Genomic DNA, 72,089 nt, shown 5'->3' on the forward strand with positions numbered 1-72,089 from the left:
CTTTTGAGAAGTCAAAAGTTCTTTTTCAAGCCTAATAGGAGCTTCTATGCTTATTTGTCTAATTTTGGTCAAAGAGCTATAGCTTAAAAAAACAAACAACAAAAAAGAGCTTAAAATACAAGTCAGGAAAATATTACTTCTTATAGAAATTCTATTTTGACTTATGCAAGAATTTTTTTCATGTTAAAAATTTTACAATATGGATAATGCATTTTAAAATATGTGACTTTGATTTCAACTTCATCTTCTAATTGAAGCAAAAAAATAGGAAGCTTTCTCAAATGTGGTCATAGTATTTGGATTGACAAGATACGTTTTTATGTATTGTTCTAGATTTGAAATTCTCCTAAACCATGTGGATTGTCAAACTTAAAAACATGTGGGCTTGTTTGTCTTCATGAAGTTTGCTTTTTGCATTTTCCAGTGAGAAAATGGAAAAGGGTTAATTAATTTATCTTAAGTTGATATTTGAAGGGTAGATAAAATTTTATTGCCCTTTTAATTGAGCATTTGAGTAGATTTTATATGTACTTCAAATATATAAAAGACTTTGATATCGAATTACTATTGGTGTTTAGGAATGTGGTATTTTTCCGGAGCATGTGTGTTAGAAGCATTGCTAAAACAAGGTTTTAGATGTCTTAAAAATCCTATCAATAATTTTAGTAGCTGACAAAAATTCTTAAAAGATTTTCAAAGAATTTAGTAACTTCTGTAATAAATTTTAAGATTAGTTTTCCAAACAACAAAGAGCTTGATTCTATTCTCTATTATTTACAATATCCTATTAAGGACTATTATTTTTCATGCTTAAAAACAAACATAAACTCCTTTAATGTGAAAAAAACAAATATGACTAAATTTTATTAAAAATCAAATAATTAAATAGCATAAAAATGAATTTGAAATTTTGAATTAATCATTGTTTAGTTAAATCTCAAAAAATGAAAATTTTAAAAATGAAAAATGTTATAATGTTATTATAAAAAATTTAAAAAAAAAAAATTTAAATCAAAGCCAAAGATATTCCACTATTAAGAAACTTATTTAGTAAAATAAAATTACTAGACATTCAATTTTAATTGATTCGTCCCTAGCAGCGGCAGTGGCAATGGCACCATTTGATTCGGGGTTCGGTCCCCGGCAATGACGCCATTTGATTCATGCCCAATTGGTGTCTCAGCTGATTCTTGTTCAGCTGGTGCTCCTTGCTTGAGGGAGTAATCAACAAAATTTATTACCTATAACACCATACACTAGGGTAGCAAAGAAAAAGCTACTATAGTATAGTGGCTCTAGGGTCGTTCACTGGGAATGATTAACAAGCAATCAATGATACCAATTCCGAGTGAATTGGTCTTGTTTCATTTCTAGGTTAGCTTAAGAAGTAAAACACAAACTTTGATTTGTAAAGGTTGAGACTTAAACTAACTAACATAACAGAAGTTTGGAATAATTTAGGAAGAGAAGCATTCCTTGGAGAATTAGGTTCACTGGGGTGGTTCCTCATGCAAAAGACATAGCTCTGGTCAGATGGTTCATTTCCTCGCGTTAGAAATTCAACTTATAGTCAATTCTCTAACCGGTGTTATACAGAGACTCCTTCAATTAGATTTCACTTTAATTCTCTCACTGATGCACTTTGCAATGGTTTAAGCCTCTCACTAAGCCTTAACCATTCAAGGTGATCTTTAACCTTGGATTACCCGTCAAAAGCTCGCAAGAGATAACTAATGGATGTCTCCTAGGAGTCCAAAAGCTTACCAAGTGTTGGCTATTCTAGAAAGTCCTACCTTAAAGTCACCTACCAGAGGCTCGCAAGGGGTAAACTAGTGCATATCCATGGTTGGAAATCACTTGCCTTACCAAGTGTTGGCCCAGGTGACTCCAAGGTGTTTTAAGTTAACTAAAAACATAGAAATCATTAAAGGATTTCACTTCCTCTTCATTAATAACTAAAACCACAGAGCTTTGCATTCTTGCACTTGGAACCTTCCTCGGCAACCTTAGCTCCAAGGAATTAGAGGTTTAGTTACTCATTCTCTGGGGAAAACTCCTCAGAGAATTCATAACTTAGAAATAAAATGAAAATACAAAGTGAGAAGGTAAGGCAGTAGAAAGAAAAGACCTTTACTTGCTTACCCAAACGTTTACAGAAGGAACTCCTCCCTGAGAACAGGCTCCCGAGAGGTATATATATGAACATAATATAAAACTAATTATTACACAGATATTTAGTCTTTTTACTAACTTAAAAACTAAGAAATCATGTAATTGGTGGTTTACAAGGAGTATTTTGGGATTTAGACAACAAAAATCTAATGGAAAATATCTCTTAATGTCGGTAGCAAATATCGGGAGGCTTCAGGAACCATTTCGCAGGAGAAAAATTGGTGTCTGCGAGATTTTGCAGACACTCAAGAGGGCTGCGAAATTATTTCGCAACACCAAGCTATCTTCACAGGGCTGCGAAGTTGGCTTCCACCTTGAGGTTCCTAGCTTCCTTCTCGCGGAATAAATCGTGCATCGTCAGAAGGAGAAACACCTTACTGTACAAAAATGCTGCGAAATCACTTCGCAACAAAAGGGTGATTTCGCAACACTTTGCAAAATGCTTCCTTCAACTCGGAGTGATTGGCTTGTAATGGCTGCAACTTCTTTGTTTCAACTCCGAATTGCACACCGTTTGAAGCATTGGATTATTGACTTCCTGAGCTTTGAAATGGTATATAGCATGCATCATTTGGACTTCAGAAAGTGCTCCAAAATTGGCTGCTATTACTATCATCAAGAATATGCTTTCTGACAGATTCTCTTTGCTTTTTCTCCTTGCAATCCGGATTCACTCTTGGAAAGTGAATTCTAAGCTTTGCCCAAGATTCCTCATAGCTCTCCTCAGTCTTGACTTGCTTTGGTGATCAAAATACTAACAAAAACACCAAAACTTACACAAAGTGATCAAAATTGCTTTAAAGGATCCTTAACATGCCAATTGAGTTAAAAGGCCTAAACTACTACTCAAAAGTGTTTAAAAGGATTAATTATAGGCTATCAAATAGCACTTTTTGAGTAGTAATCACTCCCCCCAACTGACATATTGCTAGTCCCTTAGCAATATAGGAGAGAAAAATAAAAATAAATAGCTAACTAATCTAAAATTTACAACATCATGCTGAAAGGAAATAATTCTCAAGTGGCATGATGATCTAATTCTCACATGAATCATTAAAGAAATACAAACCCAAATCTCAACAAGAGTCATAACACCTATGCTAAACACCGTCAATCAAGAGAGTGCATTATGCAAACTGAAGTTTTAAAATCATTTCCACTTTCTAAGAATCAAACTTTAGTCTTCCACACAAATCTATGTGTATTGGTTCCTTAGGTTCCGAGAATAATATGCTACTAATCTCACCCCCCAACCTATCTCTTTTTAACACTTTAGCAATAATCTGACCATAATCAATAAGAAAAGAACACACTTTCATCATCTTTTTTTTTTAGGGCAGCTTTATGGGGTACTCTTTCTGACTTGTCAATGTAATGGGGGTCCATCGATGACTCCCAACCAATTAAGGTTTAGGGCACCAAGTTTTAAGGATCTTTCAACCACTAACTCCTCGGATTTTTCCCCGGACTTTTAAGAATGAGTTTCTAATACCCAAGCATCTACCATATGCTAACTTTACCTATTCACCCTTATAACGAGCATTGAGGTCGATGACTCCCAACCAATTAAGGCTTAGGGCACCAGGCTTTAAAGATTTTCACCATATACCCCTCAGACCTTGCTCGGGTTTCAAGGCAAGCAAACAACTTACTTTATTTCAAAGGCTCATTGGCCTTTTGCAGGGTGTTTCAATTTTTATCAAATGAGGTCAAATATACCAAGTCCCAAAATTGTCCTAAGTCAAGAGGGAAATAGCTTTTCATCTTATAATCGGAAACTAATGTGCACAGTGTGTGAATAGCTTAAAGTGGAAAAACTTAATTTAATTTCAATAGAAGCTTCAACAATTGAACCACTTTAGTAAGCATAATCCATACTCTAAGCCAAGTGAAAAACAACAGTTCAATTTCTCTTGGTTTAATTTGAAAATTTTTCCTCAAAATTCATGGAGAATAGAGTAACAATAGTAAAAAGTAAAAACTACAACTAATTAACCAATATAATTGCAATACCAAAAAGATTTAGAATACTTCCTTCCTCATACCCTCCAACCGAACTGAGCATTGTCCTCAATGTGATTTGAGTGACTGTAATAAAAGGGAGGAAGTGGTACCTCCTTGCTGAAATCAAATTCGAATATTGATTGGGGAAACCCACATGTTTCAAAAAGAATAGAATATGTGAGAAAAGGAAATAAGGAGAACTTAATGCTAACTTTTAATAAGAAATATTCAACTTGTATTACTTTGAGTTCATTTGATTACAATGCAAAAGACAAGTAACACAAGGAATCCCAAATATAGTACCAAAATACTGGGATTTCTTTTCAACTAAAAAAATGAAATACATAAAAATATTAGATATCTAATATAGTCTGATGAGTGGGGTGGTGCTGGGATTAGGCAGAAGGATCTGCCTCTTCAGTAGGTGTATCAGCTGGGGCTTGGGGCTCTGGAGGATGAGACTCTGAAGGATGAGAGTGTGGCTCTGCTGGTGTATCAATGGAGGGCTCTATAGCTTGTGGCAGATCGAAATGGACTTGGAGTTGCCTTAAGATGGCAGCTTGTTGAGCCTGAGTGGCTAACATCTGCTCTTGGCATGCTCTGATGGCTGCCATCTCTTGAGCAAGACTGCTTTGAGAAGCTGTAAGAGTCTCCAATGCACGGCACAACTCTCGATATTCAGATATAGGAATGGCCATCCTCTGCTCAGCTGATGTAGATGGCTGAGATGAAGCAGGTGCAGCTGGTGGAGGTCTAGGAATGGCAGGAGCAGCAACTGTTATACCCTGAGGTATATGTCTTGGGGAGGCTCTCCTTGTAGCTGGTTGAGGCTGCCCAGGCTGATCAACTTTGTAGGCCGTCATATTATTCCATTTATCAAGAGTGAATGGCTCACGGCATATTCGCTTTCTCTCCAGCTGAGGCTCAGAGGGGTATCCCAGATGCTCCAAAATTTGGCATAGCAGCCTTGAGAAGAGGAGGGGAATGCAATCTGCTCTCTGAAGCTTCTTCTTGTGAACCTTCTCTTCAAAATAGAGAAGGGCTGCCATGATCAGATGATGAGGCCCAAAGAAAAATCCTTCTAACATCTTGTAAAGAGCTTCTAGGAGAACTCCCCTTCTTTGGGTCCAATGCTGCAATGGATGGATATTATGATGCAAAAAGGCATCAATCAAAAACATAACTGGAGGAAGCTCCCCCCTCAGCAGATGTGATCGATTTGCAGCTCCTCTGGAAAGGGTACGAACCATCTCTAGTTCAGTAGGATTTGCCCAAGCTCTAAAATTATCGAATTGGGTTGGCTCAAAAGGAATTTGCAGGGCTTCAGCAATATGTTGTGCTCCCAAAATACCATGTCTCCCATCGATTGTGAAATGAATCAAGGTTGGATTCCTGACCTCTTTGGTTGTCATGGATTGGTAGAAATCCGTGGCTATCCGGGGATAGAAAAAATCTCTTGGAGCTAGCAGTTGCTCCATATGATACCTCCTCAGCAGCTGGAATGATTGGGCAAGCTCCGGCCTCACTCTGAATGCTGCTAAGTCGAAGCAAAGCTTGGAATGGAATGCCCAAGTTCGACAATCCAAGTTTCCCTCAATTGGGGGCTGAGGTAGCATTGACCTCCGGATTACTTCTTCCAGAGGTGTTTCAGCTTGAATTTGGGGCTCGGGAAGTGGCGCTTGAGGCTCCTGAGATTTTTCTTGCGGCGCCGGAGATGGTACCGACGATGGAACTGGCAGGGGACTCGGCGAGGGAACCGGAGACGGCACTGGAGATTGAACCGGTGATGGAATTGGGGAAGGCTCTGGAGATTTCTCAGTTAAATCGATGGGTTTTGAGCTCTCCACCCTGGGTTTCTTCTGCAATGGCCGACCGCCTGACCTGGTAAGGTATCGTCTTGCCGGCGGCTTTGGTGGCACGGGCTTCACCGGAGGAGGATTTGGCCTTGACGGCGAAGGCTCTGGAGCAGAACCTGGACTTGGCTCCTTTCGCAGACTCTTCTTGCGGTTCAAAGGAGATGAAGACTTAGCCCCTCGTGTTCGTGCCATTTCGGGATATCGAACTTTGGCCGGCGTTGCTGATCGGAGAAGGTGACCGGAGGCTCGGACGGCGTGGCTTGGTGAAGAAGACGAACAGGCTGCGAGAATGGTGCTCTGATTTTTGAAACCCTTTTCGCAGCTCAAATGACCGGTATAAATAGGAAAAATGGAAGCCTAAGGGTCAGTTTAAGTTTCGCAACAAAACGCCAATTTCGCAGCAAAATGCCATTTTCGCAACAACTTCGCAGTGAGTTTCGTAGCTGCGAAATTGATGTTACTGTGCTGCGAAGTGGCACTCGTGTGCCAAAACCACTTTCGCAATTGCGAAATACCCTGCGGAATGGGACTTTTGGTGCGAAATCATGCTTTTCCACTTCGCAATGCGTTTCGCAGCTGCGAAATGGATGCTACTGTACTGCGAAGTGGCACTCGTGTGCCAAATTTGCTTTCGCAGCTGCGAAACATCCTCGCAGAGACTTCTACAGTGTTGTGGAATGGTTTGGCAACAAAATGCTCATTTCGCAGACGTTTCCTTCACTCTGCGAAATTTCGCAGAGCTCTGTTTTTCCCCTGTTTTTGCTCTGTTTTGGCTCCGATTTCGACCCGATTTTTTTTCTTTCAATCTCCTTGAAATTTCTTCCACCTGGGATCATTCAAAACAATTAAAACACACCTAAAAACATGATTTAAGATAAAAAACTAAGATCAAATGTATGGAAAAAACTTGAAAATTTACAAAATTTACAAAAATTTTGGACTGTGGTAAAACCACGTCCAGCAAACCCTTTTTCACTTAGGCTTTTTGAGGCTTAAGGAGGTTAATCTCCTCCTTTTCTGGTTTGAATGGCTCCATGAATGGCTTGAGACGATACCCATTGACTTTAAAGCTATCCTTGCCATTGGAATTCAATAATTCCACCACTCCATTGGACCATACTCGTTGAATAATGAACGGGCCTATCCACCTTGACTTGAGCTTCCCAGGAAAGATATGGAGTCTTGTGTCATACATCAAAACTCTTTGCCCTTCCTGAAATTCCTTGTTGGAGATGAGTTGATCATGCCACTTCTTCATCCTTTGTTTTGCAACTTTGGAATTGATATAAGCATTATTTCTTAATTCCTCCATCTCATTAAGGTCTAGAAATCTCTTTTCTCCTGCCTTGATCAAGTCCATGTTCAGCTTCTTTATTGCCCACCAAGCTTTGTATTCAACTTCCACAGGGAGATGGCATGCTTTACCATAGACAAGACGATAGGGAGACATCCCAAGAATAGTCTTATAAGCTGTTCTATATGCCCACAATGAATCATGAAGCCTAATAGACCAATCTTTTCTGTTGGAATTCACCACTTTCATCAAGATATTCTTTATTTCCCTGTTAGCTAGCTCAACTTGCCCGGAAGTCTGAGGATGATAAGGTGTGGCCACCTTATGCTTCACTCCATACTTGGATAACAGAGCTTCAAAAGGTTTGTTGCAAAAATGAGCACCTCCATCACTGATTATGGCCTTGGGCACCCCAAATCTTGAGAAAATGTTCTCTTTAAGAAACTTGAGAACCACTCTGTGATCATTTTGTTTACAGGGGATTGCCTCAACCCATTTAGAAACATAATCCACCCCACCAAAATGTAAGAATTACCAAAAGACATTGGGAAAGGTCCCATGAAGTCAATGCCCCATACATCAAATAACTCAACTATCAAAATGGGGTTCATAGGCATTTGATTTCTTTTTGTTAGCTTTCCAAGCCTTTGGCATCTATCACAATTTCTACACATGATGTGGGCATCTTTGAAAAAAGATGGCCAAGTAAACCCTGATTGCAATACCTTCATGGCTGTTTTCTGAGAGGCAAAGTGGCCTCCACATGCATTCTCATGACAATGAGATAGAATCCCTTGCTGCTCATCTTCAGGGACACACTTCCTAATAATCTGATCTGCACAATACTTAAAGAGAAAGGGCTCTTCCCAATAATAAGAATGAATTTTGGCAAAGAAGTGCTTCCTGTCCTGTGCATTCCACTCACTTGGAATTTCACCAGTTACTAAATAATTAGCAATATGAGCATACCAAGGAGTTTTCACTAGGAACATGAGTGATTCTTCAGGAAAATCATCATTAATAGGCAAGGGATGAGAATTATGTGCTATAACTAACCTTGACAAGTGGTCAGCTACTACATTTTCCACTCCTTTCTTATCTTTAATTTGAAGATCGAATTCTTGTAACAAAAGAATCCATCTAATCAACCTTGCTTTTGCATCTTGCTTTGTCAATAAATACTTCAAGGCTGAATGGTCAGTAAAGACAATGATGAAAGACCCCACTAAATAAGCTCGAAATTTGTCCAAAGCAAATACCACAGCTAACAATTCTTTCTCTGTAGTTGTGTAGTTCCTCTGAGCTTCATTTAGTGTTTTACTTGCATAGTAAATCACATAGGGCTTCCCATCTTCTCTTTGGCCAAGCACAGCTCCTATAGCAAAGTCACTGGCATCACACATCAATTCAAAAGGTAATTGCCAGTTAGGGGCTCTCACTATTGGAGTTGTTGTTAAAAATTTCTTCAGTTGATCAAAGCTATGCTGACACCTTTCATCCCATATAAACTTAGCATCCTTAGCTAACAGCTCACAAAGAGGTTTTGAAAGACTTGAAAAACCTTTTATAAACCTCCTATAGAACCCTGCATGGCCAAGGAACTGCCTTACTCCTTTCACAGTTGTTGGAGATGGTAATTTGGCAATAAGCTCCACCTTTGCTTTATCAACTTTAATGCCTTTTTCAGAGATGATATGGCCAAGGACAATTCCTTGACGTACCATAAAATGGCATTTCTCCTAGTTGAGCACCAGGTCTTTTTCAATGCATCTATGAAGAACTGCTTCCAAATTAACCAAGCATTCCTCAAATGTACCTCCATATACGGTGATGTCATCCATGAAAACCTCCATAATTCACTCCACCATATCACTGAAAATACTCAACATGCATCTTTGAAATGTAGCAGGTGCATTGCATAAACCAAAAGGCATTCTTCTATAATCATATGTTCCAAATGGACATGTAAAAGTGGTCTTTTCTTGATTTGCCAAATCAATTTCAATCTGAAAATACCCTGAATACCCATCCAAGAAACAATAGAATGGATGTCCAGAGACTCTCTCCAGCACTTGATCAATAAATGGCAATGGAAAATGATTTTTCCTAGTGACAGCATTCAGCTTTCTATAATCAATACACACCCTCCATCCTGAAGTGAGGCGTGTAGTAATTTCTTCCCCTTTTTCATTCTGAACCACTGTGATCCCTGACTTCTTTGGTACCACTTGAGTAGGACTCACCCAAGGGCTATCAGAAATAGGGTAAATGATTCCTGCTTGAAGTAGCTTCAACACCTCAGCTCTCACCACCTCTTGTAGATGAGGATTCAACCTTCTTTGAAATTGACGGATTGGCTTTGCTTCCTCCTCCATATATATATGATGAGTACAGACTAAAGGACTAATGCCTTTCAAGTCAGATATTTGCCATCCTATCGCCTTCTTACACCTCTTGAGAACTTCCATTAAACAATTCTCTTGATGACTGGTCAGAGATGAAGATATTACAACAGGACATTGATTATTTTCTTCAAGATATGTATATTTCAGCTCCACAGGTAAAGGCTTCAGATTGAGTTTTGGAATTTCTTTTTCTGCAGATGCCTCCTCTTCCTTATTGAACAAAGATAGAATCTCTTCTATCTTTCTCCAACTTTGTAGAGTAGCAAGCCCAATTGGAGATTCAGAAAAACCTTCCTCAATATCCTCAAGACTTTCATTCAACTTTTCTTGCATATGTTGATTACAGTGCTCCTCTACCAAAGTATCAATAATACATAGCTCTTCTGGACCTTCTTCTTCTTCCTGAGTGATTTGCTTTTTAGACATATAGAAAATATTGAGATCCAGTGTCATGTTACCAAAAGTGAGTTGCATAAGCCCATTTCTACAGTTGATGATTGCATTTGAAGTAGCAAGAAATGGCCTTCCAAGGATGATAGGAACTAAATTAGCTTCCTTTACAGTAGGATCTGTATCAAGAACAATAAAATCTACTGGATAGTAGAAATTATCTACTTGAACCAATACATCCTCAATTACCCCTCTTGGAATTTTCACTGATCTATCTGCCAGAGATAGAGTGATTGCTGTTGGCTTCAACTCTCCAAGTCCCAATTGCTTGTAGACAGAATATGGAAGCAAATTCACACTTGCTCCCAAGTCTAGCAAGGCTTTCTCCACTACCTTTCCTCCAATCATGACTGAAATGGTAGGACTTCCAGGGTCTTTGTACTTCAAAGGAGACTTACATTGTAAGATTGCACTTACTTGCTCAGTCAAGAAGGCTTTCTTGTTTACAGTCAACCCTCTCTTGATAGTACACAAGTCCTTTAGGAATTTTGCATACGTTGAAACTTGTTTGATCATATCCAGCAGTGGAATATTGACTTTTACTTGTCTCAAGACTTCAAGGGTTTCAGCTGCATTTCTAATCCCCTTTTTCCCATGTAATGCTTGAGGAAAAGGTGGAGAAGTTGATTTCTTCAGCATTTCTTCCTTCAGAAACTCCTTCTCTGGAATTGCTTTCCTTGTTGAATCAGAGTCCTTCTTTTCTTCACTGATCTCACTCTCTTTATCTTCCATTTCCTTCCCTTTATTTATCTCTTCTTCTTTCTCAATATGTGGCTTGGGTGTTGGCTGCTCAATTTTCTTACCACTCCTTAGAGTGATCAAGGCCTTGACATCTTTCACCTGTGATGATTCTCCCTCTTGGCTTTCCACTTCATGGACACCTTTGGGATTTTGGTGAGGTTGAGAAGGAAATCTTCCCTTTTCTTGCAGTGTATTCAAATTTGTAAGCCTTGAAATTGAATATTGGATGTTATCAAACTTTTGGTTCATATCATTTTGCATTCCATCCATCCTTTTATTCAACATACTCTCCACTCTATCAATTTTTTGATCGACTCGAGCATTGGTGGCTTCTTGCTTTTCAATAAAATCTCCCATTACCTTGCTGAGATTAGCCATTGCTTGTTCAATACTTGAAGATTGCTGAGATGGTGGATCTGGCTGTTGGTATTGAGTTGCTCTGGCCTTCCATGAGAAATTTGGATGATTCCTCCAACTTGAGTTGTAGGTATTTCCATAAGGCGCATTGTTATTGGGCCTAAATTGTCCAACAACATTTGCTTGATCTCTAAACATCTCCCTTTCAGTTGGAATTGCAGGGCATTCCTCCACCAAATGTTCAAATGATTGATAATTGGGACACAACTTCACTTGCACTGGTGCTTCAGCAACAGCTTGTACTTCATGTATTTTTTTCAGCTCCAGCTCCTCCAATCTTCTTGTCATAGCTGCCAACTTTGCTTTCATGTCATCATCCTCTTTCAAGGTATACATCCCAGCCTTTGCATTGTAAGCATTCAACTGAGACTTCATCTTTCCCACTTCTCCTTTAGTTGGTTCATCCCATCCCCTTGAAACATCAGCTACATAGCTCAAGAAATCCATAGCTTCCTCTGGATTTTTGCTCATGAAATCTCCTCCACACATTGTCTCGAGGAGTTGCTTCATTGAGGATGACATACCATCATAAAAATAGCTCACCAATAGCCAAGTATCAAAGCCATGGTGAGGACAAGCATTTATAGCTTCCATGTATCTTTCCCAACACTCATAGAATTTCTCATTCTCTTTAGTTGAGAAGTTTGAAATTTGCCTTTTCAAGCCATTTGTTCTATGAGTAGGAAAAAATTTCTTAAGGAATTCAGCTTGTAAATCAGTCCAAGAGCGGATACTCCTTGGCCTTAAAGAATTAAGCCAAATTTTGGCCTTATCCTTTAAAGTAAAAGGAAATAACTTAAGCCTCATCAAATCAATTGAAGCTCCTCCCTCTTGAAATGTATTACAAACATCTTCAAATTCCTTGATGTGTGCATATGGATTCTCACTTTCCATCCCATGGAAAGTTGGTAGAAGTGGAACAAGATACGGTCTGATCACTAGCTACTCTGTAGGGGGCACTATACATGATGGTGCACTCATACGAGGTGGATGCATACGGTCCCTCATTGATCTGAATTCATTGAGATTATCTTGACGACCTTGGTGACTATGCTAATCTTCAGGTGTAACTTCCATGATATTCAAGATTACTTCCAATTCTCTTCTCTGAGGTGTATCACACTTAACAAGCCTTCCTCCACTGTCTCGTATCCACTTTGGCATACACAACTAGTATCTATCTGTAACTAAAAATGAAAACAAAAGACAACAAAAGAAACAGGGCTACTACAATAAAATTAAATTAGGCTAAATTTAAAAAGATAAACTTAGATTATGAATAACTAAAGAAAGAATGAAAATTAGTAAAGTGAAAGAAACTTTACCAACTTGTGATGAAAATCACAAGTTCTCAAAAATGGTATCAATATAAACTTGACATCTCATTCCCCGGCAACGGCGCCATTTGATTCGTCCCTAGCAGCGGCAGTGGCAATGGCACCATTTGATTCGGGGTTCGGTCCCCGGCAATGGCGCCATTTGATTCATGCCCAATTGGTGTCTTAGCTGATTCTTGTTCAGCTGGTGCTCCTTGCTTGAGGGAGTAATCAACAAAATTTATTACCTATAACACCATACACTAGGGTAGCAAAGAAAAAGCTACTATAGTATAGTGGCTCTAGGGTCGTTCATTGGGAATGATTAACAAGCAATCAATGATACCAATTCCGAGTGAATTGGTCTTGTTTCATTTCTAGGTTAGCTTAAGAAGTAAAACACAAACTTTGATTTGTAAAGGTTGAGACTTAAACTAACTAACATAACAGAAGTTTGGAATAATTTAGGAAGAGAAGCATTCCTTGGAGAATTAGGTTCACTGGGGTGGTTCCTCATGCAAAAGACATAGCTCTGGTCAGATGGTTCATTTCCTCGCGTTAGAAATTCAACTTATAGTCAATTCTCTAACCGGTGTTATACAGAGACTCCTTCAATTAGATTTCACTTTAATTCTCTCACTGATGCACTTTGCAATGGTTTAAGCCTCTCACTAAGCCTTAACCATTCAAGGTGATCTTTAACCTTGGATTACCCGTCAAAAGCTCGCAAGAGATAACTAATGGATGTCTCCTAGGAGTCCAAAAGCTTACCAAGTGTTGGCTATTCTAGAAAATCCTACCTTAAAGTCACCTACCAGAGGCTCGCAAGGGGTAAACTAGTGCATATCCATGGTTGGAAATCACTTGCCTTACCAAGTGTTGGCCCAGGTGACTCCAAGGTGTTTTAAGTTAACTAAAAACATAGAAATCATTAAAGGATTTCACTTCCTCTTCATTAATAACTAAAACCACAGAGCTTTGCATTCTTGCACTTGGAACCTTCCCCGGCAACCTTAGCTCCAAGGAATTAGAGGTTTAGTTACTCATTCTCTGGGGAAAACTCCTCAGAGAATTCATAACTTAGAAATAAAATGAAAATACAAAGTGAGAAGGTAAGGCAGTAGAAAGAAAAGACCTTTACTTGCTTACCCAAACGTTTACAGAAGGAACTCCTCCCTGAGAACAGGCTCCCGAGAGGTATATATATGAACATAATATAAAACTAATTATTACATAGATATTTAGTCTTTTTACTAACTTAAAAACTAAGAAATCATGTAATTGGTGGTTTACAAGGAGTATTTTGGGATTTAGACAACAAAAATCTAATGGAAAATATCTCCCAATGTCGGTAGCAAATATCGGGAGGCTTCAGGAACCATTTCGCAGGAGAAAAATGGCGTCTGCGAGATTTCGCAGACACTCAAGAGGGCTGCGAAATTATTTCGCAACACCAAGCTATCTTCACAGGGCTGCGAAGTTGGCTTCCACCTTGACGTTCCTAGCTTCCTTCTCGCGGCATAAATCATGCATCGTCAGAAGGAGAAACACCTTACTGTACAAAAATGCTTCGCAACAAAAGGGTGATTTCGCAACACTTTGCAAAATGCTTCCTTCAGCTCGGAGTGATTGGCTTGTAATGGCTGCAACTTCTTCGTTTCAACTCCGAATTGCACACCGTTTAAAGCATTGGATTACTGACTTCCTGAGCTTTGAAATGGTATATAGAATGCATCATTTGGACTTCATAAAGTGCTCCAAAAGTGGCTGCTACGACTGTCATCAAGAATATGCTTTCTGGCAGATTCTCTTTGCTTTTTCTCCTTGCAATCCGGATTCACTCTTGGAAAGTGAATTCTAAGCTTTGCCCAAGATTCCTCATAGCTCTCCTCAGTCTTGAATTGCTTTGGTGATCAAAATACTAACAAAAACACCAAAACTTACACAAAGTGATCAAAATTGCTTTAAAGGATCCTTAACATGCCAATTGAGTTAAAAGGCCTAAACTACTACTCAAAAGTGTTTAAAAGGATTAATTATAGGCTATCAAATTGCACTTTTTGAGTAGTAATCATTAATCATAAAATGTTATTATAAAATAGAAACTTTTAAATATATTTAAGAATAAAATAAATAAATTGGGATAATGGTTATAAGACAAAAAATATTGATGAAGTTAAAAAAAAAAAGCATGAATATAAATAGATTTTGTTTGTTTATATGAATTTTATTGGTAAATCCTAATGTTATTAGTTCTAGAAGGTAGGTATTTTTATTTTTCCAATCTCATTTAACAATAACTAATTTTTATCTTTCTATCTTCTAAAAAATTATATTTTTAATGAGTAGAGTCTATTTTGCTTATTATGACTATTTTTAAATAAAAAAATTATTTAAAGTTTTTTTTGTCACTATATATATTTATGGGAAAGTTAGGTTTTGGGTCGATGATATAGAAATTATATGATTTTGAAAACTCAAGTATATAAAATATGAGATCCAACTATTAATAGGTAAAATAATATCCAAAACATGCATTATGTCCTGTTTACTTTTCTTCTTCTCAGATTGCCCCTAAATTTCTCCATGTCATCATCCAGTTCTCCCATGCCAGTAGAACAATTTGAAACTTGAACTCATTCTCAAAGTTGAAACACAAAGAAACCCGACCCGAGAACCAAAAGTAAGGAGTCTCTCTGTTCCCGTCATTTTGCCCTAACCCCATCTCAAGAAATTCCCAATTTCTAAATCTCATCTTTTTCCCACAAGCCCCTTGTTGAATTTGCTCGCTACCTCTTCATGTCATGGCATTTCAGCCGAAAATATCGAAAACAAGACAACCCTTTTCTTTAGAACGCGATAATCAAATCTTTCTCATATTTCAGATACGTGGGTTTTCAAAACCATATATCTTCCATATTAGCTTGCAATCACAACTTTCCCTTTTTAATACGCCTGCTTCACTTGTTCCAATTTTAAAGTGCCCAAAAAAAATTTCACTTGCGTAATTTCCTCATGAAAATGTCTTCCATCGGAACTTCAAAGGGAATTCTGGAAATCGGAAAGTTCGCTCTCTATGTCTCAATCTCGATTGGTCTGATGTATACTTTGGAAAACAATTCCGAGAATATGAAGAAGCTCATCCAGAAGCTATTCTCTTTCCTCAGTCGGTGCTATGAAATTGGTGTGTTCTGGTTATTGAATCTGTGATTACATGACACCTGGGGATTTTTTGAAGTAAAAGAGAAGAAAATGCTTAAGAAAAGGAACCATTCTGAAGCATTTTCTTTTTCTTTCATCCGAATGATCCTTATTTTGTGGAGAATATTCTCGATAGGGTTGAACTAGTTTTTCTTTAGAAGTTTGAATCGAGATTTATTACGTTTTTGTGGTTTGGAAAATCCTTATTAATTGGTTGATAGAGTAATTTTGGGGATCCATCATTGATGTCAGACATTTTTTGAATTGGGAACTATTCTTATTCTTACACATCTGCAAAGTAACCCTAACCTGAAACCGTGTTTAGGTCTAACATGTTCAAACTATACGCTTCTTGGATACGTGTCCAATGTTCCTCAGAAATCTCCTTACTTATACAGGGACAAAATATCTCTTTTTTACTAGCTTATACGAATTTACGAAAGAAGCAATGGTAAGTTAGTATAATTTCTTAGGAATCTGATCAAAAAGAATCTGCCTATCCACCTTTGCTAAAAAGATTCTCAAGGCTCTTAGAGAATTAATGGTAAACAGTAAGGATAGGGAGAATAAGGAGATAAAGAGCAGAAGTAAGACAGGGTAGTTCCAAAATATTAGGGTTGTGACAATGTTGACAATGTTGCTCTAGGTAAAGCATGACTATGAAAGCAGGCTCAACATGGGTTTCCCCCAAACACTTGGATTTTGCCTCTGGTTTCACAGGCTTTTGAAGTATGGCTAGATACTAGACCAGTGATAGCCCCAAACACTAGGATTTTACCTCTGGTTTCACAGGTTTTTGAGATATAAGAAGGGACTAGGCTTGTATATAATACTTTGAGCTGCTTTTAAGGTTTATGGCACATTTTATAGTCTAGTTTTCATCTAGAAAAAAAAAATTAAAAATAAGATTTGGTGGAATATGGTCACCAAGTCCAAAGCCTAAGTTTTTCATAGGTCAAGTGCATGTAAGTTTCCTCATCTAAATTGCATATGGAACTGTTACAAAGTCTAGCATCTTAAAAAAAAGGTCTTCAACTTTTGGTCTTTTATGATCACCCAAATTCTTGACTTATTTTTCCTTTAAGTTTCACTTAATGATTTTGCAATCTGCCACAGTTTGGAAATTTGATCAAGTACTCAACATTTGTTTTGTTATCATCAAAATGTAGTTTTAGAAAATCTGGAACTAATGCAAAAGAGATGAAGATATCGGACCATATTATAAATTTTTATTTAATTTTCATTCGTGCTTCTATTTCTTGTCAAATCACTTCCCCACACAACAAGGGGGCTTTAAAATCTAAATTTTCTGTTTGTAACATGTGTCTCCCTTTAGTTTTCCAAATTATTGGCCCTGTATATGTGAATCCTTCTTAGAAGTTTTAAATATATTTTAAGAAACTCATTCATGCATTGTCCTTATTAGTTATTGTTGTGTTTTCTTAGGGTCTTTCTTCTGGTTAAGAATTAGAACCATGTTGTGTATACTCCTATTTTCAAGGTAGAGTCTCCAATTGAGTCGATTGTTCTGCATGTGGCAATACAAAATATGGATGAACACGGATATTAAGAAATTGTTAGTAATACAGTTGGAGGATTTATGGTGCATTTTTTATCTCTTGATTGGATTTGAAATTCAATACAACACCCTAAATGGTTGTTTACTAGTGATCTTATGTTTCTCTTTTGTATTTTCCCAATGAGATGTTTTGCAACAATAAATGGCTGCTTATGTGTTAAGGAATGTTTTCAAAAATTTCTTAAATAAAATTTTAAATTGTTTTCAGGAATAATTTTATTTTTTTTTTTGAGAACTTAAATGCGAAAAACAGTTTTCTTGGCTTGTTCTCCATGAATGCACTAGAAAGAGTTTTTAAGAAAATAAATGAAATCATCGATCCAATCAAAGAGAAAAAAAAAAGAAAGGATGAAATTATCAAAATGTTTCCTAGTTCCTGTCAGTTTTGTGTTGTAAGAAAACATGTACACTTGCAGGCTTGGTTAAGATGTGTGAAAATCAATGATACATATCAAGGTAGCTTATTTAAATCAGTGATCATGTTCATATTTATTACGTCTTAGGTCTTATTAGGTAAGTAGAGACTTATGTTTTAATTATTCTTGTTGGTATTATCGTTTATTCGTAAAAGCTAGAATTCATATTTGTATGTGTATCATCTTCTGAAATACGTTCATATTGTTTGGTGGAAGTTTGATGTATATTTCTGAATTTACTTTGATTAGTTTTCTTAAGACTTTTGTTGTGCTTAAGAGGGAATTTGATTAATGTGCTTCTAAAGGATTGTGGACTATGTTGCATGGGTTGGGGTATGAGTGTCAAGTGCAGGTATTTGTCTAATTGTTCAATCCTTCATAACTCAAATTTTAGGTTGTGAAGACTTGGCTAAAAAGGATCCAAAAAAGGGGCATGGGCACCTTTTCCCTCTAAAAGAAAAAAAAATCAATTAAAATAAATTGACATAAAAATAAATTGACATGAAAATAAATTGACAATGAAAATATCCTATTTAAAAGCTCCCACCTTTTCCCTCTAATCCCTCTTTTTTCCTCTTTATCTCTAAATTTCTTACTAAAATTCACTTTTTAACTAACTCTTCTTCTTCTCTAATGTAATTATTACTAAGAAAGTTGAAAGAATAAAAGGATATCAATGAAGAAATCAAACAGCCACACCCAAAATAAATAAGAGTATCCTATAAGGATCTCATACCCACACCCATCCTATGTCATGTCAACTCAAGTCCGTTGGGTGAAATTAAAGGATCTAGGTATCATATATTGTGAAAATGATGGTTTGAGTTAGACAAGTCATAAATTATGGATATATAACCATATGTCTTCAGTTAACTATAGAATTAATGATTCGACTCATGGTAGCTTAGCTTTAAAGGCGTATCAACAAAATTTATACCTTAAATACTATTACTAAAGTAGCCAAGCTACTATAGCATAGTGGTTCTAGGATCGTTCACTGGGATGGGTTTTCACTTCACAAATGATATTAATTCAAAGATGAATTGGTGCCTTTTCATTTCAAGGTTAGCTTTAAAAGAAAACATAAAGATGTAAATGTTTTAGAAAGATTTAAACTAATCTAAGCTAACATTAAAGATTAAAATGAAAGGGTGTAAAAACAAGTTTCTCAAAGATAGGATAGCTATGCTCTGGCTCTTATGCAAATTGGAAATCTAAGGATAAGCTCCTCGCGTTGGAGTTGCAACTATGGTGATGCTTGCTTCCCGAACCGGTATGGATTTAGCAAATCAAGTTTTAATCCTTTAAAATGGCAAAACAGATGGTAGTGAATTTCATCAATGGTTATTCACCTTAGACTTCTTTTGAATGGCTCGTAAGAGATAACTAATGGTCTAAAGCCAAAAGCTTACCAAATATTGGCAACTCAAAGTCATTCCAGGTGATAAACTCACCTTTCAATGGTCATTGAAATTGGTTCTAACAGATTAATGCAAAACTTGGAATTGAAAACCTCACCTTCCAATAGCTCGTAGGAGATAACTAATGGATAAAAATCCAAAAGCTTATCAAGTATTGGCCGTTGGAAGTTGTCCAAAGGAAATAAAAACCAAACTTTGCATTAATGAACCATTAATGAAAAATGACTACCTTACCTTCTAGGTGCGAGGAATTTCCATGGGATTGCATCCAAGTCATCACATAACATCCATACTTTGAGAAACTAAAAGTTTTAGCCAATCATCCTCTGAGGAAAAGCCCTCAGAGGCTGTTTGGCTACTAAGAAAATAGAAATGGGGAAGAACAGGAGAAGAGAGAAAAAATAGAGCAAGGCTCTGTATATTCTATATATTGATTGATATTACATATATGATTCTATATCTATTACAGTGGATGCAAGGGAATATATATAGAGACGTTTTTCCAACCTTCCTAGCTAAGAAATCTTATGGTTGGTGGATTACAAGGAGAAGAATGGAAATTTATACAAAAATATCTGAAGAAAAATATCCAAAAGTGTCGGTCGCAACTATCGGGAAGCTTCAGGAGAACACCCGTGCACTGTTCAAAAATGGCTGCGAAATTCTCGCAGCAAAAGGCTGATTTCGCAGCCATGCAAAAATCTTCCTTCAGCTTGGAGTGATCAGATTCCAATGGCTTTAACTCCTTCATTTCAACTCCGAATCGCACACCGTTTGAAGCGTTGGATTCTTGACTTCCTGAGCTTTGAAATGGTATATAGCATGTAGAAAATGGACTTCGGGAAGTGCTCCAAAAGTGCGAAGGAAGACTGCAGCTGCTGTCCTGTGTTTTCTTCACTCTGTTTTCCTCTTCTCCATTGCTTGTGCTCGTGTTTCCACTTGAAATTCAAGCCTGTAAACTTCCAAAATCCTTGCTTTAACTTGTACAAGTAGCTCCTCCATCAATTGGCATGCTTGAATTGGTTCATGAGCTAATAAAAACATGTAAACTTGCCACAAAATGATTAAAACCAATTACTAAGGACATTAATGAATTAATTGGGTTAAATGAATATGACTACTACTCAAAGGTGCTTAAAACCATTATAATTAGATCTAAAAAATAGCACTTTTTGGTAGTAATCACACCCCCCAACCGACTCATTGCTAGTCCCTTAGCAATGGAGGAGATAAAAACTAAGTAAACTATAATAATATACATAAAAGAGATCATGCAAATCACTCCAAAAAAATGATATGAGTGGCATGATGGACATCCATGGATCAATAAAGATGTGAAACTAAACCTATAATAAGAGTTGTCAAAGCATTCACTTGATCATAGAGTACAAAGAATGGATATTATGCAAGTTTAAGCATCAAAAGAATTTCCATTCTCAAAAGATCCAAATCAAATTCTTCCACTAAAAGCTAAGTGTTAATGTGATTAGCTTCTGAGTATAGTATGGATAACTATCATCTTCCCCCAACCTAAGTCTTTCTTTAAGCTTAGCAAAATTAACCATCTCTTGATAGGTTAGGAACGCACCTCTTATTCACAATTCTTTTCACTTACTAAACTTAACCAATTCACCCATGTAACAAGCAGAGGATCAGTGACTCCCAACCAATAAAGGCTTAGGGCACCAGGCTTTAAAGGCTTTCGCCACCCCTTCGGACCATGCTCAGGTTTCAAGGCAAGCAAAGAAGTTTATTCTATATATATATACATATTTTTTTTCTTTTTCTTTTTCTTTTTCTTTTTTTCTATTTTTTTTCAAAGACTCATTGGTATTTATGAGGTGTCCCAACACTATTAAAGAGAGGTTAAAGGTGTCAAATTATGATTTCTCAAGCTTAGAGGGTGAGATAGTTTCACATCTTATAACCGGAATCTAATGTATGTGTGTGCGAATAGCTTAAGGTGGAAGAGATAAGTTTGCATGCAATGGGAGTTTCAACAATTCATCAACTTTTAGAAGAGCATAATACAAACTCTAAGACTCATGTAATCAAGTTGAAACTCGACTTCTCTCATTTAATTTTGAGAGTTAATCCTTAATATCCATGGAGTTTAAAGCAAAAATTTTAAAAATTAAGCAAAAAGCAACTAAATTACCAAAATAACTTAGCATTATTAACAATGCTTACTTCCTCAACTCTCCCCCCAACCAAACTGAACATTGTCCTCAATGTGACAAGAGCGATTGAAAAATAGGGAGGAAGTGGTACCTCCTGAGTGACATGGAGTCTAAGTCGTATAGGAGAAACCACATGTTTCAAAAAAAACATAAGAGTTAGTGAGTAGAGGAAATAGAAAAATGTTAAGTTTAAACAAAAAATGATGTCTATATATGATGTATCATCAGTAATACATCCAATCCCAGAATATAAGACATCAAAACATGGAATTATCTATATTAATATAATATGTAAATACAAAAAATAAAGAGATGATCAAGTAATGGTAATGTCATGTGGAGCTGATGCATCTGTGGTGGCTTTTTGAGTGGGTTGGATCAGGACTTTGGCCTCTGTTCTGGTAGTCTCCTTAGGTGGCATAGTCTCCTCAGCTGGAGCTATGGGCTCTGATGGTTTAAGGAGGTCAGAAATGGAGTGAGAGGCTTTGTGTGTGATCTCAGTGAAAGGGCTCTCCTCTTTAGATGCATGGTTGCAGGGCTCTCTTCACATTTTCACAACTTCCCTTGGCTTTGCAAAGTGTTTTCGCAAACCTCTCTTCATTTTGCAAGTCATTTTTATAGCCTGGAGGTCATTTCGTAGCTTGAAGATCATTTTGCAGCCAAAGGGAAAAAAGAAAAACATTTTCGTAGCCCATGGAAAAAATAGAAACATTTTCGCAGCCCATTTTGAAGCTTGAAAATCATTTCGTAACCATTTGGAAGCTTGGAGATCATTTCATAGCCATTTGGAAGTTTGAAAATCATTTGGCAACAAAAGGCCATTTTCGTAGCACATGGAGGATTTGGCAGGGGGTAGCTATGAGGCTGCGAAAACATTTCGCAGCCAAAAGGGATTTTCGTAGCCGAGTGCCATTTTCGCAGCCCATTTCGCAGCTGCGAAATGAGAGTACTGTGTTGCGAAATGGCACTCGTGTGCCAAAGGGGTGTTTCGCAGCTGCGAAACACCCTGCGAAATTGGGCTATGGCTGCGAAAATTGGAGATTTCACGCTTTGGGGATTTCGCAGCCATTTCGCAGCTGCGAAATGGAGTTACTGTGCTGCGAAATGGCACTCGTGTGCCAAGAGGGGGTTTCGCAGAGGGGTGTGTTGGGCTGCGAAATTTATTTCGCAGCGGAGGGCCATTTTCGCAGCCAAGCCTTGATTTCGCAGAGGCCATGTAAGGGCTGCGAAATCATTTCGCAGCAGATGGCCATTTTCGCAGGGGCCTATTTTGGGCTGCAAAATTTCGCAGACCACTGAAATTTCATACTTTTGAGCTCCTCTTGATTCCCAACTTCCTTTTTTCACTTCTTTTGACATTCCTCTTGATTTTGATCATCCAAAAACCTATATTACATAAAAAAAAATTAGAATTAAAGTATTGAAATCAAAATTAAAACAAGTAATAAATAAAACAAAAAGATGTGGACTAGCTAGTCTTTAAAAAGACTAAGTCCATCAAAAAATTTGATCCTGATTTAGCTTGCCCGGATCCCATATGAAGTTTGCATCCCTCACTTGAGACTTTCTCTGTATGATTTTGCCATACAAAGCTTGGAGGAAAAGTGGAGGCATGTGTTTCTTCATCAATTCTTCCTTGATGACTATCCTCTGTGGTTCTTCATCTATATTAAAATCATAGTCATCTTTCTCTGTACTTTTCCCCTTTCTCTTTCCTTTGATTTCCTCCCTCTTTTCTTTCTCTGTTTCACTCTCTTCATCATGCTCTAGCTTGCATGTGGGCAGATCAACCTCTTTATCACTCCTCAAAGTGATAACTTTTTTAACTTCCCTCTTTTGTGAAGGTTCTCCCTCCTTAGCCTCCATTTCATGGATACTCATGGAATTTTGATAAGGTTGAGAAGGAGAGTTTTCTTTCTCTTGCACTGTGTTGAGGTTGGCAAACCTTGAGATTGAATATTGGAGATTATCTATCTTTTGAGATAGATCACTTTGCACTTCATCCATCCTTTTATTCAATGAACTCTCTACACTATCAATTCTTTGACTGAGCTGAGCATTGATGGATTTTTGAGCTCCAACAAAGTCTCCCACGACCTTGCTAAGATTCACCATAGCTTGTTCAAGGTTTGAGGCTTGCTGTGGTGCTTGAGCAGGTTGCTTGTACTAAGGCGGCTGTGGTTTCCAAGAGAATTTTGGATGGTCCCTCCAATTGGAATTGTAGGTGTTGCAATCACCAAACATTTCTCTCACCGTTGGAATGGTAGGACACTGATCCACCAAGTGCTCATAAGATAGACAAATGGCACAAGGCATAGCTTGCAATGGTGTCTGAGAGATGGCTTGCACTTCTTGCATCTTCTTCATTTCTAGCTCTTCCAATCTCCTTGCCATAGCTGCAATCTTTGCCTTCATGTCTATGTCGTCATTCAAAATATACATCTCACCCTTAGCATTAGGTTGAGACGTCATTCTTCCCATATCTCGAGCATTTGGTTCATCCCATCCTCTTGAGACTTCAGCCACATAACTCATGAAGTTCATGGCTTCCTCTACTATGGTATTCAATATGGCATGCACAACTAGAAATTTGTGAATTAAAAACAGAGAAAACAAAAGAAAACAAAAGAAAAACAATTCAAAGAAAGAAAATTAAGGTAAACTAAAAACTAAATAAAAGGTATACTAAAATATGAACAATAAAGAAATAAAAAGAGTTAGTAAAAGGAAAAGAAAAGTCACCAAACTTGTGATGAAGATCACAAGTACTCTAGAAAGGTGATATCACTGTAAAGTGGCACCATCCCCGGCAACGGCGCCATTTGATTCGACTCATGGTAGCTTAGCTTTAAAGGCGTATCAACAAAATTTATACCTTAAATACTATTACTAAAGTAGCCAAGCTACTATAGCATAGTGGTTCTAAGATCGTTCACTGGGATGGGTTTTCACTTCACAAATGATATTAATTCAAAGATGAATTGGTGCCTTTTCATTTCAAGGTTAGCTTTAAAAGAAAACATAAAGATGTAAATGTTTTAGAAAGATTTAAACTAATCTAAGCTAACATTAAAGATTAAAATGAAAGGGTGTAAAAACAAGTTTCTCAAAGATAGGATAGCTATGCTCTGGCTCTTATGCAAATTGGAAATCTAAGGATAGGCTCCTCGCGTTGGGGTTGCAACTATGGTGATGCTTGCTTCCCGAACCGGTATGGATTTAGCAAATCAAGTTTTAATCCTTTAAAATGGCAAAACAGATGGTAGTGAATTTCATCAATGGTTATTCACCTTAGACTTCCTTTGAATGGCTCGTAAGAGATAACTAATGGTCTAAAGCCAAAAGCTTACCAAATATTGGCAACTCAAAGTCATTCCAGGTGATAAACTCACCTTTCAATGGTCATTGAAATTGGTTCTAACAGATTAATGCAAAACTTGGAATTGAAAACCTCACCTTCCAATAGCTCGTAGGAGATAACTAATGGATAAAAATCCAAAAGCTTATCAAGTATTGGCCGTTGGAAGTTGTCCAAAGGAAATAAAAACCAAACTTTGCATTAATGAACCATTAATGAAAAACGACTACCTTACCTTCCAGGTGCGAGGAATTTCCATGGGATTGCATCCAAGTCATCACATAACATCCATACTTTGAGAAACTAAAAGTTTTAGCCAATCATCCTCTGAGGAAAAGCCCTCAGAGGCTGTTTGGCTACTAAGAAAATAGAAATGGGGAAGAACAGGAGAAGAGAGAAAAAACAGAGCAAGGCTCTGTATATTCTATATATTGATCGATATTACATATATGATTCTATATCTATTACAGTGGATGCAGGGGAATATATATAGAGACGTTTTTCCAACCTTCCTAGCTAAGAAATCTTATGGTTGGTGGATTACAAGGAGAAGAATGGAAATTTATACAAAAATATCTGAAGAAAAATATCCAAAAGTGTCGGTCACAACTATCGGGAAGCTTCAGGAGAACACCCGTGCACTGTTCAAAATGGCTGCGAAATTCTCGTAGCAAAAGGCTGATTTCGCAGCCATGCAAAAATCTTCCTTCAGCTTGGAGTGATCAGATTCCAATGGCTTTAACTCCTTCATTTCAACTCCGAATCGCACACCGTTTGAAGCGTTGGATTTTTGACTTCCTGAGCTTTGAAATGGTATATAGCATGTAGAAAATGGACTTCGGGAAGTGCTCCAAAAGTGCGAAAGAAGACTGCAGCTGCTGTCCTCTGTTTTCTTCACTCTGTTTTCCTCTTCTCCATTGCTTGTGCTCGTGTTTCCACTTGAAATTCAAGCCTGTAAACTTCCAAAATCCTTGCTTTAACTTGTACAAGTAGCTCCTCCATCAATTGGCATGCTTGAATTGGTTCATGAGCTAATAAAAACATGTAAACTTGCCACAAAATGGTTAAAACCAATTACTAAGGACCTTAATGAATTAATTGGGTTAAATGAATATGATTACTACTCAAAGGTGCTTAAAACCATTATAATTAGATCTACAAAATAGCACTTTTTGGTAGTAATCAATTAATAAAGTACAAGTATTATCATTGGAAGTTAAGATGAGAAAATGATGGGTGCATGGATGAGTTGAACTACAAGTTATTTGAATGATGCGTTGTGATGATATTGAGATATGTTTTTGTTCACTACTAAGAGGAACAATCCTTGGGTGAGAGCCCTAACAGAAAGCAGGGCCTTGTATTCCTATGTGGAAGACCCTAGAGTACCTCAAGAAGATTCTATAGGGATATAGTAGGAGGAATTTACATATGTCTCTGGGTGAGGGTCCCAAAATGTACACTAATGGTTTATAGTTTACTGAATGGATAAATCATAGTATATAATGAGGTTGATTGATAAGTGAGAACTATGCAAAATCCCTATGTCCTTTTATTGGACATGTATGTGAGGAGTTGGCCCACTATTTGGCATAAAGTCGAAGAATTGTCTCATTTTAAACTATGATGGTATTATACTTTCCGTGAGATTGTAACTTACAAAAGTTGCAATGCCTTAAGATTTTAATGGTTTGTCAGTAATAACTTTTCTTACAAAGGGATGACTCTGTTCATCTTTGGTTTAAGAGTATTCTTAATGAAAGTAGTCATTTTCTCTTTTTTATTTCAAGAGTATTCTTAATGGCAATCCTCCTGCGAGAATTCCTATTTGCAGGAGGGTATATTTCACCATCAATTTGCACAAGGTTGGTTAGAGATATTTCTAGGTTCTAAGAAAAACATAAAAACATGTTATCGTTTGCTATTATTCAAACAAAACAGTTCTCAAGTAGATTCACCAAGGGAGAAATTTTGTGCTATTTTGTAAGCTACTTGGTACAAGGTAGCCATATAGGAGAACACAAGGATGTTGTTAAAATCTATTTCGAGGTGCCTCACCTCCTTTTTACTTGTTTTTCTAGTTTACATTTTTTGTCTGTAAAACCATTTGGATTGAGTCTTAGAATGACATCTGAGGTAAAGCAATGATGATGATATCCTAGCTTGATGAACTTCCAAAAAATATGAATCAGATGAACTTGAGGGTGTAAGGTTTAATTGATTGTCTAATTTTGATGTTGAATTTTCTATGGATATGATATTTTGATTTATCCTTGCCATACTATTGGTACTTGAACTATGTGACAACCTCCTTAATATATTACTCATTTTCTCCTAAATCTTATTAGATCTTTAGATTTAACTTAGTTTAGTATTTCATGGGACCACTCTAGGGACTTTCTGTTTTTCATGGGGCTGGCCAAACAGATTTACAGGCTGAACCAACATGATTTCAAAATACAGTCTTACCCAAATGGCTTGTAAGCTAACTTAGGAATAAGTGATATGACTTTAAAGAACACGGCTCTAATACCATTCCAGATTGGGAAATAGCAAAGATACTAGAAATAGTAAACGTAAATTATTTAAAAAGTAATAGTAAATAGTAAACAGTGATTTAAAACTAACCAATGTTTTTTAATAAACTTGAAAATTACTTACATAAGATCTTGATTTTAGTTCCTTAGGTGAGAGAGAAATTTTGAACAATCTGAAAGAATTAGGAAGAGATGCATCAATTATAGAATACAATTGTGGAATGCATGAAGAACATAAGGAGAATGTTACAAGAGATTGAAAGTTCTGGTTAAAGTTTATGCCTCTTCAAGTTTGTGGGAATGTAGAGTTGGACTTAAAAAATTTTCAAGTTTGTGGAATTTAGAAGGATTGAAGTCCTTAAAAGCTTGAATTGTTGAGTAGAATCTCACAATCATGAAGAATCTTGAATTATTGTTGTTGTTGGTTTATGAGGATAAAGGAATCACTTGGAAAGTTCTAAACTGTTTTTCAAGTCTTCAATTATTACCATCTCTTGTCAGTTTGATAACAATACTGTACTTGTAACTTTTGTTGTCCATATGAATATTGGATTATTTATATTCTTGACTATTGAGGATAGGTTTGAGCTAGAAGTACTAAACAATCTTTCAAGTCTTGAATTATCATTGTCTTTGGTCAATCTCAGTCATTAATAGGGACTTGAATTTTGAGCTTAGAGGATACCATAACAATTATCTTCATTTTCTGGTTTAAATCCAGTTGCTAAGTTATCCTTGGAGTCTTCTAAATCACTACCTAATTGAGAAAGAGTAGCCTTAAGATTTTTTTATAGAATTTAAAGGTGTTTTTGGAGGGGTTTTTAGAAAAGACCTTTCACTTTTGGATTGTAAGTGAAACCATTCTTGAACTCCATTAATACAAACATGAGATATAGAGTTGTAATTTTATCACCACTTAATCTTGAATTCTTTACCTAAATGTGGAGGGAATGGAAAATCCTAACATACAATCCATGGGACCTATGTTGCATGGGTTTGGGTTTGAGTATCGAATGTAGGTATGTGTTTTGAGTGTTCGATCCTTTACACCTCAAATTTTCAGATACAGAACTTAGTTGAAAAAGATCCCCAAAAACATGCACAATATTAGGTAGGACATAATGAAAGAAGAATCTATTAAAAATAAATTGGAAGTGAAGATATCCTTTTAAAAGCTTCCATATTTTCCCTTTAATTCCTTTCTCTCTTTTTTTCTTTTTTTTTTTTGCTTCTTATTCCTAAATATTTCTACAAAAATTTAATTTTTAGCTAACTTTTTTTTTTCTCTAATGTAATTATGACTAAGAAAGTTGAAAGAAATAAAAGAGGAGTGTTTGACAAGGATCCCATATCCACACCATGTCATGTTGTGCATGTGACACATGTATATTGGGTGAAATTGAAGGATTTGATTATCTTAGCATGAGACCATAAAATGGGTTATAGAAAACATTAATATTAAATGTTGGGGAGGAGCTTTAATTTGAGATTGAAAGTAGGAGAATCTCTCTTTAACTTGATAAGGGAAAATATCTTGAGTGGTTTCCTTAATAAAGTCACTGAAGACCAACTCATATCCCTCCTCATTTTCCACGCCTTGCCACATTATTACTCTCTAGTAAACTTCAAGAACCTTTAGCCAACTAGGCCCTGTTAGTACATTTGCTGGTGGGCAGTACACTTTGAATTTCACAGATGTCGTTAGGACTGTCCACATTGGCTCAGGATGGACTAACACCAAGGTGAGTAGCAGCGTGCATTCGACCGATCCTGTGGCTGTGTATCAAGTTGATAAGGTCCTTCTCCCTGAAGCAATCTTTTGCACCGACATTCCTCCTACCCTAGCTCCAGCACCAGCTCTGGACATCAGCCCTACTGCAGATGCTCCAACTGCCTCAGATGAGGCTGGGTCTCCTCGAGCATCTTCAACCCCATCTTCTTCCTATAGGATAATCAACTTAGGTGTTTGGAGCCAGTTGGTTTTGGCCATTTTAGGTGGGCTGGTCTTGTTCTTATAAGAGAGGATTTGTCAAGTCTTTAATTTATATGAAGAGAGTATATCCATTGCTTTGATTTCAGGCCATTTTTTTATTACATATGTTACTGAAACTATGAGAATGTGAGTTTTCTTGTATTAATTACTACTTGTATTTCAATGACATTTTGTTTGTGCTATGGTTTTCATTTGGGAATGGTTATATGCTCCATGTTCTCCATCCAATCCTTGTGCTCTTGAGACAATCATCATCTCCAGCATACATTCAAACTTGTAACATGTTAAGTTCATTACAGTCCAACTTTGAAGGGCATATGATCACCAACTAAATGGTCTTTTTCTCATTTGTTATCTGCTTTAGCTTTCTGCTAAGGTTGTTTCTCATGATGGGAATTTCCCTGATTCTTTGACAGGATGCAAGAGCATTAAGTTGTTAATAATTAGGCATCAGCTTTACAAACTGCAGTTTAAATGGTGCTTTTCACTGCATCTTCCCCCATACATTTGGTTGGTGTCCTTGGGGATGGGACTCATGAGAGAAACAATCAAAAAGACCTCCAATTCTCTGCAATGAAAGTGAATTGTTGATGTCTCATCAGTTATTCATTACATATGCACACGACTATAGTTTTTGACAAAAATGTGGTATCCCTCCCTACCAAACCTTCCCCTCACATCATACTTTGAGACCTGCATGGGCCAAAAAACATTTTATAATATCAATTTAACTTTTTAAAGTCAATATTTTAAATTTGTTTTCACAAAAGTTTTTTGTTTTTTTAGTCAAATCCATGATAAAAACATAGTATACATGGGATTTTAATATTTATTCAAAAAGGTAGATGAAAAAAATATGAATTAATTGAATTTATCTTTTCTCGAATTTTAATTAAATATATTTAATTTTATCTGTTTGAAATTTTATTGAATATTGTTTATTGTTTTCATATATTTTCATCTTGATGAGATTTTAAATTAAAGAAAATAAGGTAAATTTAGTAAAAACTGAGGTGAATATGGAGTGGTGAATATGGAGTGGCATGAGGGGCTAGCCCTAAATGCTGACGTGTGATGCTGATATGCCAAGTAGACTTCACTTCCAAAGTGACGTCTTTTCTCGGTTTTTATTTTTTTTATTTTTTTTAAGGTTTTGCAAAATTTCACACAACAATAATAAAGAAAAATGAATTCTTATCATTTTATTGTCCATGAATAAATTATAGATACGGAAAATATTTTGTTGCTTAAAGTGCTTACATGATGAGCTAGTATGTTCCATCATAGTCATTGCTCATATGCTATGCATTTACCTTGTTTATCACAATTCAATCAACAATCTTGGATAGATTACTTTTCACAGAACAATATATTATAATTATGAAAAGCATAACTTAAGTTGGTATTTCCATTCTTGGCAAGCATGTCAGAAACTTGTTTCCCCACCAGTATGGACACTTGTAAAATGTCTACATCTGTAACTTTATTTGTTTATTATTTATATTAGATGCCTATTTTTGTTTTTTGGAACATGCAGAGGATGTTTACGACGATCACTCTTTCAAAATTTCTTCATTTTTCCCACTCTTAAGAAGCTCTAAGTATGGATTGGGGAATTTCTTCCTGGAGGCTGATTAATTTTTTTAAGTGTTTAGTAATCATCTAGATTGAATATTTGCAAAACATGTCAATGTTTGTAGTGATGACCCTCATTTTGTTTCTCATTATGCAGCTTGTGGATCAAAGGCAACATCTTTCTATGTGCTTTGACAAACTTATGACGAATATAAATCAAAGCTTGGACTAAAAAATAGGGACAAGTTCAACATAATGTGGCCAGATTCAAGAACGAATTCTGCAACAAATAAATTATGACAGCCTTCACGCAACAGCAACAATTTTATGCCAATAGAAGGAATTCATGTGTTTGTCACCTTAATATCTAAGCAAAAAACAAAACCGAGAAAAGAAAGGGGGGAAAGAATAGGAAACCAACTTCCTATATTGTGAAATTGTGCTGCAAATTCCTTGATTACTTTGTACAAGAAGTGATTTATGTGTAGTTTTCTTAGGTGGTATCATAAATCATACTGGGAATTGGTGGAAAATATAGAAAATGTAGAGTGCCTACCAGGCTTGTGTGGGTTCACCGAGGTGGGATTAGAAGATTGTAGCTTTTTTTTTTTTTTTAAATTCTTTTTTAGGAGAAAAAGGAAAAAAAATAAAAATTACGATTTTTTTTTTTTTTTACAAATATAAGTGGTGGAAATTTAATTTGCTAAATTAGATAATATATGTATATTTTTTCTCTACAAAGTTCATGTTCTTGTTGGATTATTGTAGGGTATATTCTCTCTTTGATCTCTTTAAACATAGAAAGAACACTTAAAACTTTACAACTATTATACCAACTAAATAGAAACTAAAAGGTCTTCTGCCTTTTTAGGTTTCAAAACATTATTGCCCTATAATGGCAAACTATAAGGTTCAAGGCTCAATTCAATTATTATAATAAGTCTGATCAAGTCAAATTCTCTCTACTTATTGGAAATGTTTATACAAGGCATTTTTTCAGTGAGTTATATGGACTATAAACAATGGCCCATAAGAGGATTGTATATATTTCTTTTGCTATACTTCTATAACCTAACATACTAAACCGGTAAAGGTAATAGTGCGAGTGTTTCTCACTATTGATCCTCAACATCTGAGAAAAGTAGCCAAGAAAGGTACTCAGGTCCTTGACACAAAATAAAATTTGATTGACTTGGTGGAGTCACCCCCTTCCACAACAATGCTTCTATAGGTAGGGACTTCCTCTTCTTAAGGTAGTACCTAAGGGCCATTAAGATAGTACCTAAGGGCTCTTAAGGTAGTACCTAAGGTACAGTCCCAAAAAACCATTGGTGGACCACTTGAGCACACATGAGAACCACATAATGGCATGGTCTAAGGGTCACTAAGGAAGGCCCAAGGCTTGGGAGAGGTAGAGTTAAAGTTTAGCTAAGGTAGTACCTAGGGTCCCTTAAGGTAGTACCTAAGAGCCATTAAGGTAGTACCTAAGGGCTCTTAAGATAGTACTTAAGGTACAGTCCCAAAAAGGGCTCTTCAGGTAATATCTAAGGTACAGTCCAAAAAAATCATTGGTGGACCACTTGAGCACTCAAGAGAACCACATAATGGCATGGTCTAAGGGTTACAAAGGAAGGCCCGAGGCTTGGGAGAGGTAGAGTTCAACTTTAACTAAGGTAGTACTTAGGATCCCTTAAGGTAATATCTAAAGGCCATTAAGGTAGTACCTAAGGGCTCTTAAGGTAGTACTTAAGGTACAGTCTCAAAAAACCTTTGGTGGACCACTTGAGCACTCAATATTCACCTCAATTTAAAAATTCATCAAGAGATGAAAATAAATGAAAATAATAAATAAAAACAATAAACAATATTCAATAAAATTTGAAATTAATAAAATTAAATGTATTTAATTAAAATCCTAGAAAAGATAAATAAAATTAATTCATATTTTTTTCATCTACCTTTTTGAATAAATATTAAAATCCCATGTATACTATGTTTTTATTATGGATTTGACTAAAAAAAACAAAAAACTTTTGTGAAAACCAAATTAAAATATTGATTTTAAAAAATTAAATTGATATTATAAAATGTTTTTTGGCCCATGCAAGTCTCTAACCTTGTGTTGCTTTGGCACTTGATTGCCTAACTTGTGAGAATTTTTATTGACATATCAAGGTCTGTAATCAGCTCCATTTTATTGCTGACAATGGCGAACCCCACCAACTCCAACAGGCTTATAATCTCAACTCATACATGTACATATGAAGATGGCAAACTCATCCCACGCCAACACTACATATATGCATTGAATTGCTGTTAATTTGTTTGTTTTTTGGTCCAATCCAAATACATAAGGCTACATCTACATGAAAGAGAGTGAAACGTTACAAATTATATCAAAGTTGATCCTAAATACAATTAGGATTCCATCTCTTTAGCCTCATTACGTCTACATTAGAAGATAATTGTAATATCATATATTAGATACAGAAAATAATTCCTAACACTATATATGTAATAAACTTCTCTTAACTACGTAAATGACTTTTAAGGTTGTGAGAATTTATTGAGTCCAAAAGGGCAGGTCATTATACTATCACAATTTGAGAATTCAAAGATGAAGAGTTGTAAACTGCCAGTGAGAAAAGCAGAAAAAGAATAGACAGTAAGGACGTGAACAACATTGCAGAAATTTCCATAGTTTGGTAGGAATGGACCAGCTACTGAGAGTAAATCAGTAAGGTTCACATATGGTGGTGCCGGTGCTGGCCCAGGAGATGGACTCAGTAAGGGAGATCCAACAATTTGAGCATAGGCTGATGAAGAGCAGAAAAGCACCAGAGCACAAATAACCATGAAAATCCTAGCCATTTTTTTTTTTTTTTTTTGTATACAAATTTAATGTATCTTTTACAGTGACCAGACTCTCCAAATTCTTGCAAGAACCAAAACCCATCCATAGTTAGATCCAAACCTGTCAACACAAACCCATCAGTTAAAATCCAACCAGCAGCACACAGTATGAGTTGAGAAACCCCTAAATTTCTCCCAATTTTGAAATTCCATTTCCAAAGTCTATTCAAAATCCCTTTTTTTTTTCCCTTCCCCACTACACTAGAAAGAGTTTAGTGAGGAGTTAGATAGGCCTTTTATCTTCTTTTCTAGCAATTTGACACCCTTTTATGATTCCTGTGTTCATGGTGTACTGCCCTTTTTGCTAGACGCCTTCTAATAAAATTTTATTTTCCTATTAACAAAAAAGTCACAGCTACAACCAAAATCTCTAGCAACCAATTCTCTAATGAATGACCTATCGAATTCTATGTAATTTATTTCATAAAGTCATATTGGTTCTAACATGTTCAATCACCCTAACAATCCAACCTGTAGTTAGGAACTAGATAGGAGAAAAAAAATATTTCACATATAAAATGTGCAGCACCTTTTATCAACTATTTCACACATAAAAATATTTCATACATACATACAAAAATTACCTAATCAATATAGCAAAAAAAGACTATAAGTGTGTGAAAGCACCTTTTATCAACTCATTTTTTATACAAGAGGGAAGAAAAATGGAAGGTAACCAAAGGAGACCCACAAAAAACAAATAAATAAAGAAATACATTTAATGGGGAACCTCAAAAAGACTTGAAATCCTTCCAAACTTGGGTCCAAAAAAATATTTTCCATGTAAAGAAAGATATGGAACAAAATAAAATTGGATTTGAAGCTTCTTGGAGAGAACTATTTGAAAATTTACGATACAAAGGGGGAAAAACCTAAAAGAAAAGGGACAGTTTGGATTATCTTGTGAAAACGTGTCATGTTATATCACATGATATGAAATAATATATAGCACGATATTTGATATTGTGCAATACAGCCTACCTTTCCTATTGATTTGATAGGAATAGATACATCTTGCATGATACAAGTATACAACCCTCCACCCTTTTCAATGTGATATCAACTATCAATCAATTAGGCCTTTGACAGTCCTCTTGATTTGCAAATGCTTCCAACACCCCGACAACTTAAACCCAAAAAAAATATATCTTTTTCCCCATAATTTCTGAACATACCATGTTCCAAAAATTTAAACAGGAAAAAAATTCAAACCCGCTATCGTTCAAAACTAAAGCATAATTTTCCAACAACACAATCAAATACATCCATACCACGATTCCCACGTGCTGTTTTTCCCACTATGATCTTCTCTTATAAAATAATCCATATGGCAATTACATTTCCTTTTAGGTTTCTCACCTCATGAAGAGCATAATCAGTTATTGCCACAATTCATCTCATGGAATTGGAGGTAAAACGCATAAGTTATGTTGTGTTAACAAGATTTAACAAATAAGTAAAGAGATTTGAAAAGGACCACCAGCATACCAGATCAAAAATACCTACTTATTCTGATGGCAAAAAATTCAAATATTGGAAAGCAACCACAGTCAAGTAAACTAAACTGTAAAGAACCTATTCACTACTCTTGGGGGCATTTCCTATTTTAGTTCTAAGTGCCGAAATATCCAGACATAATCACCCATTACAGAAAATAAAATTAGAAAAGCATTTTGCCTATGAGAAAAAAGCTACCAAGATTGATCCAGACATAAAAATTATAACTATGTTTACAAAATTCAAAAAAAGAAAAACATAAGTGACTCAGCATCTAGAAGGCATAATAGTTTGCATCCATGAGAACAAGATAAAATTTTTGCCCGTTAAAATATAGCAAGATAACATTCGGAACTGGTTAAGACATAGACAAAAACACGCATAAAAAATTACGAACCTGCACCCGTGGATTCTAGAAGTCATCCATAGATGCAGCTAGAGCTAGTAGCACTCGTTGATGGTACTGAACTTGCAAATCTGGGCCCCCAAGTCTATGGACAGTTGCCTAATGGCATTAATAGCTGCCCATCGCACACGAGGATGGGGATTTTGGAATGTATTCAAAACCATTGTCACCACTTGCTCGAAATTTTTTATCATCACACGAAAATAAAATAGTCAGAATGAATAACTACAGTAGCATGTAGGGACTATTATGATTTCTTTCTAATAAATACAAACAACAAGCAACACAGACAAACTAACAACCTATACTAACAAACCATATTAACAATGTATTCCCATTACTGTTTCCCCTCATTTCAAAACAAATTGATCACCTTTCAACCCATACTCCAAAATGTTAAATATTCACCTTCCTTAGTGTGGGAAGTATGTGTTTTTAACAAAGGTAGTAAATAATTTTCCTTAATAAAAATCGGGTTAAATATTTCACAACCAAACTCAATTACTAGAATTATGCTAAATTCCGGATAAACTCCACTAAGTGAGCAGTTAGAATACAAGAAAATCCTATGAGATTTTAATAAAAGTATTCTGGAAAAAAGAAAGAAAGAAAGCACAATTTAAGAGAAAAGAACGACTCCAAGAAAATCCTATGAGATTTTAATCAAAATACTTCTGAAAAAAAAAAAACAAAGCAAAATTAAAAAGAAAATAACAATTCCAATACCTTTGAACAGCCTTCTGCGATCTGAGCAAGAGCAATCAGAGTTGCATGGTGCTTTTGCTACTCCGGTGCAGCCAAATATGCCGGTAAAAGCTCTTAAGCAACAGGTACAATCATATTCCCACCCAATGAAATAGCTAACATATCCAAACACTCTTGCCCAACACTGTAATTACTACTCTCAGCCACATCCTCGTCCTCGCTATCCGCACTATGCCACGCTGGATCATCCTCAATATCCAACAACATCTTCATCAATATAGCAAAAAGCCTACTTATAAACTGCGGCAACTTCCTCATCATCCCAGGTCCGCGCTCCCTCGCCTCCGCAAGAGTTATCACGAACTCCACCGCCAAATGTCGCTTCCCCTCCTCCAGGCTCTCAGCCTCCGTAATCTGTAACATAGACCCCACCACATCCACCAACTGCCGTCTCAAAAACCGCTGCTCTGTCCAGACCAATTCGATCAACAACTCGAGCGCCTCTTGTGTCGTTGCCTCTTGCCCACAATTCAACGCCTCTGATATCGTGCGCATCATCGTCGACAACAAGTCCTGAAACTGATCCCGGTCCGTTGAACTCGACAAATACCGAATGAAATTAATCGCAACGCTCAAGGTCGTGATTTTCACATCTGAGCTCAACGACGACGTCAGACTCTGCAAAAACACCGAGTACAGATGCTTGATATGAGAAACTATGGTTTTCCCGATGTACTGCGCCAACTGCATAAAAATCAAGAACACCGCCTCCTGAAGCTTCGCTGAATCGAAGGTCACGCACTGAAACATAAACGACAACATATCCGGCCACTCGTTCTCCAGCAAAATCGACAACGCCAACTCCGAAACGGTGTTGCACAGCCTTTTCGACATACTCTTCGCATTCTCCCGCTGAATACACCCTAAAAAAATTGATTTCAGCGATAACTGAGTGGATGCACTGAGCATTAGGTTTACGATTTTTATTGGCTCCCAAAAACTGAAAATGGAATATCGAAATTAGGAATTTCATGAGATGGGGTTAGGGAAAAATGGCCAGAAGTGAGAGAGATTCCCTACTTTTGGTTCTTGGGTCGGGTTTTTTTGTGTTTCAGCTTTAAGAAAGAGTTCAAGTTTCAAATTGTTCTGCTGACATGGGAAGGATTTGCTGATGACATGGAGGGGCAACCTGGGAAGAGGAAAAATAAACAAGACATAGTGCATGTTTTGGATATTATTTTACCTATTAATAGTGGGATCTCATATTTTGTATATTTGGGCTTTCAAAACCATATATTTTCCATATCAAGAGCCCAAAACCTAACTTTCCCTATATTTATGAATAGGTGGATATACAAATGAATCTTATATAGATCACTAAGTATTTGTGAGACAAAACTAATGATCCTAATTAGAAGAAGTTAAATTATTCCAATTTTTGAAATATTTAAAGAGGAACCATATGTCAGAGTAATAAATGTACAAATTCATAACAAGATTTTTTTAGTTCCATTTGTTATGCTTTAATATTGTTGTTACTTGAATTTAAGGACTAAAAAAAGTTCTAATGGGTGCAAATTCAGTCATGTTTTCAGATTATATCTTTTAATTGTCATACTAATTGAGAAGGCAACACATTTTAACAATGTGTATTAACCTGTTCTCAATTATAGTTCTGAGTAATTGAAATTAAACATCTTTGATAGGAAATCACCATTTCTTTTTTTTTTTGTTGATCAAGTGGCTAAAGTGTTCTAAGATGATGTTGTCTGTCCTCAAGAAGTTGGCCCATCTGAGATGAATATTTAAAGTCACTGATCAACAATGATGCTTCTCAAACCAAGAAGAATGAATCTTTTACAGATGGTAATCATTTGAATAAATTAGATCAATGTTGTACTAAAAGGGTTGTTGTAGAACTGCTGACAAACCTGTCAAAATATGCCAGACAAAAAGGAGTGGGAAAACTCATTTTTTTGGTGAATCCAGATGAAGGCTATGACTATTGTTGGCTTGGTAGGTTGAAAACAACTAATCGAACAAAGGACAATTGGAGAAATATCATCAATAAGAACAAATCCTTAAAAAATAGTACGAGCAAAAGTAATTTGAGGACTAAGATGCAAAAAAGGTCTAGTACTAAGGTATAGTTAATTTGAGAATGATTTTGTGTATTCTTTTTGTGTTTGGTATAGCTAAATTTTTTTCTCTCTCATGCACACATACACACACATCCCTCTTCTCTCTTTCTCTCCCTCTCTCTCTCACATTTTGCAAAGTGACCTTGTTGGTCACAGAGTAAACACTTGCTAATGTAGGGAGAATGTTGTGAGGTGAAAAAATTTGGTTGGTGAGTTGGTGAAGAGGCCGTGTTTGGGAAAAATGATGGACAATTTTTGTTGGTAGTAGGTAGATAGGATGAACGGTTTGGCATTTAGCTTATAGGTGAATTATAAATTGATTTTTGTGTGAGATTGGTAGAAGTGGGCATGTTGGAGAGATTTGCCTTCTTTGTGCTTCAAACTTAAGATGTGTTTCAAAATTGATGACCTTTTCATGCAAGTCATCAAATGTAAAGAGGCTTTCACAAACTCGTATGACCAAGCAGAGGTCCTTGTACATAGTCTTCATCAAGACAACCAAGGATCCTCAATGTATTAAAACCTCATTGTCTACTGAAACATTAAGCATAATAAATTCATCAACTATGATTTTTGCATATTGCATGTAATCAATGATTCAGTGTCTTTGTCGAGGAGACGAAGATTCTCCTTCAATTGTGTGAGTCCCCCTCGAGAGAGTTTGGCATAAGTGTTCACTAAAATGTTCCAAGCTTCATGAGATGTTCTTGATGAAGCAACAAAGAGAACAAGATTAGGAGAAATAAAGTTAGCAATGGCATTGAGAATTAATTGGTCTTGTCGAACCTAGAAGGAATGGTTTTGAATTTGGACTTTTTCCATTAATGGTAGTGATAGTTGAAGAGGTACGGGTACGGGTTCCGTCAATGAATCCTATAAGATCATATCCTACTAGAATGGCATGAAAGAGGAGGTGAATTTGATAGATATTTGAGTGGTGGGATTAATAAAGATAAAAGGAGGAATTGTGGTCAAAGAGATTGATGATGGTAGAAGAGTTTGTGGAAATAGAAGTGTTTTGGGCACTGACAATATTAGAAAGATTGGAGGGTTATACTCGAGAGAGTTTCTAGGAGCTCTAATACCATATGAAGTTTAAGACATAAGCCATGCTCCTAATAACATATGCAGTTTAAGAGAGAAGCAAGGATCAAGGAAAAATGACTAACCAATTTTTTATTGAGAGAGAAGATTATAATATTCAAGATCAATTGACTTGAAGAGGAAAAAAATAATTCTCTAACCACTAATTTCCTAAAATATAGGGATTTCTAAAGAATAAAATCTTTACAAAATATTGACAACTAGCAAGAAAAGATATTCTATTAAAATATAAAAACTACCCAAGAATAAAATATTTATAGTGTTATAAAATATGATATTTTATCAAATTATGGGAACTTGTGGATGATCATTCATATTGATGTATATCTCTTGGTGACTTTTTATAAAAAGAGAAACTTTTAATGATATTTGATTCAGTTTTCTTTCATTCTACTTTTCTTTGAGGATTTCTATTTATTTTCTCTTCTTTCTTTTTCTCATTCTTTTATTTTACAACACGTTATCAACATGATACTCTAAGTATGGAGAAAAAGATAAGAATGTTCGAGATAGAAAAAGAGAAGAATTCATCTATAAAATTTCTTATAGGTATGTAGCCTTATTTTCTTCAAATGAAATATGAAAAGTAGTATGCATTGTATTCTATTATTATAATTTTTATTTACTTTATCTCATGGCCAGAAACTATGTAAATCATATTTCATATAATCAAGTCTTGTAATTGTAGATATGTTAATTATTTAATAACTAGAAGTTATATAGAAAAAATTTTCATAACCAAAAGTTATGAAAAATATATACAATCCTCGTAACAAGAAGTTATAGGGTAAATTACAAAATTACAAATATATAGTCGGAAGCTATGTATATGATCTCTAATTACTTTTTAATTATATTATATAACTGGAAGTTACATAAACAACATTATATGGCCAAAAGTTATATAATGAATAGTTCATAGCTTGAAACTATATACAAATCTATGTAATGAATAATTCATAACTTGAAGCTATGCACAAATCCAAAATTACAAATACATAGCCAAAAGCTATGTATATAACTCCTAATAATTTGTTTTTAATTATACAATATAATTGGAAGTTATACCAAATCATATTATATAGCCAAAAGTTATAAAATGGATAGTTCATAGCCTGAAACTATGTATAAATCTATACAATGAATAGTTCATAGCTTGAAGCTATGCACAAATCTACACGATGAATAGCTCATAACTTGAAACTATGCATAAATTTACATAAATAAAATAGTTGATAACCTAAAGCTATGTATAAATTTGCATATTTTCTTGTTTTGACAAAATAATCATAACTTGAAGTTATGAAATATATTAACCTTTAATTTCTTTTAATTATATGCTGTAACTGGAAGTTATACATGAATAGTTCATAACTTGAAGCTATGCACAAATTTACATAAAAAAATAGTTCATAACCTGAAGTTATGTAAAAATTTGCATATTTTCTTGTTTTGACAAAATAATCATAACCTGAAGTTATGAAAAATATTGATTTTTAATTTTTATTTCATATTCATGCATTTTTCATAATCGGGAATTATTGAAACAATTTTTATTAACAATTGTTTCATAGCCAGAAACTATGCATACAATTTATAATTCTCTTGTATAACCAGAAGTTATACAAAACAAAATTGTCAATGAACAACTATGTAGCTAGAAGATACATAAATTTTTTTAATTTTGTTGTATATCCAGAAGTTATATCATAACATAATTGTAAGTTGCTTAATGTTATTATAACATTACTCAAATTTTAATTATTCATAGCCTGAAGCTATGAAGAAAAAGTTAGTAAATTAATAATCGTTAAAACTCGTATAACTAGAAGCTATATGAAAAAAATATTTTATTATAAACTTATATGATATAGCCAGAAGTTATATAAATATTATTATTCAAAACTTGAAGTTATGAAAATGAAAAAAATCAATATTCTTTGTACTAATCAAAGGTTATGCAAAAGTTGTTAATATGTACTTTCTTATAACTAGAAGTTATAAAGAACAAAATTTTTAACTAATAATTTTGTAAAACTTTATGAAATTCATAGAACCAAAAGTTATAATGAAATATATTATAGTTCGAAGCTATGATAACAAGCATATAGATAATATTTACATATTATCAAAAGATTAATATTTTGTATATCAAGCTATACAAATAGGTAAGTGCTTGATAATTGTTTCATGAACTCCTATTATTAGAAGTTATACTGTCATTAATAGAAATATTTACATATAGATGTGCAATTTTTGGGTTGCATGAAAGTGTAATATTTATACTTAATATTCTTGTGTTAATGGTGATTTTTTTTTTTTTTTAATTCTAGTTGTTTAATACACAATAATATTTTGATATAATACTTGAGATTAATCTTAATCTTTATTTTTCAATATCTAATGTAAAATATGGTTGTTTTATATAAAAAGTTGAGATTTTTGAATAGCATATGTACTTCTATTTTGAAAATTTTGGATAACATCTTTTATTTGGATTTAATTGTTGAGAATTTAATAATGAAATTATATGTTGAAAATTTTGATTATTTGTTTTGGATACATGTGAAATATATGACTTGGTCATATGATTAATAATTTGATTTTGCATGTCAATTTTTTTTAAGATATGTTTTTATGATTGAAAATTTTTGAGTTATATAAAATAATATATATTATTGTATGTTGTCACATATGGTATTTTTATTAATGCAATATTTTCATTATTCAACAATAATTTTCAAATTACAATAGGTTCAACTATTGTTTTTAGTATATTTTGTTCTATCTTTACATATATATTTAGATGGATTTGTAGTGTTTGACTTAAAGTTTTGAGACAACAAGATGGTTTGAATCATGATATATTCTCTTGAAATTTTGACCTATGAATTAATTTTTGCACATTGATTTAGATCATAGTAATATTTGAATAAAATTATGGATCTATCATTACAATTAGTTTGATTATTGAAATACTTCCTAATTATTTCATGTATAAATTGCTCCACACTTATAAAATCAAATGTGTGAGATATTTAAGAAATATATAACTTTAAATTTTCTTTTCTATATTTTTGTGATGTTATATATGTTCATGTTGCTTTTATAGAACTTGTTGAAGTAAGTCATCATCAATGACTATATTTTTATGTTGATTTTAACTCTTTTTATATAATAATATTTCATCAACTCTATAAGGGTGAGGTCTTTATGACTTGTTATTTTGATGAAACTTTTATTTCATTAATTGTACAACATTAATGACAAACAATGTTAATACTATATCAGGTGATAGAAACTTGATTAAAAGCTTTGGAGGATTTTATATTTTGTCCCTAGTAGTAATTGATTTCACGTGAATGACACTTTATACTATGCTAGATCTAGAAGAATCTAGTAAAACCAACTTGGTCCCTGGGGTAAATGATGAAACATTAATTCATTGTAAAAGGGTATGAACATATAGTACAAAAACTAGAAATTTTTATCTAGTGACTAGTCTATTTGTACACTTGAAATGTAGAATGATATGTTGTGTAGATTATCATTTTAATGAGACAATTTTCCCATCGTTAGGAGGAGAAGAGCCAATTCCATAACAACGACGTGAAATTATTTTGAATGCATTGACTTTGAGTCATCTAGATCCTTGTACTAATCAATGTGAACTGGAAGTTCAAAAGATTATTCATTTGCAAGAACTTGCAAATTAACTACCAAATGTTTTCATTCATGTAAAGAAAATGAGAAAATCCTTTTCACTAATCAAGAATATTCCAATATGAATTGATGTCCTTGAAGAACAATTAAATAATGAGTTGATGTCCCTGAAGGACGATTAAATAATGAGTTGATGTCCCTAAAGGACAATTAAATAATGAGTCTAAGGCACACTTGAAGCGTGATAGATCTTAAAGAGGCAAACACATTCCCCAAAGAGGAAAACACAAGGAAAGATATATGAAAGGCGGCACTCTTGAAGAAGTTGCATATAAAATGGGTTATTAAAATGATTGGTTAGTCTAAGCATCCCCTAAAGAGGCATGGTTTAAATAAGTAGCCCTAGTTTAAGCATATCTAATATTGATGAGATCTCAATTATCTACTTATATATGAAGAAAAATGGGACTGAAATATTCTTGTCATTGACAATATATTTTCTTTCCAAGTGGCTATTGACATCATAGAAATGATGAGGATCCTAAACCAGATACTATGGATGAATGCCAACATAGAAAAGATTGGCCAAAATGGAAAGAATATATCCTAACAAAATTAATTAGACTCATTAGAAAAATGAGAAGTATTTGGACTTGTAGTCCAGACGCCTAAAGTTGTCAAGCTTGCTGGATATAAATGAGTATTTATAAGAAAGTGCAATGGGAAAAATGAAATCATGAGACATAAAGAATATATGACTCATAGTTCAAGTTTTCCTATAGAGACTTGATATTGATTACGAGGAAACATATTCTCTTATGATGGACACAACCATATTTAGATATCTAATTTGTTTAACAGTCTTAAAAGGACTGGATTTGCATCTCATAGATGTTGTTACTACATATTTATATGGATTTTTAAATAATGACATATATATGAAACTCCCTAAACGATCTCAAATGCCTGAGCAACTAATTCAAAACATTCTAGCATATACTTAATTAAGCTACAATGATCCTTGTGTCGATTAAGCAATCCAAAGGCAATGGTATAATCATTTCAATGAATATTTGAAAAAGGAAGATGTATGTACTACCTTTTTTGTCTATACATATTAATTATGTTGAATATTTGCAATTATTATTGTATATGTGGAATATTTGAATTTTTTTGGAACTCTTGAAGAGCTTACAAGAATAGTTGCCTATTTGAAAAGTAAATTTGAAATAAAAGATCCTATAAAATAAAATTTTTCCTTTAACCGGTAGATTGATTACCTTTTCAAACGAAATATTAGTTTATTAGTCAACATATACAAAGAAAGTCTTGAAGCACTTTCGTATGGATAAATTGCATTCAATAAGTTCTCTTATAGTTGTTCATTCACTTGAAGTGAACAAGGACTTGTTTCATCCTAAAAAAGATAATGAAGAACTACCTGGTCTAGAAGTACTAGATTACAATGTAATTAGAGTACTTATGTATCTTAGAAAATTATATAAGAGCATTTTTTGTTAACTTACTTGCAAGATATATTTCTGCACTAACTCAAATACATTGGAATAAAGTCAATCATGTATTATATTAACATAGGTCTATGTTATTTGAAAATATCATAATCTCAATTATGTAGATGTTAGTTATCTTTTAGACCCCCACAAAGCTCGATCTCAAACGAGGTATGTATTCATCTATGGTGGTACTACAATATTGTGGAGATCAATTAAGAAAATAATAGAAACATGTGGACTACCCTCCATCAAAGGTAATGCTACCAAGTTATATAATGTTGTATGCATTGCATAGATTAAAGAAGAAAGCATTAAGGGTGATAAAATTATCATATATTACCCAAGTTCTTTTACATTCATTAGCTCTAGAAGAGTGATCAAAATGTTATTCAATGAGTAAGATCAAGTGATAATTTAACAAATCTATTCACAAAGGCATTGTCAATTGCAATACTCAAGAAGCTCATTGGAATATGTCGACTCAAAGATCTCCATGTTGCGCTACTAGAGAGAATATAATCATATCAACTTGAGGGGTAGTTAATTGATAAGAATATCACTACGTTGTACTCTTTTTTCCTTCACCCAAGTTTTGCCCCACTAGATTTTACTGTTAAAGTTTGTAATGAGGTAGTTATAGTAATCCAAAAGAATACTGTACACTTTTTCCTTCACTAGGGTTTTTCTCATAGGGTTTTTCCTAGTAAGGTTTTAATGAGGCATATTCTTATTATCATCGAAGGGGGAGTGTTATAAAATATGAGATTTTACCAGATTATGGGAACTTGTGGATGATCATCCATATTGATATATATATCTTTGTGACTTCCTATAAAATGGGAGACCTATAATGAAAATTGATTTAGTTTTCTTACATTTTACTTTTCTTTTAGGATTTATGTTTATTTTTTTTTCTCATTCTTTTATTTTACAATAGTAGAATATTTTTTGAAATCATTAACTATTTATTTCTTTATTGGTTAACAAATCACTTCAACAATTAACGTAAGCGACATTTCGTTCACTGCAATGCATGGGACGACAACCACAAAAACTGTGATTAGCTTGAGTTGTAGTAAAATCGTGGTTTGCGCCAACATCATATTGAATCATATCAACATAAAATCAATGTACTCAAAAGACATTTCTTCATATTGGATCAATGCCCATGGAAGATTTAGCAAAGGGTTATGGGTTCGAATCATGGGATTGGAAAAAATGCTTTTTAATTTAATAAAACTTTATAAAAATGAATTTTAATTTTTATATTCAAGTCTAAAAGTAATTAGACAGCAACTTATTCAAATAACCTTGCCATGATTTTTTTCGTGGCCAAAAAGTTTTCCCTTAAAAGTATTGTTCCTCAACTTATATTTATTTTGGTGTTGGGAACACAGTTTTTGCTACAAAAGTGCTATTCCTCCACTTATATTTATCTATGTTTTGAGAACCTAAACACTTGCAACTCTCTTCGCAAGATGAATCTAATCTACCATATATGAAGAGAATTGGAATTGGTTAGACATTTATTTAAACATACATTTTAGTGCTTCTATCTTTTCTTTTTTCTTAAATTTTGGAAAAACATTATAAATGATATTTATTAAATAAATAGTTGTTGAAATGTGTATAAAGTTAGATAGTAAATTTTATTTTCCTTGTTGTATATATTATACTTATAGTGTTCATAAAATTAGAAATATTAATACAATCATATTTTATCCACTTAATTTTTAAATATTGAGTAAAAAACATTTTTAAATTTTCAATTATATATATGTATGTATATTTTCTCACTATGATTTCTATTTATAATAATATATAATTATATTTCACAATTCAATTGAATGGCAATGGCAACCCAATATTGTTTTGACCAATGAATTGTAACCCAATATCATTTTTGGTTTGATGAGTGATTTGATTCTTGAAACATTATTAATGATTGCATAAATTTTATATAAATAAGAGAAATTGAGTTACAATCCTCAAAACCCTTATTAATAGTCTGATGAATATCATGTGCAATAGTCCGATGAATCCAATCCTCAAAACCCTTATTAATTGACTTACAACATAAGATTCACTACATGAGACATGCAATAAATATCATGTGCAAGTTGGGCTCTAAAATAAAATAACTCTTTACGTCTATGAAGTTCTAAATCAATGGTTGCTCAGGAGTGCAAGCATTGGTCAAGGGAAGGCTCTACATTCGATGCTCTTCCATTAAAATTGACACAATGAACAAAAGCCGTCTTCGTTGGATCTGAGGTCTTTAAGTGGACATCATCAAGCACAATATTGTTGCATGAACTTTCGGTACCACAATTCAAAGACATCACCTCGTCTCCACTTGACGTCCCAATTATTCCGGTGTATGATACATCGCTTATTGCCACTGCACTGGTACCGGTCTTCAATATTTTAAGACAATGAGAAAAGAGGTCATCAGCAAAACATGTCTCAAACTCGATGGAATAAAATATAAAAAATTGGGAAGGGATCCATGCCTTACATGGTTTTTGCAGACATTGTTAGGACAGTAAAATTGATCAATGACAATTGGGTAGCGGACATTGTCAAACATAATGTTGTCATATGTTATTTTATTTACTTCTCCCTGCCCTCCCTGTAGGACACAAAATTATAAAAAATTTGTGCTTTCAGTTCTGAGTTGCCAACTAAGAACTATGCTGTAGTAAGTAATAACCACCTGTGTTACGACCACCTCGACCACGGCTTCCACCACATCTGCCACGAGGAACTATGGTGATTCTTTGTTGTAACAAACCTAATCAAGAGGATAAATATGGTTTTAATTCGAGGAAAAACCAGACCTCCCAATAGCAAATTGCTGTATAATATTCTGACTGTTCTCTTGTTGATATGTTGTGAAGCTCTATAAATAGCTTTACAAAGTTAAACAACTCCAACATCCCTAAACCACTCATCACCTAGATAAGGATAAAAACTATTCCTAACCAAACTATTAATACTTCAATCTGATAACAATTCAGATTGCTATTATTATCCTAAAACAAATAAAAAATAAGATAATTAAATAAAAAAATAAGATAATCCTAACACAATCTTACTCAGCAACTCCTTTGCCTCATGAATACAGCAACTCCTCTTGCTAGTGGACATAACATTTCCTACCCCTTTAAATTCGACCCTTGTCCTCAAGGGTGATATCAGGAAAACGAAGCCTCATTGTGCAGGCATCCTCCCAAGTAGCCTCTGCTGGTGACAACCCTTGCTAATGGATCAAAACTTCCTCTTTGTTTCTTCGAGTTTGCCTATCCAAAACAGCTTGTGGGAAAGGACCCACAACACCACTACTCCCATCCATTTCTGGCAAGGAAGTACCCTGTTGGTTGTTACCACCTAGTGCCAGCTTGAGGTTGGAAACATGAAACACCTGATGAATCTTAGAAGTTTCTGGCAAATTAAGCTTATAGGCAACCTCACCAACTCTTTGTGTGATCTGAAAAGGGCCAAAGAATCGGGGAGAAAGCTTCAAATTCCGACGCAAGGCCACAGATGAATGGCGGTAAGGCTGTAACCTCAAATACACCCACTCTCCTACTTCAAATGATCTTTCCTTGCACTTCCTATCCACATAAAGATTCATCCTTGATTGCGCTAACCGAATATTCTCACGAAGCTCCTTCAAAATCTCATCTCGTGCTATCAATTCCTTCTCCACTGCTTCATTTCGAGCTGTTCCTGCAACATATGACAGTAAACTCGGTGGAGGCCTGCCATACACGATCTCAAACGGGGTCTTTTTGGTGGTCGTGTGGATGCTCGTATTGTAGCAATATTCAGCCCAGGCAATCCATTTAGCCCATTCCTTGGGTTGAGGGCTAGAGAAACACCTCAAGTACATCTCCAACGTGCGGTTCACTACCTCTGTTTGCCCATCCGTTTGCGGGTGATAAGCAGAACTAAAATTGAAGCTAGTCCCATTAAGGCAAAACAACTCTTCCCAAAACTTACTTGTAAATGCAGGGTCACGATCACAGACTATCAATTCAGGCAGCCCATGCAATCGAAAAACATGATAAAAAAATTCTTTGGCTACACTCTGAGCTGTGTATGGATGAGAAATGAGGATAAAATGGGAGTACTTGGAAAGTTGATCCACAACCACAAAAATGGTTGATTTACCCATTGAAGTGGGCAATCCATCCACAAAATCCATTGAAATATCAGACCACACTTTAGTGGGAATCGGCAAAGGTTGGAGAAGACCGGCTGGGCTGGTACATTCTGTCTTATGTCTCTGGCACACATCACAATGGCGAATATAGTCTCGTCTTTGTTTCTTCATTCCCACCCAATAGAAGACTGATCGGATCCTCTGTAGTGTTTTATGTATGCCCTCATGAGTGTTTGAATGAAACTCTTGGATGATAACCGAAAGTAACAAAGAATCCGAGTTGAGATAAATCTGACTCTTAAAAAATAACACTTCTTCCTTGAATTCCCATGGACCAACTACCTCCCCTTCTTGAACAAGCTTGACAAGGTGCTGCAATTTTGAGTTAGTGAGCACCTCCTCCTTAATGGTATCAAGCCATCTTGGAATGGGGGTGGAAATTGCCACCAACTCTACCTTTTCTTCCTTTATTGAGAGTGCATCAGCCACTAAGTTCTCTGCTCCTTTCCGGTATTCAACCTGAAAATCATATCCCATCAACTTGGACAACCATTTTTGTTGAGCATACGTTGTGATCCTCTGCTCCCATAAAAATTTAAGACTATGATGATCTGTTCTCACTATAAAGGTTCGACCAAGAAGGTATGGCCTCCACTTCTGAACAGCCAACACTAAGGCCAACATTTCTTTATCATACATAGAGAGTAGTAAGTTCCTCCCCTGTAGTGCTTGACTAAAAAAAGCAATGGGTTGTTTCCCTTGCATTAGAACTCCGCCAACACCGCTCCCTGAAGCATCGCATTCTACCACGAATGCATTTGCGAAATTAGGAAGAGTCAACACCGGTGCTTGAGTCATCGCCTCCTTAAGATCTTGGAAGGCCCTTTCCGATGCGAAAGTCCATGCGAAAGAATCTTTTTTTAACATGTTGGTCAGTGGCGATGCAATTTTCCCGTAATTGCGAATGAATTTTCGATAGTAACCTGTAAGCCCCAAAAATCCTCGAAGGGCCTTTGGAGTATTGGGTTTCGGCCACTCCATCATAGCAGCCACCTTTTGCGGATCCACCGATACCCCTTCTACATCTATCAAATGTCCTAGATACTTGATTTGTGTTTGCCCAAACTGACATTTTTCCTTCTTTAAGAACATATTATGGCTCCGTAAGATGTCTAAAATGAATTTGACATGTTGCAGATGCTCTTCCCAAGAGCTGCTATATATTAAAATGTCATCGAAAAACACCAATACAAATTTTCGAAGGTACCTTTTAAAAATGTCGTTCATCAAAGATTGGAAGGTGGATGGCGCATTGGTCAGTTCGAATGGCATCACAAGAAACTCATAATGCCCATGATGAGTGCGGAAGGCAGTTTTCGAAATGTCAGGAGGATGGACCCGTATTTGATGATAACCAGAACGCAAATCCAATTTAAAAAAATACCTTGCAGCATGCAGCTCATCTAGGAGTTCATCAATAACCGAAATTGGGAATTTGTCTTTCACTATGATGCGATTGAGTGCTTGGTAATCAATACACATTCTCCATGAACCATCACTTTTTTTTACAAGCAAAACGGGTGATGAGTATGGACTGTTACTTGGCCTCACGATACCAGACTTGAGCATCTCTTCCACTTGCTGTTCTATCTCTGTCTTTTGAAAGTGTGGATACCGATATGGCCTTACACTAACTGGTCCGCTTCCGGGTACCAATGGAATACAGTGATCATGAACTTGTAATGGTGGTAGACCCTTGGGCTCCTTAAAAAGATCCTAAAAAGAATTAATGAGGCTAATGAGATTCTGATCTGTGAGGGTGTCGGCCATTTTTTCATTTTCCCCCATAGCAATGGCGTGAAATTGTATAAAAGCACCATGCTTGCTCCCCTTAAGTATTCTTTCCACCTTATTCCCATTAATATGCTTGTATGGGTTAGTCATCCCCTGCAAGGAGATTCTTTTCCCACCATATTGGAATCTCATGAGTAATTTAGAGAAATCCCACTCAATTATCCCCAAAGTTCGAAGCCATTGTGCTCCTAAAACCACCTCATATCCTTCTAACGGTAAGAGATAGAAGTCTATATCAAGAGTAACCCCTTGTATCCGAACTTGCACTCCAATGCACCTTCATTTGCATGAGATCCGTTCACCACACGCAACCTTCACATTAAATCGTTCTTTCCTGTTACATGTCAATCCCAATTTTTCCGCTAACCTCTCTTCAATAAAGTTGTGGGTGCTCCCTGAGTCTATTAGCACAACCAGTGATTGTTGGTTGATGACCCCATGGATTTGCATGGTTTGAGGAGCCGGGGAACCAGCCATGGCATGCAAGGAAATCTCCAATTCGTCTTTGTCTTCCTTTTCTTCGATATCTCCAATTCCGTCACCGCTATCCTCCTCTAGCCAGCATCCTTCAATAAAAAAAAGCTTCTTACACCAATGCCCAGGGGCAAACTTCTTGTCACAATTGAAGCAGAGGCCCTTATCTCGACGTTCTTTCAGCTCCGTTGGTGACAATCTTCGTATGGCGGGAGTAGATGAAGGTGGACGACTGGTGACTGTTGAGTTCGTTGATACAGTCTTTTTTGGCTCAAGGTTGAAACTGGATCGCTTATGATATTTAACCTCATAGAGCCAAGTGATTCGTGCCCATTTGGTGTCTCAGCTGATTCGTGTCTAGCTGGTGCTCCTTGATTGAGGGGGTAATCAACAAAATTTATAACCTATAACACCATATACTAGGGTAGCAAAGACAAAGCTACTATAGCATAGTGGCTCTAGGATCGTTCACTGGGATGGGTTTTCACTTCACAAATGATATTAATTCAAAGTTGAATTGGTGCCTTTTCATTTCAAGGTTAGCTTTAAAAGAAAACATAAAGATGTTTGAATGAAAAAGGTTTGGTTTTAAACTAACCAAAAATAGTAACTGATTTTACTTACAAAGAAAAGTGTTTCTTGGAGTTTCAGATCACTAGGCTCAGATTCCTCATACAAAAAGGAGAGTTCCGGTCACTTGTTTCTTTTCCTCGCATTAGAGAATTAACATATAGTTAATTCTCTAACCGGTGTTGTACAGATGCTTCCCATTAATGGGTTCAAACACTAAATCCCTCTCACTGATGCACCTTGCAATGGCTCATACCTCTCACCTAGCACTTGCCATTCAAGGTGATCTTTAACCTTGGATTACCCGTCAAAAGCTCGCAAGAGATAACTAATGGATGTCTCCTTGGAGTCCAAAAGCTTACCAAGTGTTGGCGATTCTAGAAAATCCTACCTTTAAACCACCTACCAAAGGCTCGTAAGGGGTAAACTAGTGCATCTCCATGGATGGAGATCACTTGCCTTACCAAGTGTTGGCCCAGGTGATTTAAAGGCGTTTTAAGTTAACTAAAAAGATAAAAACCATTAACGGGTCACACTTTCTCTTCATTAAAAACTAAAACAACAAAACTTCCAATTTATGCATGTGGAAACTTACCCGGCTTTCTTCACTCCAAGAGACAAAAAGCTTAGCCTCTCATCCTTTGAGGAAAAATCCTCAGAGTTTGGTTAGCTAGAAATAAAAAGAAATGAAAAATCAAAGAGAAGGAAAAACAGAGCAAGGCTCTGTATATTCTATATATTTATCGATATTACATATCTCCCTTTACAGTGGATGCAAGGGAATATATATAGAGAAGTTTTTCCAACCTTCCTAACTAAGAAATCTTATGGTTGGTGGATTACAAGGAGAAGAATGGAAATTTATACAAAAATATCTGAAGAAAAGATCTAAAAGAGTCGGTGCACAAAAACCGGGAAGCACTAAGGACCATTTCGCAGGTGAAAACGAGGTCTGCGAGATTTCGCAGATGCACAAAAAGGGCTGCGAAATGATTTCGCAACAAAAGGCTAATCTCGCAGTGCTGTGAAGTTGGCTTTCATCTTAAGGTGCTCAGCTTCCAGCGTGTCGCATATATCAGGTAACTTCAGGAGGAATTTCAAAACACTGTACAAAAAGGCTGCGAAATCATCTCGCAACAAAAGGGTGATTTCGCAACACTTTTCAAATTTCTTCCTTCAGCTTGGAGTGATCGGCTTGCAATGGCTGTAACTCCTTCATTTCAACTCCGAATTGCATACCGTTTGAAGTATTGGATTCTTGACTTCCTGAGCTTTAAAATGGTATATATAATGTAGAAAATGGACTTCGGGAAGTGCTCCAAAAGTGTGAAATAAGACTGAAGCTGCTGTCATTTGTTTTCTTCACTCTGTTTTTCCTCTCTCCGTTGTTCTTTCCTTGCATACTTTGAACGACTTTGGCAAAGGGCTATGAAGCTCCAAATCTTGGTTCTTCATGAATTTGAGCTTCTAAAAGCTTTGCCATAACTTGTTCAAGTAGCTCCTCCATCATTTGGCATGCTTGAATTGATTCATAAGCTGATAAAAACATGTAAACTTGCCACAAAATGGTTAAAACCAATTACTAAGGACCTTAATGAATTAATTGGGTTAAATGAATATGATTACTACTCAAAGGTGCTTAAAACCATTATAATTAGGTCTAAAAAATAGCACTTTTTGGTAGTAATCACCAAGCCAAACCTACTGCTGCAGACAACGTTGGTGGTTTCATGGCTTGAACATCTATCCTCACACCTTCCTTCAGACCACCAATGAAACAAGCAACTTGTTGAGACTGATTCAACTTCCCCACTCGGCTGAGGAGTTTCTCGAATTGGCTTTGATACTCCCGTACTGAACCAACCTGTTTGAGCCTTGTAAGATCTCTGAAAAAATCATCAAATTCTGTTGGCCCATACCTCAAATTCAGCCCTTCCTTGAGCGTGAGCCATGTAACTTCCCCTTCTTCCTTCAGTATTTGATACCACAATTGTGCCTCGCCTTCTAGATGATACGTCGCTAGCAGAACCTTCTCTTTCTTGGCAATTTTCTGAAATTTGAAGAATTGCTCTACTCGACAAATCCAACTCGTTGGATCTTCACTGCCATTGAAGCGAGGAAAATCAAGTTTAGTGACCCTTGGAATTACTGCACCATAAGACTCAGTGGAGTCACGAGGGCCTTTATAATTGAATCGTCGAGACCTCCCACCATTGTGTGAACTCTCTCCTCGTTCCAAACTTTGGTTGCCCGATATTTGATCTAATCGGGTATTCATAGACGTTATCGCTTGCATCAGTGTTTCTTGTAACTCACGGAACTTCCTGTCTTGCTCTGCTGCTATAGAGCCTATCTCTGCCTCCAAACGATCGATGCGTGATTCATCCATGACCTGCTCTGATACCATGTTGTTACGACCACCTCGACCACGACTTCCACCACGTCTGCCACGAGGAGCTATGGTGATTCTTTGTTGTAACAAACCTGATCAAGAGGATAAATATGGTTTTAATTCAAGGAAAAACCAAACCTCCCAATAGCAAATTTCTGTATAATATTTTGACTGTTCTATTATTGATATGCCGTGAAGCTCTATAAATAGCTTTACAAAGTTAAACAACTCCAACATCCCTAAACCACTCATCACCTAGATAAGGATAAAAACTATTCCTAACCAAACTATTAATACTTCAATCTGAAAACAATTCAGATTGCTATTATTATCCTAAAACAAATAAAAAATAAGATAATTAAATAAAAAAATAAGATAATCCTAACACAATCCTACTCAGCAACTCCTCTGCCTCATGAATACAACAACTCCTCTTGCTAGTGGACATAACAACCTGCCATGTCTTGATCCTAACTCCAGGAGTGTTGTTTCCTGTAAAATTACAACTTCGCACATGTACTTCTGACACCGTGTCGAAGTCACCTGATCCAAGATTTCCCAGTGATCCAATGCTGCAAAAAAAATGTGAATTTTAGTTCTTATTGTGCACTTCATTATTCTAAAATTTGAATAGATGTATTCCACTTACCTAATACCATGGCCAGGTCCACATTTGACGCCGGTTATATTTACAAAGGAAGATCTTGCACTAATAGCAATGCAATCATCACCTACATTATACAAATTCTAATGATGGTGATTGTTGTAATATTATTGATGATGTCAAACAAGCAAATATGGATAAAATAAAAGAGAATGAAAAAAAAAAAAAAACTTAAGGTGGGCTCGGGTGGAGTTGGAGGGCTGAAAAAGATCTACAAAAAGTACCTGTTCCAATTTTGCTGTTCTGGACTTGAACATGGTTTGAGCCGCCAATGTCGATACCATCCATGTTAGGGGCATCTTCAGGGGCACTTATAGTGATGCTATTGATGTTTGCTCCATCACATTTTGTCAAAATGATATGGGCCTTTTGGGGATTGATATGTGTCAATCCTTGAAGTACTAGGTCCGGGCAAGTATAAAACTTGAGTGCCTGTCCCAAGACATGAAAAATCTGACTATTTGTCGCATTGTTAAGCCATGTATAGGATTTTGATTTCAATATGACATTTTCTATCCGAGCAAAAGCGATTGAAAAATAATGAAAAGGTTTCTACTTACAGCTACTCCTGTTCGGTCTTGCCATGAACCTGCCCCTTGGCCATCTATAGTTCCACTTCCGGTCAAAGTAAGCCCCTTCACATATGAGAAGAGGATCCAATGATTGTTGTCAAATAGGGATTTATTGGTGCTTGCTATAATTTTTCCTACTCCTTGTGGAGAGAAATCAATGAAAAATGAAACGGCCAATCTCCATCAATTACCTTCCAATTCGGGTTTTAAATCCTGTCGAATGCTATATTAATTTGAATAAAACATTGCTTAGTCCTCCATATTTTCAACAAATTAATCACCTGAAATTCGATAGAAGTGGGCACACATGGACCCATAAATTCGATAGGATTCAATAAGAATGTCCTCGCTGGTACATTAAGGGTAGCATGCTATTGTTGAACGTTGCAGGCTTCATTCCATGCCTTCAGAAATGCCTGTACATACAAGGCACATAAATGATATCTTCTCTGTGTAGTACCAATGGACATATAAAAATATGATGATATTTCTAATTGAAGGAATCAATTACCATCCTTTTCTAACTAAATTCTCAATACCAGCACAGAGAAAGCAATAGTTACCTGAGAATCATCGGTTTTTCCATCGCCAACAGCTCCATAATTCATCACATCATATAAAGGCGAGCTTGCATTCGTAGTACTGCTGAAGCTGGATAATGTTACCATGCATAAAATGAAGAAGGAGAAACGATCCTGCATGCATAAGCCATTATTGTATTCCCACTCGTAAGAATTCTTGTAGTCCTCGAAACATTTAAAATTTAGTAGCAGTAATGTCATTCTACTATGTACCTTCATATTGATGAGAAGGATTGTAACGCCCAGGCATTTTCTTTTAAGGGTAATTTAGGAAATTGTTATTAATAATTTAATTAGTTAATTAATTAAATTAATAAAGTGGAAGATGGGTAAAAGTGTAATTTTACGAATAAATACCCTAGGTATAAATTAGAAATTTTATTCTTTCCTTTCTTTTCTGAATAGAGTTCATGTTCGTAGAATTCCAGAGAACGTAAGGTTGGAGTCAGATTTCAGGGTTGAAGAACAGATCTCTATAGGTAAGATTCTAACCCCTAGTTTAATATTTTAGATTCATTGATTAATTTCAAACACATTAGATATATTTTTTTTGGAAAACCCCAAATCTAGATTAGGGTTAGATTATTTTTTTAATTCGTTTTAATATCAAATAGTGAAAATTTAATATTTTGATTTTAGTATTGGAATTTGGAAGATCTTAAGTTTTATTAGAAAAAAAAAAAATTTTCTTGGAAGGTTTTGATTTTAGGTTAGGGTTAATTATATTAAAAAAAAAAAAAAAAAAAAAAAACAAAAGGTGCGTGTGCCAGGAAGCCCCTTTTATATATATATATATATTAATGGATCATGATTGACAATGAAAAATAATAATAATAATAATAATAAAAATAAAAACTTGCTTTTTGGTTTGGTGTACCCGAGGTTGAGTGGTTTGGAATTGGTTAATTAAATAATAATATTTAGTTTTAGATTTATAAATAAGATAATAGTAATAATGGTATTTTTGTAATAAATAGAATAAGAGATTTAGCAATATATATATATATATATATATATATATATATAGAATTTTATAATGAAATAAAGTTATAATTTAATTAAATTAGTAATGTGTTATTAGAAACAAATTGAGAATTTATTAGTTTTATTTAAATAAGGAATAGATTAGTTAAATTATAAATAAATAGTAATAATTGTTTCTCTTATGTTATATTAGGTGAAGAGTAGATTATATTTTTTTTTCAGAATTATTCTTCTCCCAAGCTTTCAAGGACTTCTTTTGAGGTAAGGGAAGTTAATGTAATATTTATAAAATTAAATTATTTCATATGTTATTTTGAATTGTGGAAAATAAAATGATATTTTGTTACCATGCATGGATCAAATTGTTTTGCACTAAATGTCATGTTGGAATATTTTGTTTTATTTATGACACAAAATATGGAGATATTATGTTGTGTAAATTTGAATACTTGAACAAAAACATCACTCTGGTTTATTTGGCCCTTGTCAACGGGATATAATAGTTGACCTTTACATTTCATGGTGGGAATGTAATTGATTTGGACCCCAACCTCTAGGGGTTTGGTTAGAGGTTACTAGTACTAGTAGTGTTTGGTTCCGTCCACCAGGAACAATTTGAGGCTAGCCACCCATTTGAAAAGTCCCACCTAACTGGGAATTTGATATTTGATAACCAGAGTAATGAAAAATTGAATGGATTTGATTGAGTCTGATGTGAAAGTGTTTGAATTTGATATAAAATTGGTTGGTTGAATTTTGAATATATTGGTATTTTTGGAACTCTGATATTTGATGAGAAAAAAAAATTGATATCTCCTATTTGAAATGAAAATATTTGATCCATGAATTGCATTAATATTCCTTATTGGGTTGTGAGCTCATTCCCAATTGTTGAAAATTTTTCAGGTACTCTTAGTTCGGGTGAGGAGTGATGGCTAGGCTGAGGAATGGTTATCATTAGGATTTGACTTAGGATTTTATGTTGGATTTTGTTTAACTATTAGTTATGTTCATTTGGATCTTTTGGTATTTGGAAGTTATTTGGAAATTGAATTTTGAGGATTTTAGATTTTGTTCCACTACTCTGAACAGGTATTTGGTAATTGGTAACATCCAGTTACAATATGATTGTTTGGGTCAGATTATACTTTAAGCCTTCGGGTTTGAGGTGTGAAATGACCGTCACGCCCTTGGAGTGGGTCTTGGGGCGTGACAGAGTGGTATCAGAGCACTAGGTTTTGATCTTGATGGGAATTTGAATTGGTTTAGATTAGGGATAGATGAGTGACGCATTTGTTTAAGTTTTAGTTTCATTTAGTATAAATTCCAATTCTTTCTTTAATTGGAAAATTTTCTAATTGGTTCTTTAGTGACTAATTTAGTTATGCCTTATTATTTTAGGACATCATGCCACCAAGAAGAGCAGCTTCTTCACAAAACAGTCAGGCTAATGACGATGTACCTCCAGTTGAGGGTTTGCCTCCCGTGAGTGCAGAAGAGATCTATAGGTATCTTGGGACACTAGCTGGTTTAGTTGAACGCTAAGCTCGAGCTGTTGGGACTAATGTTCAGGGACAGTCTTCATCTTCTAGGGGTAGCTCTTTTGATGACTTCAAGAAATTAGGTCCTCCTTACTTTTTTGGTGCTACAGATCCCATAGAGGCAGAGGCTTGGATCCTTAAGATGGAGAAATTCTTTGGTGTCATAGATTGCTCTGATGAGCAAAAAGCCTCTTATGCAGTTTTTATGTTAGATAAAGAGGCAGATCATTGGTGGCGTATGACTAGGAGACTTTTGGAGGATCAGGGACCCATAACATGGAGACAATTTAGGGAGGCTTTCTACAAGAAGTATTTCCCTGACAGTGTTAGGCGGCAGAAGGTGGGAGAGTTTATTCATTTGGAACAGGGGGATATGACTGTGGCTCAGTATGAGGCCAAATTTACAGAGTTATCACGTTTTTCCCCACAGTTGATTGCTACAGAGGAGGAAAAGGCATTAAAGTTTCAGGATGGATTGAAGCCTTATTTGAAGAACAAGATATCTATTCTGAAGCTTGGTGTCTATTCAGAGGTTGTTGACAGAGCCCTTATAACAGAGAAAGATAATGAGGAGCTTCATCAGTATAGAGAATAGCAAAGGAAGAGAAATAGGAGTGATGGTGCTCATGGTAATCAAGCATAGCGAAGGTCTACATCAGGAAGAAATCATAATAAAGGGAAGGCAACGCAGAATCTAGATGGGGCTTGTCCTACTTGTGGTAAGAAGCATGGGGGTAGGCCATGCTATAGAGAGACTGGAGCTTGCTTTGGTTGTGGGAAGCAAGGACATTTGATCAGAGATTGTCCAGAGAATAGGAAGTTCATCACTGGGAAGCCTAAGGAGGAAAATAAGGAGGATAAACAGAAACCCAAAGCCCAAGGACGGGTGTTTGCTATGACTCATCGAGATGCTCAGGCCACTTCTGATGTGGTGACAGGTACTCTCCGAATCCACACCTTATTTGCTAGAGTCTTGATTGATCCTGGATCAACACACTTTTTTGTTTCAGTATCTTTTGCTGGTTTGTTGGGTTTGCCTGTTGTTAGCATGGACATTGATTTGATTGTTGCTACTCCTGTGGGAGATTCTGTTGTGGCCAGTAGAATGCTTAGAAATTGTATTGTGATGATTGGTTATAGGGAAATGCCAGTTGACTTAGTACTCCTTGACCTTCAGGATTTTGATGTGATTTTGGGGATGGATTGGTTAGCTTCCTACCATGCCTCTGTTGACTGTTTTGAGAAAAGAGTGACATTTAGTATTCCTGGTCAGCCTAAGTTTAGCTTTGAAGGGAAGCATGTGGACAGACCACTGCGTATGATCTCAGCCTTGCGTGCTAGTAGCTTGCTTAAGAAGGGTTGCCAAGGATTTTTGGCTAGTGTGGTGAGTAATGAAAGTGATTTGAAGTTGGAAGACATACCCATAGTAAGGGAGTATCCTGATGTCTTTCCAGAGGATTTTTCTGGCTTGCCACCAGAGAGAGAGGTGGAGTTCACCATTGATCTGGTACCAGGAACAGGTCCTATGTCTAAGGCCCCATACAGGATGGCACCTGTGGAGCTTAAGGAGTTGAAAGTTCAGCTTCAAGAGTTATTAGACAAGGGTTTTATCAGGCCTAGTGTTTCACCTTGGGGAGCTCCTGTTCTATTTGTAAAAAAGAAGGATGGCTCAATGAGACTTTGCATTGACTATAGGGAGTTGAATAAGGTGACAGTGAGGAACAAGTATCCCCTTCCTTGGATTGATGATTTGTTTGATCAGCTACAAGGTGCTTGTGTGTTCTCTAAGATAGATCTTCGATCGGGTTATCACTAGTTGAGGGTTAGAGGGGAAGATGTACCCAAGACTGCTTTTCGAACTAGGTATGGGCACTATGAGTTTCTTGTTATGCCTTTTGGTTTGACTAATGCACCTGCTGCTTTTATGGACTTGATGAATAGGGTATTCAAACCCTATTTAGATAAGTTTGTGGTGGTTTTTATAGATGACATCTTGGTATACTCAAGAAGTAGAGAGGAGCATGAGGGCCATTTGAGTATTGTATTACAGACCCTCAGAGATAAGCAGTTGTATGCTAAACTGAAGAAGTGTGAGTTTTGGTTAGACCGAATTTCTTTCCTTGGGCATGTGGTAAGCAATGATGGCATCTCAGTTGACCCTGGCAAGGTAGATGTTGTAGCTAATTGGAGAAGACCTAGTACTGTGACTGAGATTCGAAGTTTCTTGGGATTTGCTAGTTACTATAGGCGGTTTATAGAAGGGTTCTCTAAGATTGCCCTACCTTTAACTAAGTTGACACAGAAGGGAGTTAAGTTTGAGTGGTCTGATGATTGTGAATGTAGCTTCCAAGAGTTGAAGAATAGATTAGTGTCAGCTCCTATTTTGACTATCCCTTCAGGTTCAGGAGGATTTGTGGTGTATAGTGATGCTTCTCATCAGGGTTTAGGTTGTGTTCTTATGCAGCATGGGAGAGTTGTAGCTTATGCTTCTAGACAGTTGAAGCCTTATGAAAAGAATTACCCTACTCATGATTTGGAGTTAGCTGCTGTGGTTTTTGCACTTAAGATCTGGAGACATTTTCTTTTTGGTGAAACTTGTGAGAAATTCACAGATCATAAGAGTTTGAAGTATTTATTTTCCCAAAAGGAATTGAACATGAGACAGAGGAGGTGGATTGAACTACTTAAGGACTATGATTGTATTATTCAGTATCATCCTGGGAAGGCGAATGTTGTAGCTGATGCCTTGAGTAGGAAGTCAGTTGGTTCTCTAGCAGCTATTAGAGGCTGTCAAAGGCAGTTACTTGAAGAGTTGAGGAGTTTACAAGTCCACTTTCGAGTTATGGGCTTAGGAGCACTTGTAGCAAATTTTAGAGTACAACCAGACTTAGTTGGGAGAATTAAGACCCTACAAAAGAATGATTCTCGATTAGTGCAAGTTATGGAGGAAGTTAAGAGGGGCAGTAAGCCTGATTTTGTTTTGTCAGATGATGAGATCTTGAGATTTGGGACTAAACTTTGTGTCCCAAATGATGAAGACTTAAGGAGGGAGCTTTTAGAGGAAGCTCATTGTTCCAAGTTTGCAATCCACCCAAGAGGGACAAAGATGTACAAGGATTTGAGGCAAAACTATTGGTAGTCAGGTATGAAGCGTGATATTGCACAATTTGTGGCTCAGTGTTTAGTGTGTCAACAGGTGAAGGCTGAACATCAGCGACCAGCAGGGTCTTTGCAGCCACTTGCTATTCCTGAGTGGAAGTGGGAGCATATTACCATGGATTTTGTGATAGGATTGCTAAGAACCTTAGGGGGTAATAATGCTATTTGGGTGATTGTTGATCGGTTGACAAAGTCTGCTCACTTTTTGCCTATGAAAGTGAACTTTTCTTTAGATCGTTTAACTTCTCTTTATGTGAAGGAGATTGTGAGAATGCATGGAGTACCAGTTTCTATAGTGTCTGACAGAGATCCTCGTTTCACTTCTAGATTCTGGCATAATCTACAAAAAGCTTTGGGCACTAAGTTGAGTTTTAGTACTGCTTTCCATCCTCAAACTGATGGCCAATCAGAAAGGGTAATTCAGGTTTTGGAAGACTTATTGAGAGCTTGTATTTTGGACCTACAAGGTAATTGGGATGATCATTTACCTTTAGTAGAGTTTGCCTATAACAATAGTTTTAAAGCTAGCATTGGGATGGCACCTTTTGAGGCATTGTATGGTAGGAAATGTCGATCTCCTATTTGTTGGAATGATGTTGGAGAAAGGAAACTTTTAAGCCCTGAACTTGTGCAGTTGATTGTTGAAAAAGTTGCTTTGATTAAAGAAAGATTAAAAACAGCTCAAAGTAGACATAAGAGTTATGCTGATCAGCATAGGCGAGATTTGGAGTTTGAGGTGGGTGATCATGTGTTCTTGAAAGTTTCACCTATGAAGTCTGTGATGAGATTTGGGAGAAAAGGAAAACTTAGTCCTCGTTTTGTGGGTCCGTTTGAAATATTAGAAAGAGTAGGCACTTTGGCATATAAAGTAGCCTTGCCCCCAAGCCTGTCTAAGGTTCATAATGTGTTTCATGTTTCGACTCTAAGGAAGTATATTTATGATCCCTCTCATGTTGTGGAGTTGGAGCCTATTCAAATTTTTGAGGACTTGACCTATGAAGAGGTACCCGTTCAAATTGTGGATGTGATGGATAAGGTACTACGGCATGCTGTTGTCAAGTTGGTAAAGGTCCAGTGGAGCAATCATAGTGTTCGTGAAGCTACTTGGGAGTTAGAAGAAGAGATGAGAGAAAAACATCCTCAATTATTCCAAGACTCAAGTATGTCAAGTTTAGAGGACTAAACTTTTGTTAAGGAGGGGAGGATGTAACGCCCAGGCATTTTCTTTTAAGGGTAATTTAGGAAATTGTTATTAATAATTTAATTAGTTAATTAATTAAATTAATAAAGTGGAAGAGGGGTAAAAGTGTAATTTTACGAATAAATACCCTAGGTATAAATTAGAAATTTTATTCTTTCCTTTCTTTTCTGAAAGAGTTCCTGTTCGTAGAATTCCAGAGAACGTAAGGTTGGAGTCAGATTTCAGGGTTGAAGAACAGATCTCTATAGGTAAGATTCTAACCCCTAGTTTAATATTTTAGATTCATTGATTAATTTCAAACACATTAGATATATTTTTTTTGGAAAACCCCAAATCTAGATTAGGGTTAGATTATTTTTTTAATTCGTTTTAATATCAAATAGTGAAATTTTAATATTTTGATTTTAGTATTGGAATTTGGGAGATCTTAAGTTTTATTAGAAAAAAAAATAAAATTTCTTGGAAGGTTTTGATTTTAGGTTAGGGTTAATTTTATTAAAAAAAACAAAAAACAAAAGGTGCGTGTGCCAGGAAGCCCCTTTTATATATATATATATATATATATATTAATGGATCATGATTGGCAATGAAAAAAAAATAATAATAATAAAAATAAAAACTTGCTTTTTGGTTTGGTGTACCCGAGGTTGAGTGGTTTGGAATTGGTTAATTAAATAATAATATTTAGTTTTAGATTTATAAATAAGATAATAGTAATAATGGTATTTTTGTAATAAATAGAATAAGAGATTTAGCAATATATATATATATATATATATATATATATATATATATATATATAGAATTTTATAATGAAATAAAGTTATAATTTAATTAAATTAGTAATGTGTTATTAGAAACAAATTGAGAATTTATTAGTTTTATTTAAATAAGGAATAGATTAGTTAAATTATAAATAAATAGTAATAATTGTTTCTCTTATGTTATATTAGGTGAAGAGTAGATTATATTTTTTTTTTCAGAATTATTCTTCTCCCAAGCTTTCAAGGACTTCTTTTGAGGTAAGGGAAGTTAATGTAATATTTATAAAATTAAATTATTTCATATGTTATTTTGAATTGTGGAAAATAAAATGATATTTTGTTACCATGCATGGATCAAATTGTTTTGCACTAAATGTTATGTTGGAATATTTTGTTTTATTTATGACACAAAATATGGAGATATTATGTTGTGTAAATTTGAATACTTGAACAAAAACATCACTCTGGTTTATTTGGCCCTTGTCAACGGGATATAATAGTTGACTATTCGGCCCTGTCAACGGGATATAATAGTTGACCTTTACATTTCATGGTGGGAATGTAATTGATTTGGACCCCAGCCTCTAGGGGTTTGGTTAGAGGTTACTAGTACTAGTAGTGCTTGGTTCCGTCCACCAGGAACAATTTGAGGCTAGCCACCCATTTGAAAAGTCCCACCTAACTGGGCATTTGATATTTGATAACCAGAGTAATGAAAAATTGAATGGATTTGATTGAGTCTGATGTGAAAGTGTTTGAATTTGATATAAAATTGGTTGGTTGAATTTTGAATATATTGGTATTTTTGGAACTCTGATATTTGATGAGAAAAAAAAATTGATATCTCCTATTTGAAATGAAAATATTTGATCCATGAATTGCATTAATATTCCTTATTGGGCTGTGAGCTCATTCCCAATTGTTGAAAATTTTTCAGGTACTCTTAGTTCGGGTGAGGAGTGATGGCTAGGCTGAGGAATGGTCATCATTAGGATTTGACTTAGGATTTTATGTTGGATTTTGTTTAACTATTAGTTATGTTCATTTGGATCTTTTGGTATTTGGAAGTTATTTGGAAATTGAATTTTGAGGATTTTAGATTTTGTTCCACTACTCTGAACAGGTATTTGGTAATTGGTAACATCCAGTTACAATATGATTGTTTGGGTCAGATTATACTTTAAGCCTTCGGGTTTGAGGTGTGAAATGACCGTCACGCCCTTGGAGTGGGTCTTGGGGCGTGACAAGGATGCTCACCATTCTATCGTCACAGCAAGCAACACAATCGGTATGTAGTACTACAAAGTTTTACATTTGGGTTATTTCCATTGATATTCCTTCATATGTAATAGGTTTTGAAGTTGTAGGGTTGTGTTATACATTTGATATTTCCATAAATATATATGTTCTAGAAATTTCATAAATAAATATTTATTTGACGTAAGTTTTGTCTCCATATTCATTATTTTTAGAAATTTATTTTAATGTTCATATCTTATTCTCTCATGTTGTGGGGGTAACTAACAATTAATATTTCAATTTTTCCTAAAATGTTTGATATAACTTTTGCTTTGTTTTCATTATTTTCCGAAATTGTTGTTATGGTCTCTATCTTATTCATAATAATAATAATAATAATAATAATAATTTTTGAATGGGTTGAGCATGATATTTCCATAAGGATCAACATATATAAGGAGAATGGCAAAAATTTCCTGATTGACATTTGCTATTTCCTTAATTTCATGTTTATAAGGTATTTAACACATTCTTGTCTACCCATTTACCAGTTTTTGTAATTTATTATTTATGTCAATATTTATTTATTTATTTTGTTAGAGATTTCTTTGAAATTGCAAGATATTGCCCATATTTGGATCCTTCAAAGTTTGAAGGAAACAAATTGGAAAGGAAAAATGGAAAAAAAAAAAAAGACAATATATATTTGAAATCACTAGGACTTAATTTCATGTTTATAAGGTATTTATTTATTTATTTAACACCCATATTTCACTCCTAAAAATAACAACCACAAATTCTTCTTTGAATTTATGGTTGCGTTTAATTTGGAAAAAATTGTTTTTTTAGTTTTTTTTAAATTTCCTAAAAATGTTTTTAGTTTCTTTTTTTCTTTCTTGAAAATGTATTCATCACGAAAAGTAAAAATTGTTCTTGAAAAATGAAATTTATAAAAATTTTGTTTTTTCCCATGTAAAAGAAGGAATATATATATATATATATATAAGTAGTCAATAACTAAACAAAATATTTACATAATATTTTATATGTGATAATGTTTCATTGGTATCTATTTTTTTATTTGTATTATATATATATATATATATATATATATATATATATATATATATATATATATATGGATATCACAAGGTCTTTTATGGAATTTATTTCTTTTTTCATTTTCAATATTTTTACTTTTCGATCTGAACAAAAAGAAAAAAAATTGAGAATATGTTTAAATACTATGACATTATTTGGAAACTACTTTTGAAATAATTTTTTGTTTTCGAAAACAAAAAATTGTTTATAAAACTAGTTATCAAAAAAGATTTTATTTTCTATTTTCATTTTCTAGAAATGAGTTTTAAAAATGAAAAATTTTGGAAACAACAATTTTGTGTTTTCATAATTTTCTTAGAAAAAGTAGGAATGATTTTCCAAAAAGCAAAAAAATAGAGGTGAATAAAATAATTTAAAACACATAAAAATAATGTATATATTTATCAACAATATCACAATATTATGATCTTGTAACTTTTTTTATTTTCAATTATTGAAACAACGTTTGAGGAGGTAGGAATACAAGAAAAGAAATATGAAAATAAATTTAGACCATCAATATTTTTAATAAATATTAAAAAATTGATAACTTTTAAATGCATCTTTAATTATTAATAATAGTAATAAATAAATAAATTGAATTATTGTGATTGTTGTTGTTATTATTATTATTATCATTATTATTATTAAAAAGGAAGCATAAGTATAGAGAAGAAAGAGAAGTTAAATTTGTCAAAATCCAAACTTCATATCAAATTTTGAGAAAATTGAAGCATTATGAAGGCCTCCAATAAGGTCTCTATTGTTAGGTATTGGATACCTTATCCATTTGAGAACCTTATTCAAAGGCTTGTAATTAATAACAAATCTAGAGGCACATCATTCAATTTTCGAAGGTTTTTGAACATAGAAAGCAGCACAACTCCAAGGAGAGTGACTCTTTCTAATAAGAATTTTATCAAGCAAATCTTTTATTTCTTGTTTACAATACTCAAGTAATTGAGCATTCATTTGAATTGGTCTTGCCTTAGTAGGATTTTGATTTTCATCAAATCCATCAACATAGGGCAAGGAGACCTTATGTTGCTTTCTACTCCAAAAAGCATTGGGAATATAATAACATAGATTTGTCTCAATTTGATTTTTGATTTTTTTTCAATTCTTGTTTTCACGTATTTTTGCAAAATATTTTCCTCAAGAAGAAGAGATTAAGTAAAAAATACTCAAAATTCAAAGAAGAATCCTTTTATAAGAAACCAAAGCATAAGAAAGATTCAAATAAAAATTATCGAAACACTTCAAAGAAAGTAGATAAAGAAGATGTTAAATGTTTCAAATGTGGCAAGAAGGGACATACAACCCAAATTGAAAAATCAAAGAAATAATTGCCAACCTAGATATAGGAAAACGCCTCAAACAACAAATGATTAATCTTATCAAAACAAAGTCACTATCGGATTCATCTAGTCAAACCTTGGTAGAATCCTCTATTGACAATCAACTTCTTCTAATATAAGATATCTCTTCCAATGAGTCAAACAAGTCTTCCTCACAGTCATCTTGTGATTGTGTAGAAAAATGTCTTTATCATATCAAACAAGTAAATGTAATAACTAGTGAACAAAACTTCTTAATGGAGTTAATTGACAAACTTCCTGATCAAAATCTTCAAAGAGAATACTTTAAAAAAAATTGGAAATTCAAAAACAAAATAATGAAAAAAGCATAGATATTACAAATCAATACAACCTAAAAACTGTTTCAGATCAATTTTTTGTGCCTAACCTGTAGGAATTCAAGATCTTCAAAATGAAATAAGTCAAATAATACTTCATATTAATAAGAGGCAAAACCAAAATCAAGATATAGAAACAAGACTTCAAATGTTGGAACATTCAAAACTTCAAACTATAGAAAACATAGAAAATGAACAATTAGAAGAAGGAGAATCTTCTCAATTGTTTATAAATACTATAACAGGAATGATTACTCAAAAAGGGCATATCAAAGTAAAACTTTTTATAAAACCTGATTTCTCAAAAGAATGATTACGCCTTCATAAGGCGTGATGTTATCATTGATAATTGATGAATATTTATATACAAATAACATTAAGGGGATGAACTTAAACTATTACTCTAATTCAAACACCATCTCCAACTCTAGTTCAAATTAATAATAGCATTTTACTTAAGCTAAGCTAATAATAGTTAAATATTAATATTTTTATTAAAGACGAACATTAACTTTCACTACCATAGTCATCCTATCTCTAATTTTTCTTGGTCAAAATTGCTATATATTTTAGGCTTTAGTAATATTATAATAGAGATTAACAGTCAAGAAATAAGTGTTGTTGCTAAGGATCAACATTGTTTTGTTGTTTATATTCGAAATAACTAACTATTTGCTATAGGTTAATGTAGGTATAATTTTTAGATTTGATTGCATTATTTAAATTTTTATTGATATATCATGAGTCATCTAATCAACCCTTATGCTAATCTTGTACCTTCATAATTCAATCAACATCACTCAATTTGCTCAAAGAATTTAATAGAAAATATTTGTGGAAAATATTGTGACGATCTTGAATAATGTTGGCTAAGATATAAGGGATGACTAGATGATAATCCACCACATAATATAGAACTTTAGGATATTTTGTATATTTTCATAAGGGTTAGGTTTTACTCCCTCAATCTCATCAATTTCTTTTGGTCACTTTCATGACAAAATACCAGAAGAGTGTTACAAGTTTTGAAAGCTTTTGCAGGAGAAAAGAATAACGTCTTCTTCGATTGTATATCAACAACAATTCTTTATTGTGATAGTAGGGGTATGCATGTAAATTCAGAAAACCATAGAAGACCAGCCCACAGTCTATTTATAATAGCCATGGTAGAGAAAAGCCACGTAGAAACACATTGGCAAGTGCAACGTGTCACACCGCAAAACCCACTCCAGGGGCATGATGGTCATTTCACACCTCAAGCCCAAAGGCTTAAAGTGGAAACGACTCAAACATTCGTATTGTAACTGGAAAATTATCAATTACCAAATTTCTGTTTAGAGTAGTAGAACAAAAATTCTAAAATCTCCATATAACAATTTTTTAAACTAACTCATTAAAACCAAGTGTTGTTGTCCAAATAACTCCCAATTCAAATAATTCTAATGGAAAATAAATTTTTTAACATCTAAACAATACTCAAAATAAAGAAAGTTTTGACAAAAGTCCTAACAAGCCAATTTCTCCTCCTAACAGTCATTCCTCACCCGAATTGAGGGTACTTGAAAGGTTACCAACAAAGGGGGGGAATGAGTTCAAAGCCTAATAAGGAATATTAATATAGTTTCATGAATCAAATATTTTCAACTGTACTTATAAATAGGAGATATAACATATACTCTATTTATAAAACTTTTGAATTAAAACATGCTAATGCATTTAAACAGTTCAACAAACATTTTCATAAATATAAAAATCATTTCATATCCATTCCAAATCAAATACATTTCAATTGTTTTCACTCTAGTTATCAAATAGCAAATAGTGCTCATTTAAGTGGGACTTTACAAATAGGTGGCTAGCCTCTAATGTTCCTTTTAAGGTGGACGAAACCAAACACTACTAGTACTAGTAACCTCTAACCAAACCCCTAGAGGTTAGGGTCCAAATCAATTACATTTGTGACTATGAAAATGTAAAGGTCAACTATTGTATCCCATTAACAAGGGCCAAAAAGTCAATTATTATATCCCGTTGACAAGGGTCAAACAAACCAGAGTCAAATTCTTTATTTTATTTATTCCAACTTACAAAAGCAAAAAATCCCCAAGTATTTCGATATAAACAAAATAAATGTTATAACACATTTTTTTCCATACAAAAATATATTTGATCCATGCTTAAAAGCAAAATTAACAATTACACATTTCAAACAACATATATATATATATATATATATATATAATTATTTTCCTTTGCAAAATCTTGGAGAAAAATAATCCTAGAAAAATCTACTCTTCACCTAACAAAGTATAAGAGAAATAACCACTACTATTTATCTAAAATTATAGGTTTGACAATCCTAAAATTTTAGGTATTCAAATTAATGATTTTAATTATGAAAGATAATTTAATCCATTCCTATTTTAGAAAAATTAATAAATTTCTAATTCATATCAAACTTAAATTTTATTTTCAATTTATTTCTTGGGACACAACATATTTTAATTAAATTGCAATTTATTTCACTTATTAAATTATATGCTATTTATTAACTCACACCCATCATTAGTATAATTATAATACCAAAAACTTTACTTCCTTTTATTTATAAATTCTATTGTCTCACTTTCAAGTTTTTTTTTTCACAAAACATAACCTATACACAACAACCCTCCATCATTGTTAATATAATAATATAATAATATATATATATATATATATTAACCAACAAACACCATCTGTACACATCTTCCTTTATTATTAATATTATTATTTTCACCATTCTTCATCTTCCACATCCACCCACTCACACACTCCACGTGCATGCTTCTTTATTATTATTAATATTATTATTTTCATCATTCTTCATCTTCTGTATGCACGCATTCTTCTTCCCTTAAAATAAAAAATAAATAAAAAACCCTTCTTCTAATGCACACACGTTCTTTATTTATTATTTATTATTTATTTTTTACTTTATTTTTCCTAATATTTTCCAGTCCCTTAAGCCACATATAATAATATATTTATTTTCTCATTCGTTTTTATTTTTATTTTTGAAATTTCAATGCTTAGATCTATTAATCTAAGAAATTTTGAATTTTCCTATTTTCATCAATAGAACAACCTATATTCATTATTTCAATATTTTGACCTAAAAATTTTAAATAGATTAACCCTAGCCTAAATTGAAATCTTCCAAAGAACTTTTTTTTTTAAATAAAAACTTAAGATTTCCCAATTTGAACTTACTTGGAAAAATTTGAACTTCAAACTCTGAATTTCTAACCCTTGAGCCCTAAGATCTTCAATTCTCTAATTTTGGTTGATAGGGTCTTCTGAATAAAAAGGCAATAGGAAGATCTAATTTATACCTAAGACTATTAATTGTAAAAGGACTCTTTCACCCTTAATGAGTTTAATTAATTACTTTATAATTTACTATTTTGCCCTTAGAGTAAATTTTGGGGTGTTACATGATCCCCTCCTTAAAAAAAGTTTAGTCTTCTAAACTTGACATACTTGGGTCTTGAAAAAGATGTGGGCGTTTTTCTCTCATCTCCTCTTCTAATTCCCAAGTGGCTTCTCGAATACTGCGATTGCTCCATTTCATTTTTACTAGCTTGACAATAGCATGATGTAGTACCTTGTCCATCACATCCACAATTTGAATTGGTACTTCTTCATAAGTCAAGTCTTTAGAAATCTGAATAGGCTCCAACTCCACAATATAAAAGGGGTCAAAAACATATTTCCTCAAAGTTGAAACGTGGAATACATTATGAATCTTAGACAGGCTTGAGGGCAAGGCCACTTTATATGCCAAAGTGCCTACTCTTTCTAATATTTTGAATGGACCCATAAATCGAGGATTGAGTTTTCCTTTTCTCCTAAATCTCATCACCGATTTTATAGGCGATACTTTTAAGAAAACATGATCACCTACCTCAAACTCCAAATCCCGCCTGCAATTGTTAACATAACTTTTCTGTCTACTTTGAGCTGTTTTTAATCTCTCTTTAATTAAGGCAACTTTTTCAACTATCAACTGCACAAGTTCAGGCCCCAAAAGTTTCCTTTCTCCAACATCATCCCAACAAACAGGAGATCGACATTTCCTACCATATAGCCCCTCAAACGGTGACATCCCAATGCTAGCTTGAAAACTATTATTATAGGCAAACTCTACTAAAGCTAAGTAATCATCCCAATTACCCTTTAAGTCTAAAGTACAAGCTCTCAACAAATCTTCCAAAACTTGAATTACCTTT

At 34.7% G+C, this 72,089-nt stretch overlaps 1 pseudogene; it reads left to right on the top strand.

Annotated features, from left to right (window-relative positions):
• Nucleotides 1-28,809: 28,809 nt before the first annotated feature.
• Nucleotides 28,810-29,568, top strand: LOC100853962 (fasciclin-like arabinogalactan protein 7; annotated as a pseudogene).
• The last annotated feature ends 42,521 nt before the right edge of the window (nucleotides 29,569-72,089 follow it).

This window comes from Vitis vinifera, chromosome 9, assembly GCF_030704535.1.
Source record: "Vitis vinifera cultivar Pinot Noir 40024 chromosome 9, ASM3070453v1".
NCBI lineage: Eukaryota > Viridiplantae > Streptophyta > Magnoliopsida > Vitales > Vitaceae > Vitis > Vitis vinifera.